Source organism: Gossypium raimondii, chromosome 10, assembly GCF_025698545.1.
Source record: "Gossypium raimondii isolate GPD5lz chromosome 10, ASM2569854v1, whole genome shotgun sequence".
Lineage (NCBI taxonomy): Eukaryota > Viridiplantae > Streptophyta > Magnoliopsida > Malvales > Malvaceae > Gossypium > Gossypium raimondii.
In genome coordinates, this window is record NC_068574.1 from 44938888 (window position 1) to 45010976 (window position 72089).

Consider the following 72089-nt stretch of genomic DNA (forward strand, 5'->3'; position numbering starts at 1 on the left):
CAAGATAAAATGCATCTCATGCAAGATCAACTTTTGGCTCAACCACACCAATTTTTAGAGCAGCAGGAGCGTTAGTGCCTATTAGATTTGCAAAATGCCCATAATAAAAAAATTGATTGCGGAGCCCCACGCAACCAAATATGCTGCCAAAAAGAACAACCTGTTAGACCCCATCCACCCAAAAGATTCCACTCAGTCAACTTCCCATAGAAATTGAAAGGATGGTAATGTTGATGATATTATGGAAGATGCTCGACATGACAATCACCAATACTGGAGAGCCTTAACAAAACATTCTCCATAAATGAGGAAATAGGGGCTCTTAGGTTGGAAATATTGCAAACGGCTAAGGTTACAAAGCTTGATAAAGCTTCATGGAGTTATGCCAATGAACCTCTAGCCTTGTCAGTTTTGGCTCGTAACCTTTCAACCACCTTTAAGTTCCCCAAGTTGTCTTACAACAAGGTGAGTGACCTAGAAGAATATCTTGCCCACTACTATAATTATATGAATATCCTTGTGGCTTAGAATGAGATCAAGTGTAGAGCCTTCTCTATGACTTTATCTGGCACCGCCAGACATTGGTACCTTTTGCTTTCTCAAGGGTCTATCAACAGCTTTAACCAGTTAGTTGGTTTATTCATGAGTAGAAAAGATTTAATGTAACAATGATGATCACGAAGGGTGTGTCTAATGATTTAGACATTCAAGCCTTCATGGCTAGAACCACGTAAATTTTTGCGATTCCACATCATCAGCAGCCCACCAAGAAAATTATCACAGTTATATGAGATGGTTCATCGTTTCACTAAAAGAGATCATATGGATATTGATCAAGCTAATTTGCGACCTCAAAAACTCTTGTTACCAACTCTACAAGGCATTTATCCCTTCTACATTGTTATCAATCCCTTAGAGGACTCACCCCTTGCAGCAATGAGATAGGTGAGAGGTAAAAATTGTAGAAAATCCTCATCACTCAAAACCCATAAAGGAGAGTTGGCCAGGTCCACATCAACAAGATCATGTCCCATAAAACCTCCACTATACATATCATTAGCTTATTTGCTCTCCAACTGTCATCTTCGAGTGGGTAGAGCATTATGCGATTTTGGGTAATCCTCCAAGATTGCCTCCTAATCCACGTCGTGATGAGTTTCCTTTTCACTGTTGGTATAATAGTGAGTAGGGCCATAACACGAAACATTGCATCCAATTGAAAGATGCTACTGAAGATGCCATCCAAAGGGGACAATTAAAGCAATATGCGGCGGGGGACACTTATCCTCTCAATAAAGCAAACGATTAGGAAACGAAGCCTTCCAAAAATTGGCACAACAACAATGGAAAGTAGTTGATCTGAGGTATGATTGATGTTTTGATTAGCTAAAATAGAGAATGGATTACCTCCAATTCTAAGTGGAAGGCCCACCTACGGAGTGTATTCTTTGTATCCATATCGATAAAGAAACCTAGAACTTCTCCTTGGAACTTGGAACTTTTTATGGTAGACAAACAAGAAGTTTTGGATGCGGAATGGGATGACCCCCTCATTATTTCCACCATGTATCATCTTTTTAGGTAAATAGGATTATGGTGGATACATGGAGCTCCATAAACATATTGATAGCTAAGGCATTTTACAAAATGGGCTTTAAGGACACAACTTTGACGATGGCAAGTCCAATTTATGGTTTTGCTAACCAGCCGATTACAGTTAAAGGTTCTGTCATTAGATAAATTTAATAATATCTATTATATTTATTAGTTGGAATATATAAAAAAATACATTAGATGCAACATTCAAATTTTTAGATTTTGGATTTACATTAAGATATGGTACTGAGATATATATTGCATTATTGGGAAAAATCGCTTGCAAAATATAGGAATTTATTTTTTATAATTATCTTGAACAAAACTTATAAATACAAGTAAAATTATTTTAATAAAATCACACAATTATTCATTACATCATAAAATTATATAAAATATGAATTCCTTTACAATTTATATATGTATACATATATTGATACAACAAATTATATATTAAATATATAAAATTAAATGCATTCATTTGTGAATTCACAAATTGACATAACATATCATTAATGTTATCCAAAAACAACAGTTGTGACCCTTATACGCTATCAAGTATACACACTAGTTTTTTTCACATTAATATACGTATTGTAACACATGTTATCCAAACCATTAACGATCTCATATAAGAGATGCTACATCCGACATTTGGAAGAACCTTCTATTACTCTATACATTCATTTAGCCTTTAATAAACTCGGTCCTACTATAATCAATCAAACATAAATGTATTTACAACATTCCACCACATTGTTCAGCAATAAGCATCAAGTACATCATATAAGTGGTTGTGGTATCAATACCAAAGGGGTTGTAACATCCAAAAAATCAGGGGTTAGTAGAATCGGGTTTGTGAATCGAGAGAGAGTGGTCATGCCTTAATTTTTGAAATCATCTATGCATTTTTAGGAAATAAATGAGGTATTGGTTTGTTGGTTAAGTGTTAGTGAAATGTTCATTCAAACCCAAATTCAAATCCCTTTTCTCTCACCATTTTTATTATTTTGCAAATTTTTCCTTAAACCCTAGTTTGTGGCATGTCTTATTTTTTAAAATAAATATTTCAAAATTAGATTAAGAATGAGTTATTGGTTTGATGGTTAAATATTAGTGAATTTATCCTTGAGGACCTAACTTCAATTCTATTCCTATGCAAATAATTTATTTTTTTGACAAAAACCCCTTTGTTTTAATGTTTAGGCCATCCAAGCCTAGCTAACCTAGGTATAAATATTAATTTTTCACTAATAACCACCCTTTAACCCTCCTCCTCATTGCCCTAGCCGTTCCTCTCCTCCTCTCCTTCTCTTTGATTTTAATTTTTTTTCCTTTCCTCATTTGTTGTCGTCACCTACACCTAGTTTTACCATCTCTTTCTTTTTCTTTTTTTTTTCTTTTTGCCACAAGATTTGTTAACATATTCTCCATGATATTCCTGTCATTTTTCCTCAGTAAAATCAGTCCCAAATATAAAATCTTTAACCCAAAGATCGATCCCAAACATTGCCAAGAAAGTGTCATTACCATTTCTCTCGACTAGCTTGGGTAAGGTCTTTTTTCTCTTCAATTTCTTGATTAATCTTGTCAATTAAAAAAAATTTCCAGATCTGGAATCTGATGGATTTTAAATTATTTCAAAGGTATTTTCCAGATTTTAATGGGATCTCAAACCGTTTTAAAATTTAGCCCCAATTTTGGCCACCATAGGTGGTGGTGCGTTCGCCTATGTGCAAGAAAGGGGGTTGTTTTGTTTCTTAGGTCTTGCCAATATTTTTCCAGTATTAAATTTTGATCTTGAACCCTCATAATTAGCCTTTAATCACATGTTAATTAGGGAGAGACGTTCTTGATCAATTAGCCAATTGGATCCCACAAATCGTGAAGCGTAAATGCAATTAAGGGTAACTAGTTTGTTATTTCAACATAGTTGGGTAAAGTCTATGAATTGATTAAATGAAAGAATTTAATTATTAATTAACTACTAATTTTTCAATATATTATTGAATTAGGTGTTGACCCAAATGCCTCAAATCATCCGTAAGGCGAAGAACGATTGTACGTACGGTTCGCATCGATTCAGTGTAAGGAATCTAACTAGTTTAGATTCATAAAATATTTATAATTTCAATGATTGGTTTGAACTCATAAGTGTGTATTTGAGGGCTGGTTTAATGGTAAATCGATTGAATTTATAATGAATTTGGTTTAGATTCATTTAAGGAATTATTAATGAAAATTGAAAGATTCGCTAGTGTGCTGCAAGGAAGCGAAAAATAAGGTGTGGGTCCTAAACTCATAAATTTGTTTAAAAATGTTAAATATCATGTTATATTTTGCTGATTGGATTGACTCAATAGCCAAATTATTGATTTTGTGAGTGGTCGAACCAGGTATGTTTCGAGCCTTAAAAGCCTAACATGTTGGCAAAATTGCTAGTTTGATAGTATGAATGTTTGATTAAGTTTGTAATTGCATATTTGAGTTATGAGATATGAGAATGTTTGACTGAATGATACAATGTGTTGAGATATTAAGCTTATGTATTATTTAAATGCATGAGATATTTTTTATATTGTGTACTGAAAAGGGTGTTATATATGCACAATAAAAATCCGCAAAGTATGTGAAATTGAACAATATTGATTGATTCCAACACAATGGTAATTTGAAAGATTGAAATAATGTTTCCATTTACTGAAAGTATGTTATTATTGAGGACATGCTGAGCATGTCAAATGAATGTGAAAAGTTTTGAGATATGATTATATATGAGATTGTGTGACATATTGTATATGCATTAGGTTGGGATTTTGTGGTTGATGGAGAAGTTTCGTGGAGTACCGGCGGTATATTAAGTCCGCATTATTCGTAGTCAGTGCATTGCACCTGGAGTACCAAGGGGAATGGCAATTTATCGCATTTTTACTACCAGCTTGTCTGTATTTTTATTGGCAAAATTTTTTGCATATTGTTATTGGTGGTTTTAACCACAACGGGCTTAAGCCCATAATGTTTTGGAGTTCGGATGATGGGTTCTAGGGAACTTGTGGTGTGCAGCAGATGGTATAGGTAGGAATCTTTTTGCATTGCATCATGTGCACGACATATTCAAATGTTATTGATTTATGCTACTATTGTATTTTGTTGTATTAAATGGTGTCAGAATTAATGATTGTTACTCGAATGAATGATGACCCATTCTCATACACCGTTTGACATCGATATTGATAATGGCTATGTAATCATATGAAGTTCCAGTGATGATTTTGTATTCTTCTCTTAATGCTAATATGTTTCACTGTATTTAATGTTTTTGTCTGTTTAAATAATTGTTCGATTCACACTGAACTTTTCATAAGCTCACCCCAAAACAGTGTTTAACTTTTTAGGTAAACCTCGAAATTAGGACCAAACTCGGCATTCGGAGAATCACCTTGGACCTCAGATTATTTTTCTTAATAAGTATTATTAAGTCTTTATTGGTTTTGATTTGTAATTTTTAATTATTTCTAGTCTATGGCTTGGTAACTTTTCTTTTGGGGATTCTTGCATGCATGGATTACTCAAGCATAATAACTGGATAATGCATGATATCGGACTTAAGTAAAATTTGATATTGTTCCCTAGTTTTTGCTGCATTGCAAAGGAACCGTTTTTGGAAAAACAAATCGATAAGGCAACTAATTTTCCAAAATGAATTGAAAAATGATTTTTCCGTTGTATTAGTTTAACTTTGAGTTTTTTGTAAAAGAAGAGCGACAAGCAAACGGTTTTTCTAAAACAACACTGTCAACAATAAAATGAATCCTAAGCATATACGACCTAATGGATGAATGCTTTTAAGCTAACTCAAAGTACAACTACTGTTTTCTCTAAAATGAGTTTATTAAAGTCTTCAAAAGTAACATAAGTTAGCTTAGCCATTTCGGTGGCTAATGTAGCCTTCTCAATCTAGCTATAATGTCTAGGCCGGGTTTGGGAGGTTACAGGGGTAGGTATCGATACATGGACCCTAACAAAACCTTGTTTAGATATTGACTTTAAGGGTATCAATAGCCCTAAATTAGGTATTGATACCAAGGTGCAAGATAGTCCAATTTGTCCCAACATACTTCAAGCATGCATAATTCCATTTACTAATGTTAAACTAGCTTTATTTGATAAATTGTTTTGATATAACAAACAAAAATGTTTTTGAATAAATTTTATTTTTGAACAAAGAAATTATAAAGTTCAAAGCATTAAAATCATTTCAAGACTTCCAAGCATCTTAGAAAATGCTTTGAACACTTAGAAAAGTTTTGGACAAAGTTCAAAAGCAGTTCAAACATTTTTAACTCAATTGAAACATTTTTAAATTGATTGAAAAATTACTCCCCCTACAAAAAGTATAGATATCGTTCATAACGTATCGATACCAATACAATTTTTAGTGATACCTTTTTCAAGATTGATACCAAACTTGCTTACTGAGTTGAAACAAAAATTGAACAAAAGCAAAAAGTATCTATACCTATTGTATTTTTAATGATACCATTTTTGCTATCGATGCCGTTTTTGCATTTTGACTTGATGATTTTTCAAACAATCACAAAAAATATTAATACCTTTTCAAAAAGTATCAATACCTTTTACTAGGTATTGATAAAATATCTTTGGTATCATAGTAAACTAACTTTAACGGTCACTGAATGAGGCATTAAATGCCAATAGTATCAATACTCGTAGAAAAGTATCGATACCTTTTATTACAAGTGAATTTAATGATCTAGTATTTTCATCCCCAATGACTCTATTCAATTCATCAACAACCACAATAGCTAGAAATCAATTAGAGAGTATAAATACCAGCTTCCAAAGGTTCAAAAAAAAAAAAACAAGTGAGATTACAATAGATCAAGTGCTTCAAGATACCTAAAAAAATCCATTATCAATCACTTTGTGCTTCAATTCTTTATCTTCTTCTTGTAAACACTTGTGAGCATTTATTGTATTTTCTATCAACTCAAGTGTTTTCCTTGTATTTGTGCTTAATTGATAAACATCCTAATTTTGTGAGGATTATTTATTTTTTTGTTTATTTGTTAGTCTCTTTGAGAGGGTTGAGTCTTAAGGTTTAGGTAGAAACCTTAAGTGAGTTGCAATATTAAGATTTGGGTAGAAACCTTATGAGAATTGTAAGGTTAAACATTATCCTTAAAAGTTATCAAATTAGTAAATTTGGGAAAATATTTAATTGTGGAAAGCTAAGGTAGGGGAGTAGGCAATTGGGGTCGAACCACTATTTATCGTTATGCTTATTATCTCTATTTTTACTCTTTGCTTCCATAAATTTTTAAAAGACTAATTCACCCCTCTTGGCTATTTCCAGTGATCAATCGAGCTAACAATTGGTATCAGAGCTAGTCTCTAAATATGATTTAAAAATTAAGAGAAGATCCTCGAAAAAGCTTAAATGACAATCAAAACATTCTACAACTATGATGTCCAATTCCGAATTATATTTCCATGAAGAATCTTAATCCATCTCAAATCCTTCATACTTCATTGAAGCATATTATTCTTATTGAAAGATAAGAATGATGCTCTTCATTCAAGCGAATGATCTTACGACTTGGGATATCATCATGGATGGTCCCTCAATTTCTCAAAGACAATGAGAGAAATTAGTGTCAAAGAGTAAAAGAATGGAGTGAAGAAGATAAAAGGAATGTACAACTCAATGCTAAAGCCATGCACATTCTATTTTGTGCACTTGGTCCGGATGAATACAATAGGGTGTCATCTTGTTCCAATGCCAAGAAGATATAGGACAAGCTTGAGGTCACTCATGATGAGAAAGAAGAAGCCTACTTTTTCATTATGGTCATATAAGATTCCAAGGTAAATTCTAACTCATCTAGCTCAATTTCTTATTCTTGTGATGAGTTACAAGATGTCTATGATGAATTAGGCTTGAAGTTTGAACTTATGGTTTCAAAATATAAGAAAAAAAAGTCAAAATTAAAAGATTAAAATAGTTTACTCTCCAAGGCCAATCATGAACTTGAAAGTAAGATAAATGGTATGCAAGCAATTATAAATGATTTTGAGAGAAAGAATTCTGTCTTGCATAATCTACTTTTTAAAGTTCATAATGATTATCAAAAGTAACTTGAGTTGCTTAAAAAAAGAAAAAGTTTTATCTAATAGAGTTTTTCCTAAAGGTTTTAAAAGGAGAGAAAGTTCAAAAGAAAACTTTGTTAAATCAATCTTTAATTACTATAAACACAAGGGCCCCCCAAGTTTTTACAAAGAAAAAATTGTCAAAAGTGTATGGTTCCCTAAAGGACTCATAACTACTCAAGATAATGATATCCTTTCTAAATGGATACTTGAAGGGATTAGAATCTTGGAAACTAATGCTTATGGACCCAAAAGAATTTGGGCACCAAAAATAAAAAATTAATTCTATGTTTGTAGGAAAAGGAGCATTATTTCAATATGGACATTTCAAGCAAAAACTCATGGTACCTTGATAGTGGATGCTCAAGGCACATGACCGGTGACAAGAGTCATTTTATCAAATTGAAGCCAAAGAGTGAATGAGAAGTTACCTTTGGTGACAACTTCAAAGGACTCATTGAATGAATTGACTATATTGGTAAAAACTCTTCAATTTTTATTGAAAATGTTTTATATGTCAACGGTCCTAAGCATAATCTTTTGAGTTTTAGTTAATTATGTGATAAATGTCTCAATGTTATATTTGAGTCTAATGAATGTAAAGTCATTGACATTGTGTCTAATAAGATTATGCTTGTTGGTCATAGAATAGAAAATACATACATGGTGCATTTAGAAGACTTGCATGATTCAAACCTTTGCCTCACGATTAAAAATGAAAATACTTCTTTGTGGGGGCATTGGAAATTAGGATATGTTAGTATGAGCATATTGTATAAATTTGCTAAATATAACTTAGTAAGAGGATTGCCAAAAATTGATTTTAACTTAGATAAAGTTTGTAATGCATTTGTTAAAGGCAAACATAAGAGAGTTTCTTTTAAACCTATTAATGATGTATCTACAAGTAGAATTCTACAATTAATTCACGTTAATCTTTTTGGACCAATTAGGACTACTAGCTTGGGTGGAAAATAATATGTTTTTGTGCTTGTTGATGACTATTTTAGGTTTACTTGAGTTCTTTTCTTAAGTACTAAAGATGAAGTTTTAGAAAAATTCATCACATTTTCAAAAGTTAATCAAAATGAAAAATGTTACTCTATCACTAGTGTCGGAAGTGACCATGGAATTGAATTTCAAAATATTGGTTTTCATAATTTTAACTCAAATGGTATTAATCATAATTTTTCTGCACCTAGAACCCCTCAACAAAGTGTAGTCGTTAAGAGGAAAAATAGAACCTTAGAAGAAATTGCTAGAACTATGCTTTGTGAAAATAATTTGCAAAAATATTTTTGGGCGAAAGCTACAAATACTTTTTGATATGATATTAATCGTGTAATAATTAGGTCTATTTTGAATAAAACTCCATATGAGTTTTTTAAAGACAAAAAGCCTAACATTAACTATTTTCATTCTTTTGGATGCAAGTGTTTTGTTTTAAATAATGGAATAGACAATCTTGGCAAATTTGATGCAAAAAGTGATGCAGAAATTTTTCTTAGTTATTTCTTAAATTCTAAAACTTATCGAGTTTTTAATAAAAGAACTTTAGTAGTTGAAGAGTCCATACATGTTTTTTATGTTCTAACTTTATTCCTAAAAAGGATTCTTGTGATGATGATGATGTACAAATATGGAACAATTATTAGAAAATTGATTAATCATCAAATGAAAGGATCCAAGAACATACACAATATGCTCTAAAGGAACTTAGCCTAGAGGAAATGGAAGTCTATCATCCAAGATAGTACAATTATGTGAAGGATGGTAAGATTTTGAGAGATCCATTAAAAAGGGTAACTGCTAGATCTTCTCTTAGAAATACTTGTAATTATGTTGCATTTATCTCATGCATTGAGCCTAAAAATATTAAAGAAGTATTAAATGATGAATATTGGATATTGGTCATGCAAGAAGAGTTAATGTAACACTTTTTACCCGTGTTCATCGCCAAAACAGGGTAAAAAGTATTATCAAACATAAAATACATATTTTATACAATCGAGTTTTTTATAAAATTTTTGACCTAATCCCTTTTACAAATGTCTAATCCCTCCTACAAATTTTCAAAATGCAAACTCAAACCAATTCAATATTTCAACTAATACACTATATACTTAAACATAATTAAATCATTCACGACATTCAAAGTAAACTCACTAGCATTTAAAAAAACAACCTATCAATTAATATACATTAACATCTTAACCTAAGTAGTAATTAGTATATATATACATCACATTAACATTAAGTCTTCTATACATGCCATAATTCGAAATATTGGTTTCAAAATACCAAAAGATGTAAATAGTGTGGATGATCCCCGACTGTCCGAATTCGAGATGATTTATAACACTATAAAACAAGAAAAAAAAAGAGAAGCAAGCATATAGCTTAGTAAGTACGTATGTAATTGATAAACAAATTTAAAACATGTTTCCATAGATAACATAATTTTAATCAACCATAAATTTTATATTTATTCAAATTCTAGGAAAATATTTTTCTGCATCATAGTCACTAAATTATTTTTATCCGGAGCTACGGAACTCCAAATTAAGTTCTGTAAATTTTCCCTAAAACTAGACTCATATACCGTCTTATCATAAAATTTTTAGAATTTTTTACTTTGCCAATTTGTATAGTTTATTCTTTAAATTCACCCATGTTTCACTGCTCAACATCTCTGACCTCTCTTCACTAAAAATGAATTATCTCACTGTACAGAATTCAGATGATATTTTTGTTTGTTTCTTTTGAAAATATCTCATTAAGGATTATAAGAATATAAATTATATCTCATAATTATTTTTGTACAATTTTTAATGATTTTTCCAAGTCAGAACAGGGGATTCCGAAATCAATCCGACACTGCCTCACAAAAATTCAAATATTTCAAAATATACAACTCTTTTGCTTGATCTGCTTCTTTTATATGAAAGTAGACTCATGAAGCTTTAATTTCATACCTCATTCAACCGATAACTCAATTTATACAATTGTTGGTGATTTTTCAAACTAACATCACTTCCACTGTTCGAATCTGTTCTGTTTCAATTTCACTCATTTACATAACATTACAACAATTTATTTTGTAAGCACAGTACGAAACTTCATCACTCCAGTTACTCTTTAGCAAATTTTCACACTTCAATCACATACTCATATTTATTTATCAATACTCATATCCCGTTGAACACGTCAGTATAATAGCGAATATTCGATGGTTTGCACATAGTACCACCCGTGTAATTATTATCATTCGATACACGTAGTAGCCTTCACATAATACTACACACGTGATCAAACTTTTCGGTTCACGTAGTAGCCTGCACATAGTACTACACACGTGACCAAAGCCTTCCGGTACACATAGTAGCGTACACATAGTACTACACATGTGACCATTATCTATCGATACACGTAGTAGCCTGCACTTAGTACTACACACGTGTTTATAGGCACTTTATTCAAGCCTTTCTTATTCCGACAGTCCCACAGAGATTCTTACTTTTCAAAGATTTACAATTTATCCATACACAAATCACAATTTCAATATTTCAATCCAATCCCTTAACAAATTTAATAATTCAATTCAACTACTTCACTTATTACTTGTCAATGATATATCCACAATTCAAGCAGATTTTAATCGATTCAACTATAAATTCTAAATTTCTAATTGTTATATAACTATTTCATATTCAACCATTTCTCATATATTATAAAAAAATATCAGAAATAGTTATAAACAATGTATTAATTACATATTACTTACCTCGGTGCAAAATATAGGAATTTTGCAATTCAATCCACAATCTTTTCCTTTCCCTTATCGAGGTTGATTCCACGTATTTCTTTATCTATAATAGAAAACTTAGCTTGTTTAGTATTCACAATTATCAAAATAATCCTTGACTCAACTTTTGACAAAATTACAATTTTGTCCCTACACTTTTCCATATTTACATTTTTGCCCCAAAGTTCGGAAATTAAATTTTATTCCTTATTCTTATATTTTATAACATGCTGAACACTTTTCCCTTCTATGGAAACATTAAATTCTCACTCTAACTCTTACTTATGAACATTAAATATTTTTACCGATTATGTTATTTTGCTCGGTTTCACTTAAAATCGACTAGCAAAAGTTGTTTAACATAAATTCTAGCTTCATATTCTTCCATAAAACATCAAAATACATACATTTCACACATGGGTAATTTTTCAAATTTCAACCCTAGCTCAAAATAACAGTAGAAATAGATAAACCGAGCTACGGGAATCTCAAAAATGCAAAGAACATTAAAAACGGGGCTAAAATGCACTTACAATCAAGCTTGAAAGTGTCCAAAACCCTAGATATGGAGTCCTTCAAGTTTCAGCAGTAAGCAAATATGATAACACCATTTTTTACATCTTTTTCCCATTTTAATTCTATTTATTTAGTAAATGACCAAAATGCCCTTACTTAAAAAAATCCTATTTCACTTATTTCTTGTCCATTTTTGTCCATCACTAACTAATGGTCTAATTACCACATAAGGAACCCTAATTTATAATTCCATAACAATTAAATACCTTTAACAAATAAAACTCAACTTTTGCACTTTTTACAATTTAGTCCTTTTGACTAAATTGAGTGCTCAAACGTCAAAATTTTCGAACGAAATTTTCACAAAATCTTTCCATAAAATTCTAGACCATAAAAATATAGTAAAAATAAATTTTTCCTCTTTGAATTTGTGGTCTCGAAACCATTATTCTGACTAAGCCCTAAATCGGGCTGTTACAGTTAAATCAATTTGAACGAAGTAAAGTATGGACCCTAGTTGAAAGACTTTGTGATAAATCTACTACAGGTATTAAATGGGGTTTTTAGGAACAAGCTATATGAGAGTGGTAACATAATGAGGAACAAAGCTAGACTTGTTGCTCAAGGTTGTACTCAAGAGGAAGAAATAGATTATGATGAAACTTATGCTCCCGTAGCCAAGATGGAAGTCATTAGGATTATTTTAGCTTTTGCATGCTTTAATGATTTTAAATTGCATCAAACGGATATAAAAAGTGTTTTTCTAAATGGTTTTATAAATGAAGAAGTGTATGTTAAACAACCATTTGGTTTTGAAGATTCAAAATTTTCAAACCATGTTTCCAAACTTTCAAAAGCCTTATATGGTTTGAAACAAGCTCTTAGAGCTTGGTATGAAAGATTATAAAATTTTCTTATTAAAAAATGTTTTTGTAAAGGGAAGATTGACACAACACCTTTTATTAAAAGAAAAGACAAGGATTTGTTAGTAGTTCAAATATATGTTGATGATATTATTTTTAGTGCTACTAATGATCTTCTTTGTCAAGAATTTTCCAAGCAAATGCAAGGTAAATTTAAAAAAAGCACGATGGGAGAATTAAACTTCTTTCAGGGTTTCCAAATCAAGCAAATGAGGATGACATATTCATCAATTAAGCTAAGTACACAGGGGAAATGCTCAAGAAGTTTGGGATGACAATCTAAAACCGCAAGCTACACCCATGAGCTCTTCTACAAAGCTTGACAAAGATGAAGAAGGTAAATGTGTAGGTATAAATTGTATAGGTCAATGACTGGTTCTTTACTTTATCTTACCGCAAGTAGACCTGACATTATGTTTAGTGTTTGCTTGTGTTCTAGATATCAATCTTGTCCTAAGGAATCTCATTTACAAGCCATTAAGAGAATTTTTAGGTACTTTAGAGACACTCCTAATTTAGGACTTTGGTACCCTAGAGATTCATCCTTTAGCTTGCATAGTTTCTCAGATGTGGATTTTGGAGGTTGCAAGCTAGATAGGAAAATTACATCCGATACTTGTCAATTCTTAGACAACATGTTAATTTCATGGTTTTCAAAGAAATAAAATAGTGTTGCGTTGTCCACCATTGAAGCGAAATGCATTTTCACTAGTAGTTGTTGTGCTCAAGTTTTATGGATGAAACAACAACTTAAGGACTATGGAATTGATATAGATACCATTCCTATCAAGTGTGACAATACGAGTGTTATTTTTTTCACTAAAAAATCTCATCCAACATTCTAGAACTAAGCTCATTTAGATAAGACATCATTTCATTAGAGATAATGTTCAAAAAAGAGATGTAGTTCTAGAATTTGTTGATACTTTGAACCAATTAGTTGATATTTTTACCAAACCATTAGATAATAAAAGGTTTTGGACACTTAGGAGAGAACTAGGTATTACTACCTTGCCTTGATCTTGTGTTCAAATGAATTTGTAACTTTGATGTTTTCAAAATGTTTTGTGACTAAAAAAACATGAAAAAATAATTCATATGGCTCTCATATGCTATTAGTTAGGGGGAGTTAATGTTGTATGTTTAATTTATTTTTGACCTATTTGGTCTAGTATACAAATTTTTGAATGCCTTTTAGTATGCCAAATTAGACTTTATGTGATGTAAATGTTCAATTTTTGCATATTTTATAATCTTCTATGATTAATATACATTATGCTTTTATTCCATACAATTAGGTGTATGAAATCATTAGAAATGACCAAAATGGCCAAAATATCAAACTTAACAAAGTTTCTTTATAATCGTTCTTATAACGAAAATTTACATGGTGGGAACAAGTCCGATAGTAACAACATGATCCTTAAATTTGTGTGGTGGCATGCCTTTAGTCAAAGGATCAGCTAACATCTATTCAGTGTTAATATGCTCAATGACCACTTTCTTTTCTTTAACACATTCCTTTATAGCTAGATACTTAATGTCGATATGTTTATTTCGACTTGCACTTTTGTTGTTCTTAGCCATAAAGACAACAGTTGAATTATCACAATATATCATCAACGGCCTAGAAATTGAATCCACGAGTCTAATCCCAGAAATGGAACTCTTCAACCATACTCCATGTGAGGTAGCCTCAAAACATGAAACAAACTCAGCCTCCATAGTGGAAGTAGTTGTTAAGGTTTGTTTGACGCTCCTCCAAGATATAACTCTGCCAAAAAACATAAATACATAACCTAATGTTGATTTACATGAATCAACACAGTCGAAAACATTTGAAACGGAATAGTCAGTCGCCTCCAAATTGTCTGATCATTTGTACATAAGCATGTAGTCCTTTGTCCCTTTAAGATACTCCAAACTTTCTTTGCAGCTCTCCACTGGTCAATACCTAGATTTCTCTAATATCTTCCCAACATTCCAATTACAAATGCAATGTTAGGTCTTGTGTAGACTTGAGCATACGTCAGACTTCTAACAATAGAAGCATATGTAATGTTTTTTGTTTTCTCTCTCTCAAATTCGTTCTTCAGGCACTGGTTCAAATTGAACTTATCACCCTGCATGATAGGAGTAACACTTGGTAAATAATCTTTCATTCGAAATATTTTTAAAAATTTGTTGATATAGGTTTCTTGAGATAGACCTAAGATATTGTGATGTCTATCACGATGAATCTTAATGCCAATGACATAAGACGCATCACCCATATCTTTCATATCAAAATTTTTAGAAGGAAATTGTTTCGCCTCATGTAGCATACCCCTATCATTTATTGTAAGTAAAATGTCGTCCACATATAGAATAAGGAAACAAATTTTACTCACATTGACCTTCTGGTGTATGCATTGATCCATGATATTCTTAACAAAAAAAAAAGAGATAACTTCATGGAATTTCAAATACCACTGTCAAGAGGCTTGTTTCAATCTATATATGGACTTCTTTAGCTTGCATACCAACTGTTCACCATCACTAGAAGAGAACCCTTCAAGTTGTTTCATGTATACCTCTTCCTCTAGGTCACTATTGAGAAAGGTGATTTTCACATCCATTTGTTGCAACTCAAGGTCAAAATGAGCTATTAATGCTAACATAATGCGTAAGGAATCTTTCTTAGATATAAGACTAAAAGTCTCAGTATAATCGACTCATTCTCGCTAAGTGAATCCTTTCGCAATGAGTTTGGGTTTATGTCTTTCTATGTTGCCTATTGAGTCTTTTTTTTTTAAAGACCTATTTACATCCAATGGTTTTTACGCCTTCAGGCAATGGCACAAGACACCAAAGATCGTTACTTTTTATGGAATTTATCTCTTCTTTCATAGCATTGTATCACAATTCTGACTCTTTGCAACTCATGGCTTATGAAATTGACTCAAGATCATTCTTAGCTCCAATATTATATTATAGTCAGACTCTTATAGATACGCAATATAGTCACTAGAAATTGTTAATTTCTTTTCTATAGTAGATCTCCTCAATATTGAACAAACATTTTCTTGTGGACCATGTTGTTCAACTGGTTGTTCAATAATTTTTGGATTTTCTTAAACAACTTGATCAACTACAGTGTTTTCAGCAGCTTGTGGATTTTCATTGATCGGTTGTTCAACATCCGGTTGAGCTTGAGGGGTGTTATGTATGATAACCAATTTCTCACATGAAGTGAAAGGTTGACCTATAAGAATCGTGTCCTGAGACATATCACTCCCACTGATTGGGTCATTCTCAAGAAATTTTGCATTTCTCGATTCCATAATTCTAATGCGATAAGATGGAAAATAGAATTTGTATCCTTTGGATCTTCTGGCATATCCAATGAAACACCGACTAATGGTCCTTAGGTCCAGTTTCTTTTCTTGTGGGTTATAAACTCTTACTTCAGATAGGCATTCCCATATGCATATATGTCGTAAGCTCGGTTTCCAACCTTTAAACAAATCAAAAGGTGTCTTTGGGACAACCTTGGTTGGAACTCAGTTTAATATATACACAGATGTTTTGGGAGCTTCAACCCATAAGGACTTAGGCAACTTAGAGCTACTAAGCATACTTTGCACCATGTCCATTAAAGTCCGATTTTTCTTTCTGCAACACCATTCTAATCAGGTGAGCTTGGCATGGTGTATAGGGAAACTATATTTTTGTCTTGAAGAAACTTCACAAATGGACCAGGTGCTTGTCCATCCTTGGTGTATCTACCGTAATACTCACCACCTTTATCAGTTCTCAGAATCTTGATTTGCTTATCGCATTGTTTCTCTACTTCATCCTTGAAAACTTTAAAGGTTTCTAATGTTTCGCTCTTGTGATGAAGCATGTAGAGATACATTTATCGTGAGTAATCGCTTATGAAAGTGGTAAAGTAATTCTGACCTTGCACATCCATATCTGGGCAACATATATTAGAATGGATGTTTTCCAATATCGTTGAACTCCTCTTGACGCCTTTCTTTGACTTATTAGTCTGTTTGTCCTTAATGCATACAAAACAAGTACTAAAATCAGTAAAATCTAAAATAGAGTACCCCAACATTTACTAATCTCTTAATCCTTTCAATGGAAATGTTTCCTAATCTTTGGTGCCATAAAATAGAGAAATCTTTATTTATAACACAACGGTTAGTATCAATTTGAACATGCATAACATTATGAGTGGTATTATTTTGCAAATTAAGAGAATAAAGACCATAAAATAGAACATCATTTCCAACAAGTTCAGATTTATAAAATAAACTAAAACTAGTGTTTGAATAACTAAAACAATACCAAATAGTGCAAGTCTTGAAATAGAAACTAAATTTCTAGAAAAACTGGAAATATATAAAGTCCTTTCTAAAATTAAAACAAAGTCACTCCTAAGCACTAATTTGCATGTTCCAATTGCTACCACATACGACTCCATCTTATTTCCTGAATAGATGTGTCGCTTAGCTCCCACTAGTTCCCTCAGGTTTCTTAATCCCTATAAGGAATTTGAGATATGGATTATAGAACCAGAATCAATCCACAATGTATTATAACTAACATCAATCATATTTTACCTAAAACAAAAAAGTGAGATTGATTTACCTTTCTTTTCAAGCCAACTCTTAAACTTGACACAATCCTTCTTTGAATGTCTTTTCTTTTTACAAAAGAAACACTTGGACTCTTTCTTTATATCAGCTTGGGGTTGTATTTTAGCCTTCCCCTTTTGCTTGGCTTGGACAATCTTCTTTCCTGAGTAACCGTCAAGTGTTATTATAAATCTATCAGATTTCTTCAAGAGGTTATGTGCAAAAAGTCTTGATCCATAAGAAGTTGATCAACTTCAAATACAAGTCGTGTTAACACTTTGTGAAATGGAGAAAATATTTCCTCCAAGTTTCTCCACAATCATGATTCATTTGATTATTCATTTGCCGATGGAGGCTAAGCTTGGTGGACCTGTTCAATACATGTGGATGTACCCGATCGAAAGGTATATGAAATATATCAATAATATTTCACAATATTTTATTTTTATTATTTTAATATAATATATAACAAGTATGTAAAAATATATGTATGTGATGTAGGTATCTTATGGGATTGAAAGCTTCAGTGCGAAATAGAGCTTATCCTGAAGGTTCCATTGTTGAAGGGTACATAGTTTCAAAAGGTCTTACATTTTGCTCCCGTTATTTTTCTGATGTGGAGACTATATTTTCCCGTCCTCCCAAGAATGATGGGAATACTCAAAAACAATACATTTTCTCTTTTGGAGGACGTCCAATTGGTACCATGAACACGAAGGTATTGGACATGCGGTCTCTTGCATAAGAAAACGTCTAGGTTCTATTGCATAGCGATAAGTTATCACCACACCATCAGTGAGTTTCCTGAGGAAAATCTTGTCATTCATTTCTTGTTCTTAACCAATAGACGAATAAAGTAATATTTCTTAATTTGTATGCATTTTGACAAGATTTTTCGCAAAATACTTAATATATTATAGGGAATTTTTGGAGTCTCAGCGAGCTGCTTTTGATGGCATTCAAATTAGTAAACGCACAAAGGACAAATGGTTGGTTGAAAAGTTCTCGAAATGGCTTGCAAAATAGGTAAATTGTCACTGTTAAAATAAATTATCATATTATTACATAATAAGGGAACATTATAGAAATTTGTTCATAGAATAAGAGCTAATTGATTTCCTACTATATGGTCGGATTCCAAATATGGAAACTGAACAAGTTGATGCTGATGTAATTGCTCTTGCTCGAGGATCACATAAGATGGTTTCCACATATGATGGGCTTATAATTAATGGTTTTAGGGTCCATACTAAAAAACGTGAGCAATATCATAAGACTCAAAATAGTGGCATGATGGTTTTTGCTGACAGGAGAAACTATTATGGCAATTGCATTAAAATTATTGAGCTAAAATATTATAGAATTTTTTGGGTTATCATGCTTAGATGTGATTGGGTGAATATTAAATCTCTAAGAGTTGAAGAAGGACGCAAATGGTTTTATTATGGTGAAATTTTCTGAGCTTATCCATATAGGGAATCGTGATTCGGACGATCCATATATACTAGCTTCTCAAGCGAAACAAGTATTTTATGTTGAGGATGGCAAGAGTGAAGGATGGCTCCATGTTATTGGAATAAAGCTAAGAGTTTTGTACAATCTAGGCGTTGAAACCCCAGTAGAAGATGATGAATATCTGCAGTGTGATCATCACATTGTAACTTAATAATTTTAGTTTCAACATCTCTTTATTTATAATTGTACTTAACTGAAAGTTATAATTTTCAAAGTGTTATATAAAGAGTGAACTCAACTTCCTTGTTCCTTTGCTGCTTATACACCATTATACCCAAGATGAGGAGATCACTAGCAAATCAGTTTTTCTAACATTTTTGTCTACTTTATAATATATATTTTTTGTCTTTAGATGAGTGGTAGATTGAGAAAATTATAGGGTTTTGTGTAAAGGTTACTGTCTCTATTATGTTTTTGCTTGTCTTTTTTTGTCTTCAGGTGATCTGCCATTGCCACTCACTTGCTAAAAAGATTTCAAAATTAGAACCTTTGCTAATTCACAAGATTTCAAAATTACTATGCTCGGTTTTTTCGTGTTAATAATTCAATATTGAAACTTGTGACTCAACATTAATGATTGAATTTGATTGATATTATTTATAAACTTGTCACTCAACATTAATGATATACACATTTAGGAATTGCACATGAGAGTTGTTCCAAAAAATTTATTTTAATAAATTAACATAAATTTTTATTTAATGAATAAAAATTAAAAGTTAAAATATATTTAAAAGAAGAAATAAGTTTCTCTCTTTATAAAATAACATTTTTATTAAATTTTAATACTATATCAAGTAACTTATTATTTCTAATAACTATTAAAATAAAATATAATTTTTTATTAGATCTTGTCCTAAATTATTTTAATTAAATTAAATTTTCATAGCAAAATTCAATTAAATAGTAAAATAACATAACTCAATGTAGAACTCAAGTGGACTTGTAATTTTACTTTCAGTTTAAAAATATAATTTTTTTTTTAAAAAGTAGACGAATATATAACCTGATGGTAAAATATAACAAATCATTAACAAAATTTCACATTGATCATTAATAGTTTCACATTATATATATATGGACGTTCTCCCTTCTTTTGATTATAAACTTGTCGACCCAACCCTAAAAGCCAAAATAAAAGGTAAGCAAATAAATAAGCCAACCTTGCTCCAAATTTACCGTCGGCTTCAAGTTTCCCGTCAACAAATCTTAAAAGGAAGTTTAGAATTCATATTTTTCCTAGTTCAAATCTCACGTTCTTTTCCTCCTCCTCAAAACCCATGACCTTTTCTGTGCTCTGTTGGGTGCTTCATCATTAACCGTCATCTATTACCACTCTGTTTTTCTAGGAAAATGATCAGCAAAGCGCGAACATTAAAAGGTGTACGATTTTCTTTGAGGGGTTCTTCCATGGGTTCGAACACCTTGGGAAGTGCTGCTACCGATAGTCAAAGTATGGGAGATGAAACTCTAACTCAAATAGCAAAAGAAGTACCTGCAACTCTGGCTGGTACTTTTATTGCCTTCTCACTTATTCTTTCTCTGGTTTTACACTCATTTATTACATTCTGCAAATGCCCCTTCTCACTTTTTCCAATTAAGTTTCTTGATAGATTCTTGTTAGCATATAAGGGTTTATAACAATTCGTGCTTGAATGGGAGATAGATTTTGGTTTATGCTATAAGGTTAGGTCTTCAACTAGTTTCCATTTAGGTTTGACTTCTTTTTGTCTAATTTGACTCTTCAATTGAAAATTTATATAAATTACCACTTTACTTTGACTGTTTTCAACTTTTATGCAACATATGTTCAAGCTTATTATTGATGTATATAGATTTTGGCATCTGCTGTCTTTACTTATTGCTGTGATATGATAGGTTTTAGTTTCACCTAGAAATTAGAAGACAACTATTTGGTTCTTAAATAGGGGACTCTTGGGAATTTTTTACTCTTTGGCTTATAATTGATCCAAGTCATTATTTGCAAAATAATCAACATCTTTTTTTTTCCCAATTTAGCCATCTTTTAATTAAGTTGATTAAGTTGACTAATGGCTAATGGTTTGCTAGCCTAGTTTTCTTTTTGTTCACAATATATACAGAGAAACAAAAAATTTCAGCTTTAACTTTGTGTTTGTTTTTTTTTTTCTTTGTTTCATTCCTTGCTTAATTTAATCTAATTATGATTTCAGTATGTTGAAATTTGAGGGTTTAGTCTCTTTAATCCGAGATAATTTAGCCTGTACTTCTATATGGGAATTGTTTATGATGTTAAAAGTGATGAATTGATTTTTGTTTAAATTATAAATTTATTATTAATTGAATGATATATGTTTAATTATTCAAAAAATAATGGTCATAAAATATTGTTAAATTAAATATGCAAAGATGATGAAGTAGAGTGAGATGCAAATATTGTTAAATTCGAGACCACTGCAAGCTTTTGCTTTCCTTTATTTTCCCTCTTTTATTTCTATTTCTATTGTGGATCCAACCCTCATGTTTCCTTTTATTTTTATCCTTAGATGAAATGTAAATCAAATAAGTTAAATTCATCCTTAAAGCAAGATTTCGAAATTAAGTTGAGTTAAAAAGAATCTTGTTATTTGAACTGTTGAACATTGCCATTAGCATCACAAATTCCCCACCTTTCCTGTTACCAAGAGAATAGGGTACTATTTTGGCTTACCCATGCTTCCTATTCAAGACTCCTATTATTGGTGAATCAAGTTCAGAAATAAAATCATTCAAAAACCCTTCTCTTAAATAAAGAAGTTTGATGCTTCTTTGACTTTACCCCTATTTGAGGCACTTTCACATTACAAGTAATAGCATAAAAAAAACTTGTTTATGTATTTTTTAAGATAGATAAAATAAAAGGTAAGTTAGTGAGGGTGCTTTGTAATGAAGAAAGTATAGTCCATGACATAATGGAATTTGGTAGTGCTAAATTTCAATGGGTAGATCAAAACATTAATGTTATCTCTAAATCAATTAAGATTACAATTATTATGAACATGAAAATGTAGATAAAAACAAGTTTACAGCATTTAACTGTTAATGTTTTACATTTTTTACTATGACAAGGTCCACAAGGGGTAGAGGTAGTTTCATATTTTCAAACAAGGAAATAGAGTTGTACTATTATACCAATTTAATCAATGTTACGATGTGCTGAGAAAGAGAACAGAGATGAATTGTGGGAATGTGTGGTTTATTTAAAGAATCAAAAACTGGTTTATGCTTGAGGTACAAAATGTTGGAAACAACACCTTAATACATAAAAATCCTGTTTTGTCACCAACATGAACCCTTTTTATCTATAAACTGCTCTGCTAGATACAAAGTTATACTGTGTATCCCCTATCTTATATTGGAAAATGGGATTTCACTTCTCACAATTCACCTAAGGCAGCTAGTATAATATCTGTATTCATCTTTTATTATGCTTTTATATAATTAATATTGGTATGTTTTTTATTTTATTTTACCATATTCACAATTTGCTCTTGCATCATATTTATTTTTTCACATTGATACATAAATTTTTTTTTGTTTCATTTTCATATCTAAACTATAATTGCTACTTTTGACAGAGGCTACTAAGGGTACTAAGAGAAAGCGAGGGCCTACAAATATGAAAGATATATGGAATCTTCACCCAGGAACTCGTATAATAGTAGATGACAACCAATATGGCTAGCCTATTGGGAAGGAAGTGTCCAAATTGGCTGAATTTCTTGGTACAATTGCAAAGACTGGTTCTATCTATCCTTTGAATACAAAACATTGGAAACATCTTTCCAAATATGTGTTGGAAAACATATTGAGAATCGATCATGTATGTAGTACATAATCATTTTCTAATTTAAAGTATTGCAATAATTTTGCATTATTTGAAATTGTATGTAATGAGTACTTGTTACATTAATTTGTTATATGTGTAGGAAAAGTTTGATCTCCAAGGTAAGGTGGAGGACTCCAACATCCTCTCACATGTTGGAAAACTCTAGAAGGAGTTTAAATCGACTTTGAAGACTAGATACCATAAAAAGATGGTCAGAGAAGGTTGACCGATTTAAGAAATATATGAAAACAATACTCCTTGTGTGCATGATGATCAATGGAAGTGGTTGGTGGAGCAATGGGGAACACCACAAGCTACGGTATGCACTTTTATTAGACTAAATGTCCCATTTTTTTTTGCTTCCACTTACGGTACGATCAAAGTAAGGGGTGCATATATGCGTGATGTGTTGAATGAGGCACAATAAACTTAGCTTTCCTATTACTCTCATATTTTTTTTCTCATATTTAAACAACAGGCACAATCAGAAAAGGCGAAAGAATCCTGAACAAAAGTGCATTATGCACACACCACTAGTAACATAGGATATGCGACCCTCAATGCACAATTTGTAAGTATTACATATTAATCAATATGTAACTTAAATTAATTGTTCTGCGCTCATTGGTGAATATTGTTAACAATTATTGTTTTGTTGTATAATAGGCTGAGAAGGAAGACCGTGAACCCTTGCGTTTGGAGCAGTTTAGATTTCAACATTTGCGAAAAGATGAGAGTGAAAAATTGAGCAGTGAGATAGCAGAACAAGTTTATGTAAGAAACAAATGGGTATTTTTTATGTTAATTTATTTTGACATCAGTTTTACTTTTTTTTAAAATATATTTTTCTAATAAAAGAGAACTGTAGAATGAAGCATGCAAGAGGGTTAAAGAATCTATGCCAATACCTGAGAGTTCTTTTGCACATCAAAATAATATTGCATTAGAAAACAAGGTGTATACACAATTGTTCGGCCCTGACAAGGATGGAAAAATGTTGGGATATGGACGTGGGATGACCAAATCCAGGTTGTTTGGCTATGGTTCAGTCACCCGAGGAAGCCAATCTACATTAGTCATCAGTACATTAATTAAAGAGATAAGCACTAAACATGTTGAGAAAATATAAACAATTCAAGTCGAACAAGCAGTTTGAGAGAAAACTCTACTCGAGGAAGTAGAATCTTGATTCTGTAGAAAGCCGCAGAGTGAGAAGCTCGTTTGATAGCTGAGGTAGAAGAAAGATTTATGAAATTAACTAAAATTCGAGAGACAAAGTTCATGGATATGATGGATGCTCGTGAGAATAAGTATAAGGCTCTCCTCAACGAGAATATGGCAAAGGGAATGTCAAGTAAGTACAAGGCTTTTCATAGTAAGATAATAAAGTGACTATTTTGTAACTAGATTGTCAATAAGTTTGTTAATGATTTAATAGACATTGATTGTTGTAATTGAATGGTAGGTTCTTATTTGATGTCTTCATTGCTTACTCAACTAATAATTAATGGATGTATTGATGAAAATTCTTTATTTAGTTTCAATTTATGGTTCTTTGGTTAATACTAAAATATTCTTCCCATGTGTTCATGTTGTTTCTCATCTAACTCATATAAATAGAAAATGCACATTGCTATATTTGCAATTGAATTTCAGAGTAGCGGACTTGATGATAAAGCCTTTAGTTCGAATGATGATGAATGAGGCTTACTGCATATTATGTATTATATATATATATGTTATAGTGGTTGATGAATGCAGTTGTCCCATAATTTTTTGATGTCATGGGAAACAGGTTGACAACATGTTTGCAACGTGTTGACTACTTCTATTAGGATTTGTATAATTTTTTTGTCATGTGAAATAGGTTGACAACATGTTTGCAACTTGTTGACTGCTTCTATTAGGATTTTTATATAAATTACTAACTGCAATATTCAATGGTAATTGTGTATTTATATAATCATTTTATGTTAATTAATTGTTCAATTAATATTGTCTCAAACTTTTTCAAACCCAATACATACAAATTTGCTCATATTTTGCCAAAATAGGCTCTTAAAAATCGAGGAAAAATGTCGTAAAAAAACATTGGACATGAGACAAAAGATTTATCCCAACCTTTTTAAGTTTTCGTTAGATGGGTTTACCCTAACCTTTTTAAGGTTGCCTTAGACGGGTTTATCCCAACTTTTTTTAAGGTGCATTGGAAAAGGTTTATCCTAATCTTTTTAAGGTTGCTTTAAACGAGTCTATCTCAAGATTTTTAAGGTTGTCTTAGACAGGTCAATCCCAACCTTTTTTAAAAGTTGCCTTAGACAATGCCTATCCCAACCTTTTTCAGGTTACCTTAGACGAATCTATCCCAACCTGTTTAAGGTTGCCTTAGACGAGTTTATTCCAACCTTTTTTGAAGGTTGCCTTAGACTGGTCTACCCTAACATTTTTAAAAGGTTGCCTTAGACAAGTCTATCTCAACCTTTTTAAAAAGTTGCTTTAGACAAGGTCTATCCCAAATTTTTTAAAAGGTTGCCTTCGACTGGTCTATCCCAACCTTTTTTAAAGGTTGCCTTAGACAAGGTCTATACCAACCTTTTTAAGGTTACCTTGGACGATTCTATCCCAATCTTTTTTAAAGGTTGCCTTAGACAAGGTCTATCCCAACTTTTTTTAAAGGTTTCCTTAGACAAAGTCTATCCCAACTTTTTTAAAAGTTCATCTTAGACTAGTCTATCCCAACCTTTTTAAGGTTGCCTTAGACGAGCCTATCCCAACATTTTTCAAAGGTTGGCCTTGACTAGGTCTTTCCCAACCCTTTAATAAGGGCCGGCTTATGTTGACTTATCCTGACGCTTTTTCAAAAGTGTCGTAGAGTCTATGTCAACTGTGCTATAGGCAACCTTTTTGGAAGTTTCGGGAGAAGCGTCGCGAAACCTATGCCAACCTTTTTTGCGTCTTCTTAGGTCAAAAAAAGTGTCGCGGTAGGCTTGTTTTGTTGTAGTGTGACAACAAAAGTGAGCAATTTAGATGACATTGTATAGAACACAACAAAAATAGGGGACAAGAAATTGTTTATGCAGTTTGGTTTTTCAACGTTTGTGGACCCTAACTCAGTGAGTAAATCCATTATAATTAATCCCAATACAACAAGTGATTTAAGTCCTATCGTACTCAGTATAGCAACATTACTTTTGTACCTAAAGATCCAAATCACTCACCTCTAAGTTCTCTCCTAATTGTAAAACCAAGTAACAAACTTGTTTACACTCTTAAAAAAATATTCCTCAATATACAGATAAGTGCTCTCAACTCTACACCTTTCTAACTTACATAAGCCTTTAATATATAAAAGTTTAAGGCTTGCTAAGATAAAAATCAATTACAACAATTTTCCACTAAAATAGCCTCATAAAAAGGCTTTACAAATATCCTCATAAAGTTCTTATAAAATCAAATATCTCCAAAGTAATTATTCAAATAAGTCAAGTCAATCTCGACAAAACAAGGGATCTAATTTGCTTAATTTGAATTGATTCAATCTTTAAAGATTTGTTGCTCCATAAGATGGATCTTCAAATATGAGCCAACACATGTTCACAAAATCATCTAAGTCGTTGCCCAATTGATTTGCTGAAAAGATTGCCAAGTTAAAAAATGACAAGTTATGTTTCCTGTCGCACTGTCAGTCGTAATGACCATTTCCATTGGCACTTCGAGAGCCACTTAAAAAACTTGTTTTAATAATAAAACATCTATCAATGTTGAAAAAGCCTTTCATATTTGGAGCACAAATCCATCTTTACAAAGTAATCTTTAATCCATCTTGATCCGCTCAACTCTCATTAAATCAATTATCATTAATACTACGAAGGATCATAGAATCAACCTATATCTCCCTAGATTGCATATCTCAGTATATAAGATAAGTAGATCACATAAGAATCATTAGAAAGTATTTTGCTTGATCCAATCTCTTCTCCAATAATAAACACAAGATTGATTGCACAAAATCCTCGAAAAGAAGTAAGTAAATAATTAAAATATTTTGATAAAACCAACAAATAAAGCAAGTTATGTGTCTAATAATCGTAATAGTAACTTTCGTTTGCACATAAACAATAACTTCAAAATTTACCTCAACAGTTTTTTCTCATACAATTTTATTAATAAAAATAGCTAACACTATTTTAATTTTTCTTATTTGTTGAACAATAATACAAATATTAAATTGAGTTACTTATTTTGAGAGGTATTAAATTGTTAATGGAATTGTCCTTATTTTTCACTTTCAAATAGTATAGTCCCATTTATTTTAGAGTGAATAAATTTCTTTTAACCATATACTACATGGATCTTTTGAGTATTTTTCCAAAGTATTATTTTATATCCATTAAATAACCATACATTAGCATAATATGTGTAAATTTATATTTTAGATTTTTTAAATGTAAAATATTATTCACTTATGATATATTTATAAACTTTAAAATTATTGAAATAAAATATTTTTAGGATAAAAAATCATTTTTATGAAATTTTAAATTCTATTTTGTTTAAATGTTCATTTTTCTTTTTGTAAAATATTCAAAATGAATTAGATAAACTACACAATTGGTCATTCAATTTTCACAAATTTTTATTTTAAGCACAAAAACCTTTACAAAATAGACACTAATATTATATAATATATTCATTTTGATCACTCCCGTTAAAATAAAATAGATAACAGAAATCTCCATAAACTCCTATCCATTGTCAAGAAAACCAAGTTTCAAGTCTCACCCACTCTAAAATTTTCTTCCCTCACTGAAACGTAGTTGCTTTTTTTCACCCTACATTTGAAAAATTACTTGGTATGACTTTGCTTTTTTATTATTATTAAAATAATAACCTTAAGCATTTAACTAATATACAAAAATATTATTAGTTGAACATAATTAATTAAATTTTTACTTAAAAAATTAAATAACAGTAAAAGAATCCACGTCATCACTTTAGTGTGTCATCATTTGGAAATACTAGTACCAAATTATATCAAATTAGAATAGAGAATTAAATCTCAAACTTCAACATAATTGAGGGACAAAAACCATAATTAGGCCATAAATAAATAAACGGAGTTTGCTCTATCGTCTCTCTAATAAAACAGCTAAAGCTAAAAACCTTCGTTCATTCTCTCACCAGGTGGCGGCTTTCTAAAGCTATCTCTCTCGTCTCACTTTTTTTTTCCCTTAATTTTGTGTTCCTTCATTGATAAAAACCCTAATTTGAAAATGGCTTAGATTTAATAAATATCTGTTTCTCTTTTCTGGCTTTGTTTAATATAATAACAATAATGGACGATTCATCTGGGCTAAAACACAAAGAATTGGAGTTCACTTTGGCGGCAGTTTCTCAGTTGTCTTCTTCTTCGCTTTCTTCGTCTTCGTCTTCTTCTTCTTCGGTGATTGCTCGTTTCAGCGCTGATTCTGGAGTTGCAGAGCTGCGGTTTCACCGAGATTCGGAATTTATTGATGGCTTCAATGTCGATATTGGAACCTCGCAGGTAAGATAAAAGAGTGTTGTTTGGTTCTTGAGAAAATAGACATGCGATGCGAAGGTAAATAAAGGGTAACTTTGAGCAGATGTTTGTTTCTTAAAAAAAAAAAACTCTTTTTTCGGGGTTACTTAAGGACTATGTTTTTCCATTGGCATTGAAGAGGTTTCTTTTTTTTTTTTTTTTCTTGATTTTCCACTTTGGGTTTGTTTCAAAATTGCTATTTTTCGTATAATTTGGGTGTTGCGGAAGCTTACTGAAATGAGAATCGATTTGGGTAATTAAAGTTACTACTTTTGAAGCCAAGCTTGTAGTTAATGACAGCTAGAGATAGACATAGTGTAACATGTTTGAGGTTCGTTCTTTTGTTGTTTTCAGCTCTTCAAGCTGGGACCGGTTCAATCGCTTTGTGTTTCAGAGAGTTCTGGTGCCAGTAAAGAGGTATCATCTTTACTTTTGCCTCATACATATATATATATTCATATGTGTATGTATGTATGCATATGAAAATGTTAGAATAGAAGAATACATATGTTTTTTCGAACTCGACTTCTTTTCTGCTGTTTCCGGGTTTGATTACATGCAATACCCTTTGTTTTTCCCATGTTAAAATTCTGGTTAGTAGTGACTGGTGGCAACTTCTTTCTGTTTATATCTTGGAATGCTGCAATTTACAGTATACATCCTTCAAAAATATATTTTATTGAAATTATAATACTTACTGTTGATAAGTATGAATTTACTTGATGATTTCAAAATTTTTAAACCACTGTTAAATGTTACCTATTTTTTCACGTTATTACTTTTGAATCAGAAATCATATTCACGGGCAGTGACCATCCAGTTTAGAAACGAGGATGAAAGCAGGGACTTCCATTCCGCATTTGAGCAATGGCAGAAGGATGTTATTCAAGGTGCTACTTTGAAAACCTGCTTATGATCTTGCTCAAAATTGACCGCTATATATGCTTTTGTTTGATCAGTATATTTTTTCCCATTTTAAAGCAGGAATTCATTTACCAAATGGGGCCATTGCTGCTTCTAAGAGCAAGTTCGATTATAAAATTGAGCCATCTTCTGCTAAAATGTATTTCCACTATTATGGACAATTGCTACATCAGCAAAATATGTTACAGGATTATGTGAGAACAGGTTATATCACGGAGCTGTCTTTCATTATTCCTTTTGATTTTGTTTTATAAGTTCACTTTGAATTTCTATAGACAACACTAACAAAGCCCACAGCTTTGAGATAGTATACCGCTTTTAATTATAATTCAGGTATTTTAGATGCTGATAATTGATTATCTACTTTTTCTCCAGGAACCTATTATGCTGCTGTTATCGAGAACCGTGTTGATTTTACAGGTCGTGTGGTGGTTGATGTTGGAGCTGGAAGTGGTATTTTGTCGTTATTTGCTGCGCAGGTATTCCTAACCCTTTGGTCCATTATGACGATGCATATGTGCTATTCCTTTTCCTGTGGTTTATAGATTGATGCTCAATTCCTTTCTTCTTCCTATTAGGCTGGTGCAAAGCATGTTTATGCTGTTGAAGCTTCAGAAATGGCAGAATATGCTCGCAAACTTATTGCTGGGAACCCCGCATTAGCTCAACGGATTACTGTATGTGCTTGTCATGTCATGTAAATGTTCTTGGTTGTATCCTGATTGATACAGTCTCTCATAGTTACAATGGCATCTAAAATATAGGTAATAAAAGGTAAAGTTGAGGAAGTGGAGTTGGCTGAGAAAGCAGATATTCTGATCTCTGAACCGATGGGTACGTTGGTGTGTGATGCTTTGCTTTGTCTTTATATGTGATGATGAAAATCTCATGACACTGATGCTTTGCTTTTGTCCCTACTTCCATGCTTTATTTCCATGGAGATGAAGGTTTTCATTGTTTTGTATTATTTTTCCAGTCAGAATATGAAAAAATATAGAACTTCTCTGAACATGTGGTGGAATTATTTGTGAATCTTTAACTTTGTTGCATAGTTTTTGTTGAAGCAAGATTCTTAAGTTGAATTTTTTTGTCACTTGCAGGCACCTTATTAGTTAATGAGAGAATGTTAGAGTCCTACATAATTGCAAGAGATCGGTTTCTTGTGCCTAATGGGAAAATGTTTCCATCAATTGGAAGGTAAAGTTACTATTTTGAATCTGTTTGCTTCTCTCAAGCAGCAGTTGATAAATGATTCTGATTTGCTGATATATCATCACACTGATTTTAGGATTTTCACTTTAATGATAACATGCATTTTACTCACTTGGCCTGTTGCTCTTACTTTGATACCCTCATGCTAAACTGGTTGAGATTATAACTAGATTTATGATAGCTTTCATGCCTTAATCCTATGATACCTCTTGGTTAATATATACTTATTTCAGATGGTTTTTTCGGCTTTAACTTAACAGATCTATTGTGATCTGTTGTTGATTTCATTGATTTATATTTTGGCCATCAAGATGTAAAATTCTTAACATCTTTTTCTTTGAGTTAGTTTCATGCCATCTTAATATTGTAGGATACATATGGCGCCTTTCAGTGATGAATATTTATTTGTTGAAATTGCAAATAAGGTATGTATTTGACATTGTTTTGCCAGATGCATATTGCATTTATATCCATGCCTGTGTAAATTTATGCATCTTAGACAGAAATTAATCAAAAACATCTCATGACTTGTTGGCGTGAATCTTTTACCTCCTTCAGTCATTAATTTACATAGAAAGTTGTTGTCAGTATAAATTGTTTTATACCGTTCCTATTTTCCCTTTGTATGATTCATGGCAGAAATTGCAAGAGTATTCTTTTCTCTTCACCCATGTTAATGTGTTATAAAAGAACCTTGTAGTTTTCACAAGGTTTCAAGGTGGTGACTTATAAAATTTGGAAAAGAAAGTAAAGATGCTTATGTTTTCAAGCTTTTCTTTATCAGGAGACCTTGCCTTGTTAGCTGTTTTATCAAATTACAGGGTTTGCTACCCGAAACTCACTTGAAACATGTTATTTATATATGCAAAATAATGCTGTCAACCCGAATGTTATTGCTATCAGCCACAGAGTTCTCTTTTCATCACGTGCTCATAAATTATACGGGTTGTACAGTTGATTTTGCATTGTATGTACCTTTTCTACTCCTCCCCCTTACCCGGAAGAAATTGCAGGCTCTTTTTTGGCAGCAACAGAACTATTATGGTGTAGATCTCACCCCATTGTATGGGTCTGCATTCCAAGGGTACTTCTCTCAGGTTTGTTTTATGCATCTTTAGAGTGAAAATGTCGCTCAAAATGCAAGGTTTACATTGGGTTTTCTCGATACTTTCCATAATATTTCTTTGGAAGTTGCCATACTGATCTTTCTTCATGTGCTTATGTGCTTATGGTTTCTCGGTTTCTCCATAAATGTTGCACTCTGATGTCGTCTGCTTTCATACAGCCAGTGGTGGATGCTTTTGATCCAAGATTATTGGTATCTCCACCTTTGTGCCATGTTATTGACTTCAATGAAATAAAGGTACCAGTGAGCCATTATAAGTCACGCCTCTCTCGTACTAAACTTCATGTTGCATTCTTCAAATCTAAATGTTGTATCTTGTATTTGCATTTCTAATTTTCAACCTTAAAATGATTTTCCAAGACAAGGAACTTTTTATTTTTCCAACTGGCATCATATTTCATTCCATCCATTATTGGTCTGTGTTTTGATTCCTGGTTGCTTCATGGAACTCTTTACATAGCAAATGATTTTTGAGCTCTTGGCTTGTTGCCGACTTGTAGGTTGACTTGAACGTCTATGGGCGTATGGGACACTAAGACCATTTTTCCAAGTGATGCAATATTTTTCACTTAATCATAGCTGTTTGATTTAAACTTCCTTTCTCTGACTACGTTTGATGGTTATATGTAAAATGTGTAGTTGACACATTGTTCATTCTTTTGCAGGAAGAGGACTTGTTCGAAATAGATATTCCGTTGAAATTCATAGCATCTGTGGGAACTCGAGTGCATGGGTTGGCCTGTTGGTTTGATGTTCTATTTAATGGGAGGTAATAAATAATCTATTCAAATTTGCATTTTTCTTTAGATTTGCAGTTTCATGCAATCAAACTGCCATTGAACCGCTTTTGTTAACAGTGCTGTGCAAAGATGGCTTACCACTGCCCCTGGTGCGCCTACAACCCACTGGTACCAAATACGATGTGTTCTTTCTCAGCCGATTTATGTTATGGCTGGGCAAGAAATAACTGGCCGACTTCACATGATTGCCCATAATGCTCAAAGTTACACCATGTATCTATCATTGTCAGGTTGGTTTTGAACTTCTTGTGTTTCTAATTTGCTGTTTTGTTTCTTTTTCTAATGAGATATGTATCGACTCTTACAGCGAAAATGTGGGGGCCTGGGGCAGTACAAGGAGGAATTCTTCAGACCTCTTCAGGGAAACTTGATCTCAAGGAGCCTTATTACAGAATGTCACAGCCACAATCCTACACGATGGCACAAGACCAGCAACCACAGCAGCTGCTACAGGCACAGGTACAGCTTATATCGATTCATCTCATACTCAAATTTTTTAGATTCATCTAAGATGGGCATTACATGCATGTCAAACCTTGCTATTCATAAAATAATCAGTTTGCTATCTAACAGGCTATTCCGATCCACACCGAAGATTTGGATGAAGCGGAGTTGCTGCGGCAACCATCAGAAAATACAGGTCCTCAGCTCCAATAAGTAACTGATGAAATGTATTCAAGTTTCATTGAGGAGGATTTCAAACGGTTGTGTGTGTAACATAAACTATATTATGTTAGTTGCGTTTTTAGCACCTCTGGTTAAGGTGCCATTTGATTTTGATCCCTGTAAATTAAAATGGGATCTTGTACGATTTTATGATGATTTTAGCAGTTAAATAATCAGATCGTGTTTAGTAAACTCGGTAGGTGCTGAAATATTTAGAATTTAAGATTTTTCACATTTACCCTAAAATCATGCACCCTTTATTTAACCAAAGGGTTCCTATGGGTACTGAAAACGTCAGACAGACCATAAGTTGAAATCATGAAGCAGCAGCAGGGATTCCAAACTTCTGCTGGTTCACCACAAGTTTGATTATTCCCTGTATACTCCAAACTGCATAATATCCAATGTTTAATGGGTGGAGTGTCAAGGTGTTCGGTGGCTCTTAACTAAGGTTTTGATTTTGGTTCTTGTCATTGAAGAAAATAGGTGGATTTGTATTCAAGTAGGTTTGATGTTTTATCAGCTGTGGCTTAAAATTAGTTATAATTCTTCTCTAAAAGATAATTTTTTAAATAAAAAGATAAATGTGTCCCGGTCTACATTTTATTTTTGCATTGACAAAAATGATGATATTGATCGAAATAAAATTTAGTTGTATGTTTTATAAGTAATAAATATTTTTATTTTTAATGTAATAATTAATTTTGCTTTTATATAATGATACTATAATTAATTTGTATTATTATATTATGTAATATTATGGTGTGTATATTATATTATAGGCTTATTTGTAAATTTCGCCCCTAACATTTTGATGTTTTTGCAATTAAGCCTCAATGCTTTTTTTTTTCAATTGCACTCTTGGATGAAACCGTTAAATTGATAATGGTTAGAAGGCATTGCTGATTGGGTGTGCCACTTGGCACTTTGTAGGATGCCATGTAGGATAATAATGTGGCTTTTTAAAAATTGTTTTAAAAATTTACTAACCCATTATTATTTTATTTTATTTTAAAACTCTCAATTTTACTAAACCTTTTTCACTGCAAAGTCTCTCATCTCATTCTCGTAAATCTTTTACCTTTAATCCCTAAATTGTAGACCTTCAAATCTCTATTGCAGGTTGTCGATTGAGTCTTAATTCAATTAGCATAGGCATTGTGGCTTCAAGCGCATTGAAACGTATTATCTTCCTATTAATGGGTTGGGAGGGGTTATAAATAATTTAAAGTATTATGCAGATACGATCAAAATTTATAATAAAACAGTTCAAAAATAGAGATTTTGAGTTGATCATAAAAGGAGTATGTTTACGAGGATGAAGCCATAACACGCTTCTGCAAGAAATTGACACCAAGAGAAACTTCGTGGAGTGATTCAAGCTATTAAGTTAAGCACCAAAGCGCTAATAGCCCATTAGTAACATGAGATTAGTGCTCATGAATGATCATAACCATCAAATGTCATTATCTATTATCATATTAAATAATATCCATTGATTTAATCTAATTATTAAAATTTATATATGTATATATGACTTAGTGGAAAAAAAGAAAACTTATCATCTCTTCCTCACATTCGTCTTTACCAAAGAAAGAAATAAAAGAGATTTTCCTTAGCCTTTCTTCCATTGCTGTAAGCTACCAAGGTCTTTGGTTAAGCTTTTCTTTTAAATTTTGGTTGGACTATTAGTTAATTATCTTAGATATTAAAGACCCAAGTATTGGATTTCTTGATTATTGAGTTTTAAACAAGTTGCCATTAAAGGATGTTAATGAATTTGGCTTGGATAGAGATGGTTTTTGAATAATGAATTTAAATTGAGTTAGGATTGAGTTAAAAAGGACTCAATTGTAACGAATATAAACTTTGGGGTTTGATAATAAATAATGGTTGTAGGAGGTCCCTATACTATATTTATGAGGTTGATTTTATATTTGATCGAGTATATCACGAGATATGAGTGTTTTAAACATTAGGGATTTAAAGGACTAAATTGAGTCAAATACATTCATGTTTGATTTTTGTCGAATTTGTTTTGAATTGTGTGAGTAATGATGTTTCTGTAATTATATTATTGGATGTAGCCAAAAACGATGTTAGACCGTTGAAAGATAAAGGAAAGGTGAAAATCGTCAAAAACTAGTTATTTCGATTTGTACTATCATAATTTGCTTTCCTTTTTGTGAATTTAATTAGGTAACAACATTGTTAAATTGCTAGTGATATGTGATTACAACTATGATTAAGCGTGTTGTATTAAATGTTGACTAAATTAGTAAGTTGTATACGTATGTGAGATTTATTATGATATTAAAATGATTAACTACTTTGTTGATATAATGAAATATATGTGATCACACATGTATTGCTATTGTTAAACTGTGAACTGGCCCTATTAAACGATACTAGACATAATTAGGGTATAGTTGGCATGCCATAGGATTCATATATGTATTGGAGGGAGCATTATGTCATTTTAGTGCAATTCATTTTGCCATTATAGTGCAATTCATTCTGGCATTCGATGCATTACATTTTGTGGAGTGTTAGGGGGATCAGTGCATTAATGATTGATTAGCACTTTGGTGATTATTGTGGAGTCTTAGGAGATAAATCCACGTACTCGTACTTATATCTGCATCCAGTTAATAGGGGCTATAAGTAAATATTTATTATGTCATTCTGATTCTGAAAAGGATACGTCATTCTAAATTGTGGATAAACATCATTCTCAATGTGATAAACGAGCATCATTTTAATTCTAATTATAACAAGTTATTCTGAATATGATTTGTTTTAATGTAATAAGTATATTCTTGTTATTTTAAATGTTTTTATGTTTAACTTTAAATTATGTTAGTACCCTAAGTAATCAAGACTCAATGTACAAAATTTTTTGTTACTATGAGTAGATATCGTAGGCTTTTGAGGCAATCGTGAGTTGTCAACATCCAAACGGTCAACACTCAAGTCAATAATCCATTGTAAAGTTTTGATTATGCTTAATTTAGTATGGCATGTACCTAAGTCATTAGGAAGTATTTTGGAGTTCTCATGATATTTTTTTTTGTATATATATATGCTCATGTTTTAGTATACTTGGTAAGGTGACCTATAAGGTTTCCAAGGTTGACTTTCAAGCTTTGTCTTATAGCTAATTATGTATGGTTGTACAAGTTTGAATATGTTAGTTGATAAGTTTTGTCTAATTGTATTGGACTGTATGTTTGGATGATATTTGATTGTGATTACATGTGTTGAATTGATGGTTTATTGCGTTGTCACACCCCAAAAAAATGACAGATTCGAGAAGATGGGTAAGATAGGTATGTAGACTGTTGGGCACGTTGTGGTAACATAATCTACCACTCTATTAGCCTGATGGTGACTTGGAGTATTGACGCATACTAGCGTTAAAGCATCCGTTGGTTGGTGGTATCTAAGGAGTTGACCGCAGGATGTTTCCAAGAGAAGAAAGATTTCACCCAAGAAAGCGTGCGTCTATGAAGGAGTACACCTCAGAGTTTTGTTTGAACACTAAGAGCCTATCAAGTATATGAAGAAGTTGTAGGAGACTTAATTGTTTGTAAGACTACACCAAATGTGAGTCTCCATCAAGATATAGTAAGCCCGATTTGCATGAGTACTGTTTAATTGGATCCTGTATTGGGTTTGGTTGGGAGTTGTTGGGACCTTGCAGCAACAGAAGTTGAAATCAAAGTAAAGAGCAAGATGTATGAAAGATTACTTGTACACTAAAATAAGCCAACTAAACAAATCATCACAAGTAGCATGGCTAGTCATTTCTCAACATAATTTAATTAGATTGATTTAACCCTCCTCATGACTGGTTAACAACAAGATAAACCTTCATCGAATTTTATTGTACCTACCTTGGATTTGGTAGGGAAATTAAGGGGATCGAGAGTATATTTATGGGAAAGGGACATTTCATATGATTTTTCTATCTGCTTAATGTTCAGATTCTTCTTTCTAACCTCAACATTCTCTTCTTCTTCTTCTTCTTCTTCTTCTTCGTTAAAGATCAGACTAGATCTCGTTTAATGAGTAGATAAATTTTCCCTTTTGTAAGTCTTACGCTTTGTACATTATGATTATAAAAGGGAAGAGTGTTACAAGAAAGTCCAACATGGGGTTGCATGTAGTTGAAATGTTAGTAAAATGCCTGTAATGGGGATTCTAATGAAAATCTTATGATCTTTTAAGCAGTTGCTACTATTAGATTAGGAAAGACAATTGAAACAGAAACTCCAAGTCGAAGTAAATGTAGGTCTCTGGTGAGTCTCTAAACATGACTCTTGCATGTTATGTAATTATATGTATGTGTGTTTTATGGGAGGTATTTACATATACGTAAATGAGGTGAACAACATGCGACATGATATGAAATTGTTGATATAATATGTTATTGATGGTGTGTGTGTGGTCATTGCCTAATACTTTCCTGTTATATGATTTCAGTATCGAACAAATATGAGTTATGTAAAAAGATGAGAAAGATATTCGTTTATGTAACCTTTGGTAGGGCAGATATGTTGTTGACCAAACAAAAAAACCACTCTGAAAATGAATATTTATTTTGTAGCCTCTGGTGAGATAGATATAATGCTAACCAGACTGTTATATCACTGAATAAATCTGAGGAAAGTCCATGGCCATGGAATTATATGATAATACGCCAAGAGGGCGTGAATGTATAAGACCATGTAGGAGAAACTGTTGGATCGCCGACACCCCTATGGCGCAGCGAAAAAATTTAATAATCGGCGACCCTAACCACGGATCCATGTGTGAGGAACGAATCGGGGTGAAAAGGGTTACGAAATTACCTAATGCTGTTCTGAGTAGACAACAACTTCTCAACAACGTGTAGTCTGATCTACAGTCGAACTAAGCCGCAATCTATCGAGACTCCGACCTCTACGTGATCCACCCAGTTGACTACGAACGGAAGAAATCCCCAAAATAGTTTTGAGAGTGAATTTTCTTTGACGGCTGCTAGACCAAAACAAAGAAAAACGGGATACTTATATCCTTATTATTTATTTTTAAGGTTTTTTTATTTATGAATTAAAATAAATATAATAATATTTTAAACCGAAAATTATAATTACATTAATTATAATATAATTTCAGTAAACCATATATTTATTTGAATTCATATGCTAACCTCATTATGTGTACAACAACCTTGTACATAATGTGTTGGAAATCAAATTAAATTAATTCTATAATTAATTTAATTCAAGTGACACCTAAAAACAATACCAACTATGGTTTATTCCGTTCATTTTAACTATAGGTGTGACCACAGAGGTTCTTGTAACGTTAGCGTAATACTAGAACGATTCCAATGTTACAAACAATGAGTGGCATCTAGCAATGCATCATTGCTACCTAAGTCACAAGAGATCATGATTCGACATAACCTTTTATGATTAACCTTTTATGCAATAATCCTTAAGTCCTTTATCTCTGGATTGGACACAAGTCATGGAATAGTCACACTTGTATAGTCCATTCCATGTTCCTTGATATTTTAAGCAGACTACGATATACAAATAAGTATGACATCTCATATCAACTTATTTGAGCATAGCCATGCATTTCTAGTCTCACTTAATCAAGTGGCCTAAGATATTACTCCCATTATGTAGGAGGGACTTATTCTATATCGACCAACCATATCCCTCTACATCGATTGTGGTATATCCAACACCAGCCTTTATAGAACAACCAATTACGGTGTACGTTTGACTGTATCAAAATATACTACTCACGATGTTGGGATTATGATGATCTCAAGTCTGAGGATCATTTACATATTAATCACTATGAGTAATGTCGTGACAATTACATAATAATCCAAGAAACATACTCATAATGGGTCAGTCCAATATGTTGTTCTCTAACACACATATTTATGCATCGATTCTGATATTCCATATCAATGATAACTCTTTATCATCAATCAACTACATGTTAGTCTTAATGCATTATTGTTGTCCTATCCAACAATAATACTTGACTAAGGATCTTTTAAGAATAATCATATTATTCTTAGGACATTATTAGAAAAGTTTATTTATACACGTAAAAGAAACTGAAATAATAATGGTAACGCCTTATATTAATAAACATGATAAATCAAGTATGTTATTACAACCATCTCATGATTGATCTTTGGGCATACTCTAACAGAAACCCCATGGCATCCACAGAGATGGTCTTCCGGGACAGTAAAAACGGATTACATGGAAAGATTTTGTGGCATGTTATCTGGGAAATATGTAGAGTGAATTCTATAATGATCAAGTGGTGAGATGTTAGTCTGTGTGGTATTTTCTGATAGAATTCTCGATAAGAGTAACCAACTGATAAATCCACCTTAGTGATCTGCTATGACAAGAACCTTATGTATTAGAATATGGGGTAGTGTAAGTGCCCACCAAACTTGGAATTTCTTAGGTCCTGTATTGAAGTTATCTAGGATTCTATTACTTCAATTAAAACGTTGTATTCTTCTAAGTTTGTGTCTGGACTGATTTGAAGATATGATGTAACCGGTGTTTTGATTATTGTTGGGTTCTGTAAAAGAATCTATCAAGAGCAGTATCCATTAAGTATCATTCTGAGAATTGTATCTAACTACAAACTGCAAAGAAATTGTGTAATAGGATTTGAAGTAGGGTGTAAAGTTTAAGATCTGCCAGTTGGGTGAAATGAGTATAATACGGTTAAGTGTAGAGAGTGACATGTGGTTATCTGCCAATCAAGAACTAGAAGGTATCCTCCAAGGTTTGAGAGGGGATCCAAACCCTTGGGTCGAGAAATTCTACAACACCGTTGAAAGGTAACAATGAGTGAGGCCCACTAAGTTCTTTTAAAATTATATGCGTCTTTTGGTATGCAGGTCTGAGAATTAAACTAGTGCACCGGAAGGGACCAAGCCAGGAAAACGCCATGGTGGTAGACCAAGGGCGATATTATGCATATAGAGGGACACTTATAGAAAAATGTTTTTCAAATTACAAATAGAAATACATGCTATGAATATGTTGATTTTATCCAACATTTTATTGTAAGATTTTATTCTACCTTTGAAAGTTTGTGGCAAATGATAAATATATTATTCACACCTATTGTCTTAGAAAATATTTTAAATAAATAAGATGCACATTTAGTATGCTTTTTCACAGATTGAAAATTTTAGTTAAGTATGCAAGTATTGTGACATCTTATATTCAGATCCGATAAATCAAGTCGGGTATGAGATGTTACAGTTATTGCGTTGGTGCTATGTTTAGGCATGTTTAAGTATAACTTGATATGGTTGGAATGCTTGAAAATAAACATTTTTGGTCATTTTTCCATTTAGGGTCTGTTTGATTGACGAAATTGATTTTCCGGAAAATCATTTCCAACTTTTCAAATTTGATTGGCGGAAAACATTTTCCATTTGGAAAATGAACTCCAAAACAAGGAAAATGGGTTACATTTTAGGAAAATGTCTTACCCTTTCAATTTCAGTAAGACATTTTCCGTGCTCTCCTCTCTATCGCCTCCTTCATTCCTTCCTTCATTTCGGAGAAAACCGCTTACATTTATCGATTTTCCAAGAACTTGTTTTTTAATTATTCAATACTTGTTTTTTATTACAATTACAAATAATTTATTTGATATTAGTTTTTTCAATTTATAACGATTAATATTGTAGCTTAATAATTGAGTATTATTATAAATAAATCATTGGAATATATGTAAAAATAATTTAAAATATAAAATTTATTAATATATATTAATATATGTAAAAACAACTTTTCCGAAAAATATTTTCAAAAAATCGCAAGCAAGCGAGAAAATATTTTACAGATTCAATCAAACACCAGAAAATATTTTCCAGTAAATCATTTTACAGAAAAGTAAAACATTTTCCAGAAATTATTTTACGGAAAATATTTTACTGGTAATCAAACAGACCCGTCTCAAGACATGTTTTTCCTATCTTGAGACTGTTTGAATAAAATTTACCTTATTGTTCAAGCAAAGTTTTAATGCCTTGAGACATTCCATGTTTGTCTCAAGACAAAGTGGCTTTTATCTCAAGAAAAGGGTGCATCGAAGCTAGACTAGTTTTTCCCTGTTCTAGGTCTTGAGACAAGAATTCTTTGACTTGAGACATCGAAACTAAAATAGCGAAACAAGGGAGGCCTGTCTTGAGACTTGAGAAACCATGTCTTGAGACATGAATTTCAATGTTTCGAGACATGTCATCATTGAAGCAAAATTTTTAGAAATAAATTGTAGACAAGTCTCGAGACATCATGCTAAAACTTTATGAATAAAGTTTGAATTCGAATTTTAACTTCGTTTTTTATCAAATGCAAACCTATAACCCTATTTATAGAATCATATAACATTGAATCATCATGTTTTTGTTGATAATTGTGATTGAATGTGATTGTTATGAATTAATGTCAAATTGTTTGATTAAATTACTTGAAAGTTTAATTTTCTTCAGCAATATAATGTGAGATCACGCATTTGAATCTGGTGATCGGATTGAGTGTGGGGTGCTACAATTTAAGCTTAACTTTGTTGTTTTCTACCTAACCAATTATATAGGATGGATGTAATAGATTTTTCCAATGGTATGATGATCAAATGTGTAATAGCATGAATAAGTTACTACGAGAATTTTGTAATAGAGAACAAAAATATGACACTTAGAAAGGAGCTTTGTTACTATCATGGAAAAAATGAGGAGTTATCATTTTCTAATTGTAACACCCTAACCTGTATCTAGGGGTGAGCATTCGATCGAATCGAATCGAATCGAAAATTTTCGAGTTAATCGAGTTTTTGAATCTCATTTTATCATCCTAACTTTATTTGAAGTTTTCTCGAATCGAGTCGAGTGAGATGGAATTCGAATTGAATCGAATCGAATATATTTGTTCGAGTTAAATTTTAAAAAATAATTTTGGGTCCTTGTAACCATTGTCACCCATCGTAATAAAATTTGTCCACCTTAATCAAAATTTTTATTAACTTTCATCACTTCATAATTTATTTATTAATTTTTATATCTTGGTTAGCTTCTTTGCTTGCTTAGTTGTTTCAATTATCTTGATTCTTGTCACTATGTATTTTAGAATTAAAAATATATTAAATGTAAAAATATGATTTTTAATAAAAGTTATTTTAAAAATAAAATGTGAAATTGATACCAATATAAAATTTTAACACGAATATTTTATGGCATAATTAATAATTCAATTTTAATATAAATATTCAATATGACTAAACAATTCAATAATATAAATAATATAAAATGTGAAATTTAATTTAATAATATAAATAGTAGATATAAATAAAATTATTACTATTTATGTTTATTGATTTTTTGGATAATTTTGATTTTTATTTGAGAGTAAAGGGTGAGAAGTAAAAGTTTAGGGAAAAATAAAAAGTTTTGGGGAATAAAAGTTTGAGGAAAGTAAATAGGGGAGTAAAATTTTGGAGGAAAATATTAAAAAAATTAGAGGGGAGGGTTTGGGATAGATGGGAGGTGAGATGGGAAGGAATAAAAGTTTTAGGGAAAAGTGGGAGGAGAAAAATTTTGGGGAAAATAAAAGGTTTTGAGGGTTTTGGGAGTAAAATTTTGAGAAAAATAAATGGGAGAGTAAAATTTTGGTGGGAAATGGATTTTGGGTAGATTGGGGGGTTGGGAGGGGAGTAAAAGTTTTGGGGGGAAAGTGGGAAGGAGTAAAAGTTTTGAGGGAAAAGTAAAAAGGTTTGATAGTTTGGGGTAAAAATGTAAAATATTATGTTTGATATTCGAATTATTCGAATTATTCGAGTTATTCGAATTCGAAAAGTCAACTCGATTCGAACTCGAAATTCGAAAAAAATTCAAGTTGATTCGAATAACTCGATTAACTCGAATAACTCGATTCGTTTAACTTGAAATTCGAATTTTTTTGATTTTTTCGAGTCTAATCGAATTTTGCTCACCCTTACCTGTATTTGTCGCTAAAATAGGGTTATGGAGCATTACTGTAAAAACGTAACCTAAAACAATCATTTCCAAACATTACCATAATCATAGCATAATCCAATCATACACATGCACATTGTCCCTTAATTGAGTCATCGAGGCCTTAGAATCACTTTAGAAACAATTCAGGACTAAATCGAGAACTTTTGAAACATTGAGAAAAAAGTTTAGAAAAATTCAAACTGCAAGGGTCACACGGCCGTGTGGCCAGGTTGTGTGACTCACACGGTTGAGACACCTGCCCGTGTTTCAGGCCGTGTAACATTCGAAATAGGGACACGTGACTGTGTCCTAGCCCGTGTCCATGCCCGTGTAACTCTTTGACTTGGGTTACATGGCCAAGCCACGCGCCAGTGTGCTAGGTCGTGTAACTTTCAAAATGGTCTCACACCCCCGTGTGCCAGGCCGTGTAACTTCCTGACTTGTAACCTTTAAAACCTATAGGGGACATACGGCTGAGACACACGCTCATGTCTTATGCCGCGTGGACAAGAAATTGGCCAAAATTAAGTCATTTCCTTCACCCACCTCAAGCATGAACCTAATCACATTTGCACATATGACCAAGGCATCAAACCTTCCTAAAACATGCACAAAAATGACCAAACCACTATACCATTAATCTATACAACCTATATGCCAATAAGGCACCTCAATCACAAACCATCAAACATACCAAAACATGTATATATTTGACCATTCACCAACCATTCACATCTAACTTATTTCCATACCAAAGTTACCATAATTGACCACATTTAAACTACATCAACACATACCAAAATGGTTATTCAAAACATGCATCAACCTAGTCATATTAACATCAACCATCAAGGCATCAAACTAGCATAAATACATAAAGCATAATAACACTTATACATGCCAAAACAACTAGATCATTAAACACAAGTCCACCTATACATGCCATTATAACCTTGACCAAAACATCAAAATCTACCGATATAATTGCTGGATAGTGTGATAGGTCTTCGACGAGCTTTCAAACTAATCGAGCTTCCAATAATCTATAAGATATGGGAAACAAAACTACGTAAGCACATTATGCTTAACTTACCATTTCAAATGCATAACCTTAAATTTAAACATGATACAATCCAACCAATAGCTTAGCACAAGCCTAAGCATCATCAACAACAATTGTTAGTGCCTTAACACATAACACAATAGATTCATCACATGGTAAGATAGTTTACATGAACATAAAGCCATCGAATTCATACTTTCCATAAACATAGTTATAAATGGGTATGCTCACATAAACCTTTCCACATTTTCATAACACAGTCGATTGGAACACTTCCCGTTCTTTCCCTTTACATGCCCATTGAACCACTTAGAATAATATCAGATACGCAGGAAACTCACACAAAGTGTGCTAAACATATAGTCGAAACCATTCCTTTTCCTTTACATCATTGCTCACTTGAGCCATAAATGGGTATGCTCACACAAGCTGACGGTCGAAATGTAGCTACATGATGCCACTCACACAAGCTGATGAGTATCCACAACGAATGCTAGAACTCATCCATCGGTAGGACATTCAGAACCAGTACCCGAAACATGGTAACCCTAATGACATGTCGTTTGTATCCTATATATTCCTAAGGTTCAAACGGGGTTCGATAGTCATCGTGCGTCGTTAGATTTCCATCGTTTCATAACATGATATATAGCACAATACATAAATATCAAAATAACATTACGTTATTTAACATACGAGCTTACCTCGATTACAAAGACACAAGAACGAGATCACTAACCTGAGGCTTTAGTTTTTCCTCGATCTAGATCCATACGAGGTTTATCTTGATCTAAATAAGCAAATTCAGTTTATTTAATACTCATACTATTTAATTTAGTCTTTTTTTATGAATTTAAGAATGCAAACAACAAAATTTCTTAACAAAATTTTTATACAACACTACTAACATACCGTAGACATTAATTAATAATAAAATAAATATTTTCATGTCGAATTTGTGGTCCTGAAACCAATGTTTTGATTTTACTGAAAACAGATTGTTACACTAATAGTGAAAGTATAGGAAGTGAGAATCAACGGTCGAAATTATATGTTGAAGATGATGATGTGTTAAGGAAAAACATGAAGATTTTAAAGAAAAATATCTAAATTACTTAAGAGGGTTTAAGAATTCTATAAGAGAATGTTAATATGTTGTATTATATTTTTTTGCTTGTATTACAGTTGGTTTTTTTGTTGGCAATAGTGGGAAGCTAGTATACCAATTGCTAGTTTAACACTTTAAACTGTATGAAATTTATGTTTGTTTTACTTGGTACAATTAGCTTGAGAACAAAACATATCAATTATCATGTGTTAGTAATACAATATTATGTTTATTCAAAATGATTATTTGACATAATTTGCATATGCGTTAGTAAGTATTAATGACTTAACGATTTGATAATTAACAATAAATTCCATAAGATTTACCATAAGTATTGACATTAAAATTGGCTAAATTTCATAAGTAATGATAAGTGTTAAACTGAAAATGAAAGTGCATTTCGAATTTCCATAAGATTTTCAGTTAATAATTAACCATTAATTATTTATAGGCATACTAACATAGTAAGTGAACAAATTATTTACGGGCATACTATGAAATCATTAGTAAGCTAGCAACGTATACAAGTTTAACCATTAGCCTATGCAATATTAACCATATAGAATGTTGGCTATATCTATTAAACTTGTTACCAAAAAATACCAAACAACTTAAATGGATATAAACCATCATTCTATACCAAATTAACTAGTTACCTATTCCAAATTTGTGACACATACCAAAAGTGCCACTATATCAAAAAAATATCAGATGCCTATACCAGGTGCCTATACCAAAATAATTATACCCCAAAACAATATAACATAAAAAAAATCAACAAAATACTGCATAATCTAATGCAGGAATCACTTCTTGGGTGCAATAGATTCTTGAGTTCCAACCTCATCTCTAGTTGCCTTTCACTTCTTTCTTGAGGATAAAGTCTTGACTGGGTACTCTATAGCAAATAAATTACTAACACCATAAGTGCCTCTCCTTGTGGTGATACCAAACAGTAATAGAAGAAGACAAATGTCATACATAAATTTTGAATTACAAGTTAGTGTAATTAGGTTTTAATGCTTGCATGGAATTTGCTCTCCGGTACTCAAATTGGTGTAAAGACCAATGCCTTCAAATGTACTTGGTCTCCTTCCTCTTATAGGTTTGGTTGCAGTTGTAGGCAACTTTCCATTTTATCTCAAGCTTGTTTAAGGGTATAAGATGAATGAGTAGTTGGAAAAAGAATGTAACACCCCAAACCTGGCTTAGAGGTTATGGCTGAATCCGAGAGTGTTACGAAGAAGGGTTTTGAAACCGATGATACTTCAAAAAAACAATGTTTAGTTGTTTGATAAAACGACCAAGTTTTATAAAACATATTCATTTATATATATTACCGAAACCATTACATGTTGTTTTTTAAAGTTAACTTATTATTTCGCAGCAGAAATTTGAAAATCGTTTAAAACAAAACCACGTTCGTGTTTTCAAAAATAACATTTGTTTGTGTAAAATCGGTATTTTGTCGAATCATCGCAATTTAGAAATCATAAGGCAATCGAACCCAAAAATTTAAACCAAACAGTCCAAAAAGTCCAAAGAGTCGAAAAATTATAAAACTCTTACGAAAGCCAGAAATTTTAGTAAAATCGTTAAATAATAATAATAATGAAAATAGTTTCCGTCAAGTGGTCACCGCTGAACCTCCGTTGCACCGACCTGCCTATGTTTGTGGATTACCTAAACATAACAGACAAACAGATGTGAGTTTTCGTAAACTCAGTGCGTAAAACAGAGATAGTCATTCAACATACACAAAATTTCATATATAGTCAGATACAGATTCGGACCTAAGTCCATAACAGAAACAAATATCAGAATCAGATAATAAATCAGACGTACAAAATCCTACCCCCATCCTCTACACACCATTCCCGTCCATCTCATCACACCATGTGGGGTTAAAAATACCCGCCCATCCCTACACACCATAAAGTGTCAATGTGACACATAACAAATAATATGCAGTTGAGCTGTCAGAATATAGGCGAAAGGTCACTGTACAGTTCACTTCCTACAGATATAGAAATCCCACCCCAAACACAGATACAAAATACAGATGCAAAAATAATAGAATAAACTTGCTTAACATGCTCGTATACAGATAAATGGATACTTAATAGTATCGCCAGACATACATATTAGTTTCCTACTCAGATCAAACTATCAGAGTATCACATGAAATAGGGTTTGGTTAGCCCTTATCGACCCTACAGTAGGCCCACAATCGATCAGAACGACCTGTGTGACCCTATGAAAATTTTTAGAATTTTGGGTCCATATGCCCGTGTGGGCCCACATGCCCAGATTGGCCTTGTCCATGTGGCCCACACGGCTTGACCCCAAACCCACACGCCCATGTGCCATGTTCGTGTCAGCCCACACGCCCAACCTGGCCTAGCCTGTGTGGCCCACACGATCACACATTCACCATCAAACGACCACGTCTCTCGCATGGCCACACTTACGACATTCACATGATCGTGTCTCGCACACGGCCAGCCACACGGCCTGGTACACGCCCGTGTGGCGTCGAAAGTGCCCTTTTTCAGCTTTCATCGAACCTCAATTTTTCATGTTTAGGGTACACACCTGGTACGATTTTGATGCGAAAGCAATCCAAAGCTCTTCCAAACCTAAAAACCAATATCCCAAACATCGGTTAGTAACTAGAATAAAAATTCACGACAGAATTTCAACAATGCCCAAGAACTTACCGCCAATGATAAACCCCGCTAACTCGTATTAAGCCATTAAAGTGAAATTCTCTACCCCACCAGCTTTAACTAAACACAGATTCCATCAATTAATGACTACGATTAAACATCGCTAACAGCTCCAAAAACTAAACGTTAACGACGAGTAAAACTCTACTTACCAAGTCAAAATAGAGAACCCGAAATCCAAGCAAAAATGATTGAACGAAGAAGTCACCACCGAAACCAAAAAGAATGGAAAGGAAATAGCAGAAATAATAGGGATATGTCCAAAAGGAACAGAAGTCGAAAAGAGAAAAAGAAAAAAGAAACGTAAGAAGTTTAAGAAAGAGGAAAACATAAAATAAAGAAAATAAAATTTGAATTTAGATAAATCCCACTCCATCCACATCCACTAACCACCCAACTAACTCAGAATCCCATTTCCACCGAACCTCTTTCAACAATCGGAGCAAAAATTATCACCTTCGCTTACGCAAGGATTCAAGCACAAAACCTCCAACAAGCTAACTCCTTACCACTTGAACCAGTAGGCTCATTATGATATGGATTTACAGACAATTTTATATAAGCCCACCCAACAGGGATAAGGCTTGGATCAAAAATAACAAAATTTCCAAATGTGGGACTTAAACCCAATACCTCATACACACACCTAGAACACTTAACCACCAAAGCAGATACAAATTTGGGTTAGATTTCACAAAAAAAACTTAAATTATTCAGGGCGTTACAAAGAATTTGATACTTTAAACTCGAATTGAATCCAAAAGTAACTAGATTCTTAGGATGTGAGCTGAATATATATTTATTTTCGACCTTAAGACTTAAAGTCTTAAGTGACTTAGAAAGCATGTTAAAACTTGGTTATTTTCTTTTGATTGTTTTAGTACTTCTTATACATTGTACATTGTTTGAGAAGATGAGTGCACATGAGCGCAAAGATCGATTGATTCTAATTCTTCCTAATTGTATGAATTGTTGTTTCAACTATGTTTCAATTAGCATATAGAATTTTGATTGTGTCTATGGAAACATGTTATTTTTTGTCTCTTTGGTGTGTAACAATATTTTTACTATTGAACCGAGTTGAGTATTTTAGACCGGTATTGCTTTACTTTCTGTTGATAATGGAGTAAAATATTATGTTTTAACTTCATTTGCATATTTAGTGTCACATTTGCATACATTAGCTATTTTATTTTAATTTCATATGATTTAGCAATTATTAATTAATTTGGTTTTTTTTACTCTAATTAGGTGCATATGAGCTTGGGATGCAAGTTTGAGGACAAATTAAAGTAAAATGAATGCATGAAAATAAGCAAAACGTGAAGAATAAAAGGAGGACGAGTAGGCCATGGCTTAAAACCATGGAGCCCTAGTTGTTGGAAAAAATTCAGTTCGAAAATGGTTTCTTGCATAAAAAAATAAAAATTTTGAAAACTGACCTTATTTGTTATATTTATAGCAATAAACCCTAAACCGTAATCATACATATGTTTTTCAGATAGATGAATCCTTGTCATTCTCAGCTTTCAACCAAACGATCTTCTCCACTATTCTCCTACCACAAATTGCTTTGAGTGTGGGCTCAAACAAATTGAATCAATCACCAAAAAACAAGAAATATATTTCTTTTCTTTTGGGGTGAAAACAAAAATTCTCTTCTCAAATAGAAACTGGCAAAATTATTATTCTGACGAATATATTTAATAATTGAGAATAGATTCTCTCTATTTTTTGGCAAAGTAACAATATTTTAAAGTTGTGTAAATAATCAAACTGGTGTCATCTATTTATAGGGAGAGAAGGTAGAACCCTTATTGAATTATAGAAGTTTATTTCAACTAGAAAACTGGAATCCTAATTCAACTAGAATTGATAAAGAATGAGGCGGTTGAATGCGGAAGAGGATCGTAAAGTTTGTCCAAGTCACAGATTTGACTTAGGGATTTAGAAATTCTAAAAGAAAATTGTATTTTAAAACAACCTGAAACAAAAATGAATCCAAGTCAGATAAAAAAATAAAGAGGACAATTAAAAATAAATAATCAATATGAATAAAATAGAATAATGAGTTGAAAGATTAGAATAATAAAGAAGAACATAAAGAAGATAGAATGTGGCATATAGAAGTCCTAAGAAGCCTTGGAAACAAGAAGAATCCACAACTCCCTTCAAGCGGCTCTAATTTCCCCTCCAAGGAAGAAAACTTGGCAAGAAAAAGTCTAAAGATGATTCCCACAATCTGAAAAGATTGTTAAAACTCTTCTAAAAGAAAACTCAAGAGAAATTCTTGAAAGACATACCCAAAGAGAATTTATTAACTCAAAAGGGAAGTTGAATAATGATCAATTGTATGATTTGTGTACAATGCAAAGACCTATATATAGGCTAACTAAATAAATCTAAATAAAACTCTTAAGTACACTAGAACTCTAATTTAATATAAACAAGAAGTAGTTTTAAACTAAACTTTCTTGTTAACATAAAACTCCTAAATAAGGTAAAATACTTAATAGTTATAAAGAATTTAGAAAAATAAAATAAAATAAAATAAAATAAAATAATAAGAACTGATAAATACAATATTGGGCTCATATATAATAAAAATTAAGCTTAAAACTCGAACCCAATATGAAATGTCTAGGCCTGTGGGATCAATTGGGGTCCTTGAAGTAAAGTGCCTAAGCTTGTTAACATTTTCCATATAGACCTGTCGTCATAGATTGAAAGTTTAGGCCCACGCACAAAATTAGTCCCTTCCAATTCACCATTGCTCCAAAATCCATCATCTTGAAGCTTCAACTTTTCTTCTCAAATATTTTTTATGATAAAGTCTAGAACAAATAAATTGAGCTTTGTCTTTAGTTGCTTGGATTTGGATATCGTAATTTGGTCTTGAGGGAAACTAAGCCTATATCTATTATGGCATTTTAATTGGACTGAGTTGCTTGTATCAAGAATGTAGGAGGCGAAAACCCTAGTTAATTATACTAGGGTTTGTCGTCCCCCCTTATTACATAAAGGGCTTTTGGGCCTATTCCATATCGGGTCCAATTACAAGTATTTCTCGGGCTTTTAACCCAATATTTTATAATTTGATGCAACCCAATATTTGTTTTTCACTTTCCAAAAAATAAAGTTCAATATATTTCCAATTAAATAATTTTTTTAACTCTATTCTAATTCTATTAAAATCATGACGAATTTACCGTAAAAGAATCTATAAGAAAATATAATTAATATTTCCACATTCAACAGTTCATTATGTCCAAATGATTTATTTCCATTTTTGAACTTTTTTTAATTGAAAAACATAAACTCATTTTTCAGGTCATTCTCATTTTTTTTTTCATTTTTATTTTGGAAAACCAAATTCATTTCCAAATGATTCCATTTCTACATTTTCATTTTGGAGAAAACCATAATCATTTCCAAATGTTTCCTATTTTTCCATTTCACCATTTCTGTTCATTTGATTCAACATGAAATTTATTTCTGGTTTCAATGAGCTAGTAGAGGGACCAAGTAAACATATGCAATTGAGGGTCAAATGATTTATAATTAAGTTCTATCTTTTTACATATTAATTATAAACTCATTTAGTCAAGAAGTCATTCCACTATAGTATCGTGACTAAGCTCTCCCTAACGGCATACCGTTACGAAAGCAACTCGATCAGTACTTGTCCAATGACCTTGTGATAAGTATGTTACCCTTATAGGTATATCCTTAATCTCTTCGGAATAATATTAATTCTCCCAATATGATCTTATTTTATCTTATGTTAACCATTACATTTTCTTTCATGAAAATTTAATTACTATCAAATAATAATCAAGTCATTCATCACAAAGATGAACGATACGTGGCCATGTTTGCTTTTCATCAACCATGTAATGTCAATGAGAGGATATCATTTACCCATGTCTCGGGCTATGAATTCCACTGTTATTAATGATGTTACATACTGCAGACGTCGAACACCCAATGCACCAACTCTCAGTTTCTTATCTATTCGAACTTAGGCTATTACTTACATCAAAGTGTACAAGTCACACATACATAGTCCGCCATCCACTCAGGATTTAGGTATGTCACACTATAAATGTCACAAGTGAATAAATGCATAAACGGATTCAAGATCTGTTCTTCTTGGGTGCAGTCCAATGTATTGTTAGTCCAAACAATTACATCTATGTCTCTATCTTCAAGGAGTCATTCGCTCAGATGCCCAAGAAAAAAATCTCCCCAATTGGACTTGATAAACAACATATTATTCTTTCAATCGGTTTGCTCATTTCTGATTAGACTAGGGACATGTTTAGGTTCATTAACTAATATAATTTATCTTTCCGTATTACAATCTAACCACGTAATTTCGTTTAGTATTAGTTTAAACGTTAAACAACCAATAAACAACATTTGCTTCCATTTTGCTTTGCGTGAAAACACAATATGAGGACAATCGTACAAAGTATATTAATATAATAAATGAATTTATTTTATTAACCAATATGTTTGAAAAAGTTACAAGTTTACAAACGAATATACTACACTTAGGGTACCAGATCCAACACCAATGTGATAGCTTATGAGCCCCAATGCTAGAAACCCAAGCCGTAGAGCCGACGCCTGCATGCCATGGATTTTTCTTATCCTTTTGATTCTGTATTCAAGGTTTTTTTTCCTTTTTAAAATATTTAAGTCCAATCAAGTATTGTAACCCTAATTTAGGTCAAATAGACTTTAAAAATAATAACTTTTTAGAGAGTGAGACACAACTTTACTTCTAGTGAATTTTTTACTTAATGCAAACTTATTAGTTTTGTGTTTTTCTTATTTTATGGATTGTTAAATCCTCTTTTCTAATTGAAGGAGTTTCGAAGTTTAATTCAAAAATTTTATGATATCTAATTACTCTTCATATTTTATTTGTTTTTAGTATTTGCACATCTTGATTTAATTATAACATTCGGGGTTTTTTTAAATAAGGCTCATATTGAATTGCTTAAAATGTTTGTCTTATAAATTAGAACTGTTTAATTTATTTTACGACTTCTCATGAATAGCATAATTGGTTATGACAAATATATGCATTCTATGTTGTATGGGCATGGAATCTAACTTAAATAAATCATGTTTATGTGATTGTTGGTTAGTACTCGGTCTTTTTCATTCTTAAATCTATTGATAGATTAAATCTTAAGCATTCATTATAAGGTTGTTTATCGATAAGGGAAATAATTAATGACATTCGTCTTGATTATCGAGAGGGTAAGAAGAGATTGGTTGTTAGGTGTTCGTCGTTAACTATAATCAAATTATTAAAGAACACTGAAAATTATTTTTACATCGATAATCAACGCATAAATCAAACACAAAATTTACCTATAGCTAGAGCTTCGTCTTATTGATTTTCGTCAACTTTTAATTTTAGTTTTCTTTGCTAAATTTAAATTTAAATTTAGTTTTCCTAAAAAACCCCCATCATCTCTATTTTGTTTATTTTATTTAGGAAATAAAATTATATATGTTTTATGAATTCAACCCTACTAATTCTTATTTATATTACCTTTCAAATAAAAATTATTTTGAAATTCCCACAACTATACAATACAAAAGATCATGTAGCTTTTTCAATAAATCTTTCATTATTGGTCTTTTAAAACCATATTAGAAGAACCAAAACCCTTGTTTATATTTCACCGCATCTAAGAAAAATGGGGAATATCCCATTTAAGAGAGAGGGTAGTTGGATTAAAAGTGGAGAATCAATCCACAAAGAAGATAGAGAAGATGTCAACTATGCTTTAAGAATTCCCCCAATTGATGAGACCCCAAGGGTTAAAGTAAGAAGAGGACCCATCATCAATGTAGAAAATGACTACTCGAAAGTGCATCAAAATTTTTGTGGTCAAGCTCTGTTTGCTTATCATTTAGACATAAAGGAAATTCTTTGTTAGAACAGTTCAACGTATTTCTAGTGATGCTCAAAGGCTGCGAATAGAAGAGACAGGGATAGGTAGTGAATAAAACTTTTATCTTGTTCATTTTAAAGATATGATGGACAAAGAATTTATATTAAGGGAAAGTCCTTGGGCCTTGGAAGGAGGATTGTTCATTTTTAACAAATAGAGACCCAACTTGCCATTGAAGGAACTTCAACTTGTTACATCTCTGATTTGGGTGCTAGTATGGGGATACCAGTGGAGTTAATGTCTTTAAGGAAGGTTAGCTAACATCAAGGGGGATATTCATAACATAGATTGGAGACTCATTTTCCCTTGTAATTTAAGGTAATTAAGAGTAAGGGTTTGGTTGATACCTGAAGGCTTTTGGTGGCAGGTTTCTACGTGTTGTGTGACAACTTTTGGAAGAAAAAATCAAAGAAAACAGAGAATAATAAGAGAAAGAAAAGAGAGAAATTTGAGAGGGATGATTTAAAAGAAAAGGAAATTGATATTGCTTCTCATTTTTCATAACTACCTTGCCCCTCCTAATTGGTCTTAAAGGAGTCAGAATAACAAACTATGACAACTGGCAAAATAACAATTGCTCAAACCGTACCATTTCATTAAACGGTGTTTCCCCAAAAATGAATTATTTAAGCAAGTGTCAGACCCCTAAGTCAATACGCACCATTCTACTAAAACAAGTAATAAAACGTAACGCTTCTTACGTCTGATTTACAATTAAAAGAAATAACAAACAAATAACAGAAATATGAAATGACCGTTGCATATTCGTTCCATAAAAAATACCTCTCCTCTCGAACAAGATCCTTGTCCTCAAGGATAAAAATCAAGAAACCTTTGTTGGATCTCCTTCAGATTTTCCCAAGTAGGATCTTCAACAAATGTGTCAGCCTACTTGATCAAGATCGCTATGACAGCTTGGTTCCTTTTTTTTTACCATCCATCTATCTAACACCCGAATTGGTTCTTTGAGGATTGCACCATTGAACCCCACTAGTGGCAACACTGAGGAACTCACTGTTGACCCAATGTGCTTCTACAATTGTGAAACTTAAAAAGTAGGGTGGATACGAGGAATTGGTGGCAGACTCAACTTGTAAGCAACTTGTCCCACTCTTGCCTCCACTGGAAAAAGGGTCAAAATACCTAGGTAACAACTTCAGGTTTCTGAATTTCCTCAAGGAGTGTTGTCTATATGGTTGGAGATTTAAGTAAACCAAGTCTCCCACTGCAAAATCCCTGTTAGACCTCATTCTATTAGCCATTTGCTTCATCCTTTCTTGAGCTCGTTTTGAGTAAAACTGAAGCACCTTTCGCATGGCCTCCCTATGCTACAAGGTTTTATCCACTGTTGCTACTTGAGAAGCCCTAATTAAGTAAGGTAAATGAGTAGAAGGGTACTAACCATAAAGAGATTCATAAGGGGTGGTCTTAATGGCTGAGTGGTAGGTTGTGTTGTACCACCACTATGCCAGTGGTAACCAAGTAACACAGTCAGAAGGTTTTTCACCAATCATGCACCTTAAGTAACCTTCTAAACACTTGCTTAAGATTTCTGTCTGTCCACTCATTTGAGTGTGATAGGTAGTAGACATTTAGATTTTGGTGCCACAAGTGCTTGAAGAGCTCTTGCCAAAATTTGCTAAGAAACAACTTATTTCTATCAGATACAATCGATTCTGGTATACCATGGATTTTGTAAACTTGGTTGAGGTATTCTTGTGTTACTGCCACAACAGTGAAGGGATGAACCAAAGTAATGAAATGGCCATATTTGGTGAGTCGATCCACCTCCACTAGAATCGTGGATTTTCCTTTTGAAGCAAGTAAACCCTCCACAAAATCCATACTTATGGTTGTCCAAGCTCGTTCTGGTATGGGAAGAGGTTGCAACAACCCTAGAGAAGCAGTATTATCCACATTGCATCTCTTGAAAGTTACACATTCTCGAACCCATCTTTTCACATTCTTTGAGAGACCTTTCTAATGCAACAAGCCTAAAATTCTGTCTAGTAGCATGTCTACCCGAGTGACCTCTTAATGATCCTCCATGGACAATATCGAAGATATGTTTCCTGAGTTGGTCATTGTGTCCTACTACAATTTTTCCCAACCTTTTAATCACCCTACCATCCCAAAAATACTTAGGGTGAAGCTCGGGTTGAAGTTGAAGCTCCAGGCACAGTTGTTGTAACTTGGTATCTAGTCTATAAGAGTCCATAATCTGATCCCATAGCTCAAACCAAGAAAAACTTATATTCCCCACACATTGAAAGAGTTGATGGATCTGCTCATGAGGCATCATTGATAAAGCATCTGCAATAGTATTTTGGGTCCCCTTCATATAAAAAATTGAATAATCAGTTAACATTTTAGCAACCCACTATTGTTGGTAGGGAATAATTTCCTGGTGATCAGACATGAATCTCAGGCTTTGGTGGTCTGTTTTAATCTAGAAATGTCTCCCAATTAGGTAAGGATGCCACTTTTTGACTGTTAGGAGCCCTGCTAACATCTCTTTGTAATATATGGATAAGGTTTGATGTTTGACTCCCAAGGCTTTGCTGAAAAAAGCCACTAGTTTCCCCTTCTTTTGTAAGACTACTCCTACCCCTTGTCAACTAGCATCAGTTTCTACACAAAAAAAACTTCTTGGAAATCAAGTAAAACCAAAACTAGTGCTTGACAGATGGCTTCCTTAAGCTGCTGAAAGGTTGTCTATGTGAGTTCAATCTCTTGCCATTTAGTATCCTTCTTCAACAAGGTAGTAAGAGGCTTGGCCAACACTCCATAACCTCTTATGAACCTTCTATAATAACCTGATAGTCTAAGGAATCCTCGCAACTCCTTCAATGACTGTGGAAGGGGTCAATTGAGAACACTCTCCACTTTTTCCTTATCCATGGTAACAACTCCCTAGAAATGATGTGTACTAGATATTCAACTTAAGTTGCTCCAAAGGTGCATTTATTCCTCTTAACATAAAGCTGGTTCAACCTCAACAATTGCAACACTTCCTTAGATGTGTCAAATGATCTAACCAAGTGTTGGAGTACACAAGTATATCATCAAAGAAGACTACGACTAACCTCTACAATAACTATCTAAATATCAAATTCATCAATGACTGAAAGCTAGAGGGAGCATTTGTCAAGCCAAAGGGAATGGCCAAAAATTCATCGTGCCCCTCATGTGTTTTAAATGTTGTTTTATGCACATCCTTATCCCACATCCTTATTTAATGATAGCCCGATCTTAAGTCTAGCTTAGATAAAAAAAATTTGCTTTGCCCAATTCATCAAGTAGTTTTTCAATGAAAGGTATAGGGAACCTATCCTTGATGGTCAGTTGGTTGAGCTGCCTGTAGTTAATGCACAACCTCCAACTGTCATCTTTTTTCTTTACCATCACCACAAGAGAAGCAAAGGGACTACTGCTATTACAGATTGTACCAGCTTGCAACATTTCTTGTATGAGCCTTTCAATCTTTTTCTTTTGAACTGCAGGATATATGTAAAGCCTCATTTTTACCACATTAGTTTCATCTACCAATGGGATTCTATGATCTTATAACCAAGGATAAGATAATCCTTTTGGAGTTTAGAACACATCTTCAAACTCATTGAGCAGGTTTATTAAATCTTAAGGCAACTAAGCTTATGGTACAGTTTGTGTAGTCTAGTCACATGAAGTCAACAACATTGGGCATAGGTCATGGCCTATCATACTCAAACATTTAGATAGTTGGTTGTTGGGAACAATCTATAAAGAGCTTGGTATAATGCCTTGAAGAATACAACTCTGCCCATGTGATCAAATTGCATGGTTAGAGAAGAGAAATTCCAGATGATAGGGCCAAGGGACAAGAGCCACTAGATTCCTAAGACCAGGTCACACCCTTTCACTAGTAGGATCATGAAATCATTTAAGAAACTATAACCCTGATCTTTCCATTGGAAATCTCTACATATCCTTTGAGATGATAATTGAACACCATTAGCCACCATCACTCTTAGTGTGTTTGCCTTCTCTAAAGGCAAATTCAACCTCTTAGCTACTTTAGAGTCTAGAAAATTGTGTGTACTCCCCGAGTCCACCAAAATAATCACCTCAGTCTGGTCAATGAGGGCTGAAAATCTCATAGTATTGTGTCCTTATGATCCTTGAAGAGCATGCAGAGATAATACTGGAGTAGGGGTTTCAGTTACCTAATCTACTGCTTCTAATCGGTCAGGATAGTCTGGGAACTCCTCTGAAGTTAGGGTCTTAGCATCAATGTCCTGGTCAACCTGTGGTTCAATGATAAGCTGATATAGCTGAGATTTGAAACATTTGTGCCCTGGTGTGTATTTGGAACCACACAAAAAACAAAGCCCATTTTTTCCTTTTGTCCTCTATTTCAGCTTGATAAAATAATTTAGTAAGAGCTCGTTGCCCAGAGTTATTTGTGCCTACAGGGCCCCCTACTGGTAAAGAGCCACCAGTGCTATGATGCACTCTTGGAGTAAGAAAAAAAGGTTTAAGAGGACTTGTTCTACTACTTACAAGTAACCCCTTCCTTGAAAGACCCAACACAATGCTTTCAACCTGTCTAGCCAAAGTATAATCCTCAACCAAGGTTCGTGGCTTGAACAACTGAAGGTACTGCCTTATCTCAGGCTTTAAATTACTTGTAAAGATGCTTAATGCATATGCTTCAGGCAAATGGAGCTGGTTTAGTAAACCTACAAAACCATCATGAAATTGATCAATTGAACCTTGTTGTTTGAGAGATACAAGTTCAACCATAGGATCAAGGAAGGAGTCAGATCCAAAACACTCCTTCAGACCATTAGCATACAAATCCCAGGTCAATTGATGCAACCCTCCTTGTCTCTGAACAAAGAAATGATGTTCTAAAGCCTTCCCTTCCAAGTGTAGCATAACCACTCGAACTTTGGCATGATCTCCTACCCCTTCTGCTTCAAAGTACTATTTGAGCTTAGACCACCAACCTCTGAAATTACTCCCATCAAAATGAGGACAATCCACTTTAAAAAAATTACTCTCGGCATCCAAGTTGCCTACTCGAGAAAATGCTCCAGTATGTCTCAAATCTGACATGGGAGACATAACTAGATGCTTATTAAGTGGGAATCCTGAAAGAGATTCTCCCAAAATTCCTTTCTCCTTATTAGAGACCATTCCAGTAATAGAAATTGGAGGAGTTTGCCCAAAATACTGTTCAAATAAATAGTGGAGCTCAGAACGAAGCTTAGATCGTACCCCTAAAATGGACCTCGATCTTGATTCCTTATTGGAAGTCCTTTAAACGCGCATCAATCCTTGCATCCAAGTGATTGAACTCTGCTTGGAACTGGGTAAGTTCATTATGGATCACCCTCATATCTTTCTCCGGCTTGGTGGTAACATCCTCGATGGCTATGAAAACCGACTGAGCTCTGATTCCTTTGCTGCGTAATGACAGAGAAGAAGAAGAGAAAGAAAAGTGAAAAATTTGAGAGAGAGAAATCAAAAGAGAAACAAATTGATATTGCTTCTCATTTTTCATAAATACCTTGCCACTCCTAATTTGTGTTAAAAGAGGCAGAATAATGGACTATGACAACTGGCAGACCAGTTGCTCAAATCGCATCGTTTTATTAAATAGTGTTTCCCCAAAAACAAATCGTTGAAGCAAGTGTTAGTCCCCTAAGTCAATACGCACCGTTCTAATAAAACAAGTAATAAAACGCAGCATTTCTTCCATCTGGTTTACAATTAAAAGAAATAACAAACAAATAACAGAAATATGAAATGATCGTTGCATATTTGTTCCAAAACACTACGTTAGAAACGAAGGACTTCGTGTATGGGTAAGTTTAAGATATGCGAGAGCTTTTAAGTATTGCAGGCAATGTGGAAAAGTGGGTCACACTTACTCATATTGTATAAGCATTGATCTAGAAAAAAAATCAATTTTTTTCATATCTTTAGAATCTAGTACAGAGGTATTTGCCCCGAAGTAAAAAAAAAAGAATTTCATGATCATTTGAATGGGAAGGTCGATAAGAATATGGAGAATGGTACGGATATTTTAGTGAGGGAGGAGGGTAGCCTTTTGAATGTTGAACCAGTAGATGCTTTAAGTCTTAATTCAGTACAGAAGTACCAGCCATCAAAGGAAGGTGAAAAGTTTCATCGGATCAACTCAATACTCTGATATAAAAGAAAAGGGGACCAATCAGGAATTAACATTCCCAATAGGCAAGGGGGTGCAGTCTACATGACAGGAAATAAGATTTGTTACCTATGAGAATGGTAATCATTTCCTAACTAATGTTTTCTTTGTTAATGATGAAGCAAGAGATGGTGTAGAAAGTAGCACTAGGGGGCAAAGAGCCCAACTAAAAGTAGCTAATAGCTAGAGATTACCTCAAAATAACATGACTTCCAATTTTGATATTTTTCGTGATGATAAGAAGGTGATCATTAAATAAGCAGGTGAAGTCGCAAAGAATGAAGGAATGGTCCAATAAATGACAAAGGAACATGGAACATGTTTGACACGGTAGAGTATCAGAATATAAAGGATGCAAAAGCATTTGAGAGATTCAAAATCTTATGTAAGAAAAGTTATGGAAAAGTTCTCCAGTTCACATTGTAGAAAGAATTAGTGTAGTTGGGTAAGCTCAGTATGAACATGTAGGAAAAGGTATTATCGAAACTAATATTGATATCATACGGGATGATTATATAGTGAATGGAATTAATGGTGGATCAGATAGAGTCTTTAAAGATGGTCCAAGTTGAACCAATAGGTCTTGTTAGCTCAACTCATGAAATTCAGAATGTTGTATCTAGCGGGACGCCACTTTAAATTATCCAAGATCTACTAGTTTAGAAATAAGGGGTGAGTGGGATTCCAAAATGGGTGATTTGGAGGGTGAGGATTTTAGTGGATCTTTCTTAAAAGATATCCAATAGTTAGCTGCTAGACCAATTGATATGGAAAAATCTTAGTTGATGTTATAATATCTAATTTATTTGCGTATGAGCCTCTAAACAACATCCCATAAAAGTTTTGGAAATTGAGGGTGTTGAAAATGCCATACATGATGAGTTGGTGTAGGGAGATTGTTGGAACATTTTTAAATATTTATAGTGTTCCAATAACTATAAATGAATCAATGTAATTAATCAAAAGATTATATTATTTGATTTTTTGAAAAAGAATTATAACTATTTAAATAATATTATTTGAATAGTTACAATATTAAATGAATAATTATGTGTTTATTTTAAAGACATTATTATTCAGAAAGACACCTATTGATGAAAGATGTCTCTATGAAGAGACATGAAAATTCCTATAAATAGGAATGAGATTTAATTTTGTAAAACACACCAACAAATTCTAATATTTTTTCTTTCCTTCCTTCATTTTCTCATATTATTAGATTATTCTGTAAAGTACTACTGCAAAAATCCTTTGTAGAAGTTGAGTTTTGGTTATACATTGCTCAATGCGTAGTGGACTATTCTCGTTAGTGCAAAAGGCAAATAGTCATTGGCTTCATTGTATCCTCGATGTTAATTTGCTTGGAACTCATTTGCACACCGAATATAGGTGGGGGCGAATATAACCTTAAAGATAGTGACTTGATACACGCCTTGAAGCCTTGTCCTATTTCTTCTTTTTCTGTTTGAGTTTCGTTCGTGTGTTCGAGATTTTCTTCATCAGAGATTTGTACTAACAATTTTAAGGTTATATAATTCATGATGACTACCACAACACATGAAAGTGGAACACTAAGGGAGTTGGCTTCCAACTTTGTCAAACTTGATCGGTTTGATGGTGGCAATTTTCAATGATGGCAGAGAAAGATGCACTTTTTATTATCAACTTTGAAGACTGCTTATGTTTTGGATACTCCAAGACCTGAAGAGAATGATAACAAATCTGTTGCTACAACCCAGAAAGACAAAAATGGGGCAATGCTGATTACATGTGAATGAGCCACATATTGAATGGTTTATTTAATGGCTTGTTCGACACCTACCACAACGGGGTCACTGCTAAAAAATTATGGGACAAATTGGAGACAAGATACATGACCGAAGATGTTACAAGTAAGAAATTTCTTGTCAGTCGTTTTAATAATTATCAAATGGTTGATGGTCGTTCTATTATGGAACAATTCCGTGATATTGAAAAGATGCTGAATTGATTCAAGCAATATGATATGAAAATGGATGAAATGATTGTTGTATCCTTCATAATAGATAAACTTCCTCCATCTTAGGAAGAATTTAAAAGAATCTAAAACATAAGAAAGAGGAAATATCTCTTGAGGCTTTAGCAAATCATCTTAGTATTGAAGAAGAATATCGAAAACAAGATCTGTAACGTTTCGATTTAGGGCTTAGTCGGAACAATGGTTTCAGGACCACAAATCCGATGAGGAAAAATTTATTTTTACTATATTTTTATGGCACACAATTTCACGGAAAGATTTCGTGAAAATTTCATTCAAAAATATTGACGTTTGGGCACTCAATTTAGTCAAAAGGACTAAATTGTAAAAAGTGCAAAAGTTGAGTTTTATGTGTTAAAGGTATTTAATTGTTATGGAACTATAAATTAGGGGTCCTTATATTGTAATTATACCATTAGTTAGTGATGGAAAAAAATGGACATGAGATAAGTGAAATAGGATTTGTTTTAAGTAAGGGTATTTTAGTCATTTAGTAAATAAATAGAATTAAAAGGGAAAAAGATGTAAAAATTGTGTTCATCATCCTTGCTTGCTGCCAAACCATAGCTAGGGTTTCTTCACTTTCTCAAGCTCATAGTAAGTGATTCCAAGCCACGTTTTTAATGTTCTTTACGTTTTTGAAGCCCCGGTAACTTGATTTAGCTTATTCTAGCAATAATTTAACCTAGGGTTCATATTTGGAAAAATACCCATAGGTGAAATGTCTTTATTTTCATGTTTTATGGTAGAATATGATGCTTGTAATTATGTTAAACAACTTTTGCTAAGCGATTTTAAGTGAAAACGAATAAAACGAAATAATCGGCAAAAATACCCAATGTTAATAGGTGTTAGACTAAGAATTTGATGTTGTAATAGAAGGGAAAAATGTTCAGCATGTTATAAAACATAAGAATAAGAGATGAAGTTTAATTTCCGAGCTTTGGGGCAAAAGTGTAAATATGCAAAAGTTTAGGGGCAAAATTTTAATTTTCCAAAATTGAGTCAAGGACTGTTTTGATGAATGTGAGTATTAAATAAGCTAAATTTGCTATTATATATCAAGAAGAATGAAATTCGGAGCTAGACCGGGGAAAGAAAAAGATTGAGGACTAAAGTGTTAGATTTGATCACATTTTTGTACCGAGGTAAGTTTACGGTAAATAAATGCAATATTTCAATAATTATTATGAATACTACTATTTTCCAGCAATTATGTATTTATTTCATGAAATTATTTAATGTTGACTTAAGTATGAGATGATAGAGAATCAGTGATAAAAGCCCCGTTGAAACATTAGGAGTGTATTGGATACAAATGTCATGACATTTGGATAAAGAGATCCCATGTAAGACCATGTCTGGGACATGGCATGGGCACCGATATGAGAACTCTCATGTAAGACCATATATGGGATATGGCATTGGCAGTATAAGAAACATCCCATGTAAGACCATGTCTGGGACATGGCTTTGGCATGTTATTATCAGAAAAGAGACCCAAGTATCCTTATTATTCCAATGTGGCTCAACGGGCTAGTAAACAAATTATGTTCCATGAAAGTTCAGGTAAAAGCATAAATAGCAAATTCAGGTGAGTTATAAGAGTTAAGAACATATTATGTTATGAATTGAGAACCAACATTTCAGCAAGAGAAGAGTAAGTTATAATCATGAGTTATCTAAGTAAACAAGTAAGTAAACGAGTAAGAGATTAAGTAAAGAGGAAATTAGAGATCATAACACTTGAGTATATTTATTTGTGTTAAATGTTGTTATTTATTTGCCTGTAAAATTACTAAGCTTTATGCTTACTTCTTTTATTTCTTTTTCTTTCATATAGTATTATCAAGCATAGTCGGTATCTTGAAGACGTCGGAGAGCGTTCACACTATCAACCACCACAACTTGGTATTTTAAGACAATAAATGTTTCGAGCTATGGCATGCATAGGGACTTAGTCATTTCGATTGTATATTCTTAAATTATGACAAAAAGATGATATGTAAATATTTGATGATGAATAGTATGAAGGTGTTTGTTGTTATAAAAGTCTAGGTGATAAATTATGCATAGAAATCATGAAAAAGTAAAAATTTGTAGTGAATCAGTTTTGAGATAGCAGTAGTGACGTGATTTTGAAAAATCACCAAGAATGGTATAAAATGAATTAGAGGGTGGATGAGATATATAATTAAATCTTATTGAGTCTATTTTCATAGAAAAATAACAGTGTAGACAAAGGAATTATGTGTTTTGAGATATTTGCATTTTAGTTAGACAAGGTCAAAGTCATTTTCGGAATCCCCTGTTCTGAATTTTTAAAATCATTAAAAATTTTACAAATGTATTTATGAGTTGTAATTTATGTGTATATATTCCTTTTTGAGTCTATTTTCTGTGGAAACAAGTGACAACACCATATGAAGTCTGTACAATGAGATAATTAAATTTTAGTGACGAGAGGTCAGGACAGTCGATCAGTGAAACAGGGGAGATTTTAACTAATAAACTGTACTAATTGGCTGAACCAAAAATTTTGAAAAATTTATAGTAAAAATATATATGAGTCTAGTTTTAGGAAAAATTTATGGATCTAAATTTCTAGTTTTGTAGCTTGAGTTATAATTAATTTAACAACTGCTGCGCAGGTGGACAGCTTTGTTGTGAATAGTGAAATTAATTTCAAGAGTAAAATTTTATGCCCCAAACTTTTAAGTTAAGTCAAGTAACGCCTCATGCTCGACTCCGGCAACGGTCTTGGGTAAGGGGTGTTACATCTGTTGGTATCAGAGTAGGTTTAGTCGGTTTTCAAAACATTCAGTGTGAATAAGAGTCTAGCTATACATGCCATACTTATATTTTGATAGTGTGACGACTCTTGACGATTTTAAAATGTTTTCTTTTATAGTTATGGATCCCGAACGAGCTGGTACATATGAAGTAGGGAGTAATGCGCCCGCTCCCGCAGAAGGGACGGTGCCACCAGATGTTAATGTTAGTGAAAGCCCATTTCAGTTAGTCAGGGAGGAGGGGCTCGAGAAGCCTTTTTCGAAGCTATGAATGATTGGTTTGCCGCGTTCGTTCGCACGAACCCGGCTGTTAGACCTCCACCCCGTCATGATTCTCAAGTTCCCTATGTAGCTTCTCCAGCCGCAAGTATAGTTATCAAGGAAAGGCCACCAGTTGATATAATCAGAAAACAAGGGGTTAAAGAATTTCGGGCTACTAAAGACGATGATGCAGAGAAAGCAGAATTTTGGCTCGAGAATACTATCAAAGTTTTTGATGAATTATCTTGTACACCTGAAGAATGTATGAAGTGTGTTGTCTCACTTCTCAGAGATTCGGCTTATCATTGGTGGAAGACTCTTGTGTCAGCGGTACCTAGTGAGAGGGTTATTTCGAATTTCTTTCAGGAGGAGTTCCATAAGAAGTACATCAGTCAGAGATTTATAGATCAGAAAAGAAAAGAGTTCCTTGAGTTAAAACAAGGTAAGATGACTGTGACCGAGTATGAACGTGAATTTGTTAGACTTAGTAAATATACTCGGGAATTTGTGTCCCCTGAAGCTAACATATGCAAGATATTTGAAGACAGGCTTAGTAATTATATTTGACTGCCAGTGGGTGTTTTGGAAATCAGATAGTTTGTTGTTCTGGTTGAGAGAGCCTATAAAGCAGAGGATTTGTTAAAAGAAAAAGAAAAGGGCAAAGCTAAAATTGAAGTGCAAGATACGAAGAAAAGGCAAATGGGCAGATCATTTCAGTCTACTTCCAAGAGGCCTAGAGAGTTCCCTAGTGGATCAAATTTTCCAACCAGATATTCTAGTCGAAGCAGAGGCAGAAGATTTGAGGGTTCTAGAGCTCAAACTACGACAGTTGCAAGTACGAGTTGTACTCGACCCACTAGGCCAGAATGTGCCCAATGCGGTAGACGTCATCCTAGAGAGTGTAGAGCAAATGAAAATGCATGATTCAGATGTGGTGCGCCAGACCACTTTATTCGGGATTGTCCCAAAACAACTAAAAGAGAAGTAATATTGAGTGTGAGATCAGGAAATGCTCCTACTAGAGGCAGATCACAGAGGAACTCAGGAGTTGGAGCAAGTAACAGGGGTATGTTCAGAGACTCGGCTGCTAGACCAGATGTTAGAGCACCTGCAAGACATATGCTATTCGTGCTCAGGAAGAGGTATCCTCCCCTGATGTGATTACGGGTATATTTTCTCTCTATGATACTAATGTTATTGCTTTAATTAATCCGGGTTCAACTCATTCTTATGTTTGTATGAGATTGATGCCTAGTATGAACATGCCTATAGAATCCACTAAATTTGTAATTAAAGTATCAAATCCATTAGGCCAGTATGTGTTATAGATAAAGTATGTAAGAGTTGCCCTTTGACGATTAGAGGTCACTGTTTTTTGGCTGATCTTATGCTAATGCTGTTTGATGAGTTTTGATGTGATTCTTGGTATGGATTAGTTGACTGCCCATGATGTGATAGTAAATTACAGAAAGAACTACATTGAGTTGAAATGTGAAAATGGTGATATTACCCGGGTTGATTCAGATGAGTCAGATGGTTCTCTCTCTATGATTTCTGTTATGTCTGCTCAGAAATGTTTGAGAAAAGGGTGTGAAGCTTATCTTGCTTTTGTATTGAACACTAAAGATCCAGAGTTGAAAATTGAATCAGTGCCAGTGGTACGTGAGTATTTAGATGTGTTCCCAGAAGAATTGTCAGGTTTGCCTCCTGTTAGAGAAGTTGAATTTGGTATTGAGTTGATTCCAGGTACAACTCCTATTTCTATTGCTCCTTATAGAATGGCCCCGTTGGAATTGAAAGAATTGAAAGCTCATTTGCAGGAATTAACTGATAAAGGTTTTGCAAGGCCTAGTTGCTCTCCTTGGGGTGCACCAGTGTTTTTTGTGAAAAAGAAATACGGTTCAATGAGATTATGCATAGATTATCGGTAGCTTAATAAGGTAACTATAAAGAACAAATATCCACTGCCTAAAATTGACGATCTGTTTGACCAGTTGAAAGGAGCTACTGTGTTTTCCAAGATAGACTTGAGATCCGGTTATTATTAGTTGAAGGTTAAAGAGTCAGATGTTCCGAAGACTGCTTTTCAGACTAGGTATGGTCACTATGAGTTTCTTGTGATGCCATTTGGCTTGACTAATGCTCCTGCTATTTTCATGGACTTAATGAACTGAATTTTTAGAACTTACTTGGATAAATTTGTAGTTGTGTTTATTGATGAAATTCTGATTTATTCTCGTGATGAGATTGAACATGCCGAGCATTTGAGAACCGTTTTACAGATTTTGAGAGATAATAAGCTTTATGCCAAGTTTAGTAAAAATGATTTCTGGCTTCGAGAAGTTGGATTCCTTGGACACATTGTCTTAGGTGATGGTATTAAAGTTGATCCGAGTAAAATTTAAGCAATTGTTAATTGGAAGCCTCCTAGAAATGTATCAGAGGTTAGAAGCTTTCTTGGATTAGCTGGTTATTAACGACGATTTGTAAAGGGATTTTCCATGATAGCTACCCCATTAACAAGGTTGTTGCAGAAAGATGTCAGGTTTGAATGGACTGAAAAATGTCGAGAGAGTTTGACAAGTTAAAACCATTGTTGATTTGAATCTCTGTTTTAGTACAACCGAACAAGGGTAAAGAAATTATGATTTACAGTGATACATCCTTGAGCGGATTGGGTTGTGTACTTATGCAGGAAGATAAAGTAATCGCATATGCTTCTAGACAGTTAAAGCCACATGAGAAAAACTATCCGACGCATGATTTAGAGCTCGCTGCCATTGTATTTGCGTTGAAGATTTGGAGACATTACTTGTATTGTGAGAAGTGCCGAATATTTACTGACCATAAAAGCTTGAAGTACTTGATGACTCAGAAAGATTTGAACCTGAGGCAAAGAAGATGGCTAGAGTTGATTAAAGATTATAAGTTAGTGATTGACTACCACCCAGGTAAGGCAAATGTTGTTGCTGATGCTTTGAGTAGAAAATCTTTATTTGAATTGAGAGCTTTGAATACCAGTTTGGCTTTATCAGATGATGGTTCCATTTTAGCTGAGTTGAGGGCTAAACCGATATTTCTTGAAGAAATCTATGAAGCTCAGAAAAATGACAGTGAGTTGCAAGTTAAAAGAGCTCAATGCGAATCGGGTGTAGAGTCAGATTTTCAGATCGGTTCTAATGATTGTTTGATGTTTAGAGACAGAGTATGTATGCCAAAGAATGATGAGCTTATTCAGAAGATCTTACAGGAAGCACAAAGCAGTTCTTTGTCTATTCATCCAGGTAGTACAAAGATGTATAATGATCTGAAGAAAATGTACTGGTAGGAAAGAATGAAAAGAGATATTTCAGAATTTGTTTCTAGATGCTTGATCTGTCAACAGGTGAATGCTGAACATCAGGTACCTTCAGGTTTATTGCAGCCTGAGTTAGTTCCTGAGTGGAAATGGGACCGAGTTACCATGGATTTTGTAGCAGGGTTACCGTTGACATCGAAAAAGAAAGATGCAGTATGGGTTGTAATTGATAAGCTAACGAAGTCAGCTCATTTTATTCCGGTTCGTATGAATGATTCACTTGACAAGTTGGTTGAATTGTATGTTTCAGAGATAGTTAGACTACACGAAGTACCGTTATCGATTATCTCAGACAGAGATCCGAGATTTACATCACGGTTTTGGAGGAAATTGCAGAAGCTTTGGGTACAAAGTTAAATTTTAGTACAGCTTTTCATCTTTAGACCGATGGTCAGTCAGAGAGAGTTATTCAGTTACTTGAAGATATGCACAGATGTTGTGTTTTAGAATTTCAACGCAGTTGGGAGAGATATTTGCCGTTGGTAGAGTTTGCCTATAATAATAGTTATCAGTTGAGTTTGAAGATGGCTCCTTATGAAGCTTTGTATGGACGTAAGTGTCATACACCTTTGTATTGGACAGAGCTTAAGGAAAATCAGATTTACGGGGTTGATTTAGTCAAAGAAACGGAAGAGAAAGTAAAAGTTATCAGAGATTGTTTAAAAGCAGCTTCAGACAGACAAAAGTCTTATGCAGATTTAAAAAGAAAAGAGACCGAGTATAAAGTTGGTGACAAAGTGTTTTTGAAAGTATCCCTGTGGAAGAAAATTTTTAGATTTGGCAAGAAAGGGAAACTAAGTCCACGTTTCATTGGACCGTTCGAGGTGACTGAAAGAATTGGGCCCTTAGCATATCAGTTAGCTTTGCCAACAGAGTTAGAGAAGATTCATAATGTATTCCATGTGTCTATGTTACGTTGTTACCGTTCTGATTCTTCACATGTGATCTTATCGACAGAGGTTAAGATTCGGCCAGACATGACTTATGTTGAAGAACCAATAAAAATTTTAGATAGAGAGATTAAGCAACTAAGGAACAAAAGTATTGCACTTGTGAAAGTATTATGGAATAGGCATGGAGTTGATGAGGCTACATGGGAGCCTAAGGAGGCCATGCGAAAACAGTACCCAAATCTCTTCACAAGTAAGATATTCGGAGACGAAAATCTCTAAAAAGGGGAGAGAAATGTAACATCCCAATTTAGGGCTTCATTAGAACTGTGGTTTCGGGACCACAAATTCGATGAGGAAAAATTTATTTTTACTATATTTTTATGGCACACAATTTCACGGAAAGATTTCGTGAAAATTTCGTTCAAAAATTTTGACGTTTGGACACTCAATTTAGTCAAAAGGGCTAAATTGTAAAAAGTGCAAAAGTTGAGTTTTATATGTTAAAGGTATTTAATTGTTATGGAACTATAACTTAGGGGTCCTTATATGGAAATTAGACCACTAGTTAGTGATGGACAAAAATGGAAATGAGATAAGTGAAATAGGATTTTTTTAAGTAAGGGCATTTTAGTCATTTAGTAAATAAATAGACTTAAAAGGGAAAAAGATGTAAAAATTGTGTTCATCATCCTTGCTTGCTGCCAAAACATGAAGGAAGCCATAGCTAGGGTTTCTTCACTTTCTCAAGCTCATAGTAAGTGATTCGAAGCCCCGTTTTTAATGTTCTTTACGTTTTTAAAGCCCCGGTAACTTAATTTAGCTTATTCTAGCAATAATTTAACCTAGGGTTCATATTTGGAAAAATACCCTTAGGTAAAATGTGTTTATTTTTATGTTTTATGGTAGAATATGAAGCTTGGAATTATGTTAAACAACTTTTGCTAAGCGATTTTAAGTGAAAACGAGTAAAACGGCATAATCGGTAAAAATACCTAATGTTCATAAGTGTTAGAGTAAGAATTTGATGTTGTAATAGAAGGGAAAAATGTTCAGTATGTTACAAAACATAAGAATAAGAGATGAAGTTTAATTTCTGAGCTTTGGGGCAAAAGTGTAAATATGCAAAAGTTTAGGGGCAAAACTATAATTTTCCCAAAATTGAGTCAAGGATTGTTTTGATGAATGTGAGTATTAAATAAGCTAAATTTTCTATTGTAGATCAAGAAGAACGAAATCCGGAGCTAGACCGGGGAAAGAAAAAGATTGAGGACTAAAGTGTTAGATTTGATCACATTTTTGTACCGAGGTAAGTTTACGGTAAATAAATGCAATATTTCAATAATTATTATTAATGCTGCTATTTTCCAGCAATTATGTATTTATTTCATGAAATTATTTAATGTTGACTTAAGTATGAGATGATAGAGAATTAGTGATAAAAGCCCCATTGAAACATTAAGAGTGTATTGGATACAAATATCATGACATTTGGGTAAAGAGATCCCATGTAAGACCATGTCTTGGATATGGCATGGGCACCGATATGAAAACTCTCATGTAAGACCATATCTGGGATATGGCATTGGCAGTACAAGAAACATCCCATGTAAGACCATGTCTGGGACATGGCTTTGGCATGTTATTATCAGAAAAGAGACCCAAGTATCCTTATTATTCCAATGTGGCTCAATGGGCTAGTAAACAAATTATGTTCCATGAAAGTTCAAGTAAAAGCATAAATAGAAAATCCAGGTGAGTTATAAGAGTTAAGAACATATTATGTTATCAATTGAGAAACAACATTTCAGCAAGAGCAGAGTAAGTTATAATCATGAGTTATCTAAGTAAACAAGTAAGTGATCGAGTAAGAGATTAAGTAAAGAGGAAATTAGAGATCATGACACTTGAGTATATTTATTTGTGTTAAATGTTGTTATTTATTTGCTTGTAAACTTACTAAGCTTTATGGTTACTTCTTTTATTTCTTTTCCTTTCATATAGTATTATCAAGCATAGTCGGGATCTTGAAGACATCGGAGAGCGTTCACACTATCAACCACCACAACTTGGTATTTTAAGATGATAAATGTTTCGAGCTATGGCATGTATAGGGACTTAGCCATTTCGATTGTATAATCTTAAATTATGACCAAAAGATGATATGTAAATATTTGATGATGAATAGTTATTAAAATGGCTAAGTATGAAGGTGTTTGTTGTTATAAAAGTCTAGGTGATAAATTATGCATAGAAATCATGAAAAAGTAAAAATTGGTAGTGAATCAGTTTTGAGATAGCAGTAGTGACGTGATTTTGAAAAA

General features: G+C 33.1%; 1 protein-coding gene and 1 long non-coding RNA gene across 4 annotated transcripts; both read left to right on the plus strand.

Moving 5' to 3' along the window:
* Nucleotides 1-20255: 20255 nt before the first annotated feature.
* On the plus strand, nucleotides 20256-24542 carry LOC105776810 (uncharacterized). 2 transcript variants are annotated; one of them, XR_008190281.1, is made up of 6 exons: nucleotides 20256-20292; nucleotides 20501-20661; nucleotides 22748-22992; nucleotides 23099-23317; nucleotides 23477-23569; nucleotides 23665-24542. It is a non-coding gene; the product is annotated as an uncharacterized LOC105776810 (long non-coding RNA). The 2 variants fall into 2 exon arrangements; XR_008190280.1 differs by lacking the exon at nucleotides 20256-20292 and having other exon boundaries at nucleotides 20299-20661.
* A 3621-nt stretch (nucleotides 24543-28163) lies between these two features.
* Nucleotides 28164-33478, plus strand: LOC105776988 (probable histone-arginine methyltransferase 1.3). Of its 2 annotated transcripts, none has more exons than XM_012599996.2 (15): nucleotides 28164-28543; nucleotides 28913-28975; nucleotides 29349-29448; nucleotides 29540-29686; nucleotides 29858-29961; nucleotides 30061-30159; nucleotides 30247-30316; nucleotides 30583-30679; nucleotides 31065-31119; nucleotides 31708-31791; nucleotides 31980-32057; nucleotides 32486-32589; nucleotides 32678-32850; nucleotides 32928-33079; nucleotides 33194-33478. In XM_012599996.2, the coding sequence occupies exons 1-15, from the start codon at nucleotides 28334-28336 to the stop codon at nucleotides 33275-33277; spliced, it is 1620 nt and encodes a 539-aa protein (XP_012455450.1). In that variant the 5' UTR covers nucleotides 28164-28333; the 3' UTR covers nucleotides 33278-33478. The 2 variants fall into 2 exon arrangements, with proteins under 2 accessions (XP_012455450.1, XP_012455451.1); XM_012599997.2 differs by having other exon boundaries at nucleotides 29543-29686.
* Nucleotides 33479-72089: the final 38611 nt, after the last annotated feature.

Coding starts and splice junctions, on each gene's coding strand:
- LOC105776988 (XM_012599996.2), top strand. CDS start 28,334: ATGGACGATTCATCTGGGCTAAAACACAAAGAATTGGAGTTCACTTTG. Junction 29,449..29,539: donor GCAGAAGGATGTTATTCAAG/GTGCTACTTTGA, acceptor CCCATTTTAAAG/CAGGAATTCATTTACCAAAT. Junction 29,962..30,060: donor TGTCGTTATTTGCTGCGCAG/GTATTCCTAACC, acceptor TCTTCCTATTAG/GCTGGTGCAAAGCATGTTTA.